This window comes from Pristis pectinata, chromosome 35, assembly GCF_009764475.1.
Source record: "Pristis pectinata isolate sPriPec2 chromosome 35, sPriPec2.1.pri, whole genome shotgun sequence".
In the NCBI taxonomy this organism is placed as follows: Eukaryota; Metazoa; Chordata; class Chondrichthyes; order Rhinopristiformes; family Pristidae; genus Pristis; species Pristis pectinata.
The window spans coordinates 2,932,245-2,988,838 of NC_067439.1; the positions used below are offsets into that span (position 1 = coordinate 2,932,245).

Sequence of the window (56,594 nt, forward strand, 5' to 3'; positions counted from 1 at the left end):
CATGCAACTTATTTAAGCACTGTCAAAAACACAAAGCACTTCACACAAGCATAGAACAAAAGAAAAGCTACCAGTGGCAGGGGAATACAGAGAGAGAGAGAGAGAGAGAGAGAGAGAGACATGGGAACACATTGACTGACAGCGACTTGAGGAGTTTACCAGACATCTGTGGCTAGGGGAGGCTGATGCAGCCAGAAGCACACAGGCATGGGGCAAAACTAAACAAGATTAAAGGCTGAAATCCCTTCTATATGGATGATGGATTCCCAGGAATGATTATAGAGCATGTAATTGAAAGGTACATGTGATTTACCTGGCGAATGATGGAAACATCCATGCCTACCCGACCTCCCACTTTCACAGAGCAACCATAAGCTTCTTGTAGACACAAGGAAGACTGCAGATGCTGGAATGGAGCAACACACAAACAAAATGCTGGAGGAACTCAGCAGGTCAGGCAGCATCTATGGAGGGAAATGAACAGTCGACGTTTCGGGCTGCGACCCTGCATTAGGACTGGAAAGAAAGAGGGCAGAAGCCAGAATAAAAGGGTAGTGGGAGAGGGGTACTTTCATACACCCACCAGGTTCTTGAATCAACCTGCACAACCCTAACCCTACCTCAGCAATGAAACTCTATGGACCACCTCACATGGAGTTGTCCCTGTGTCTTTTGTTTTGCACTAATGTCTTGTTTCTGCACAGTCTTTTTTTTTCTCTCTCTTCACTGTCTTGTATTATTTATGTATAATTTATATTCTGTGTGTTGTCTGTACCTACGTGCCTGTGATGCTGCTGCAAGTAAGATTTTAATTGCACCTATACCTCACCAAACTTGTGCAGATGACAATAAACTCGACTTGGCTTGACAGAGACTTTGTCCCCAGTTTGTAGCCTTGCTCATTAAGAGAACAGGTTACAGAACCTGCCCTTGGTGTGAGTTCACCCAGTGAGGATGTGTACTGCACCAAACAAAGCTCAAACCTTGGAGCCCCACTTCAATGAATTCATTCCACTGATTTTTCAGATTCAGTGGGGCTACACCTGGAAGCCACCCACATTGTCCTGGTTATCTGAAGAAGAGAAGAGTTTTTTAAATATATGTTAGGATCCATAATGTCTCACAACCCATGAGGTTCTTTGATATGTAGCCTCAGAGTAAGGCAAAAAATATGCAATTAATTTGTGGACAGGCAGTTTCTCACACACAGTAATGTGATTCCAATCAGATGATCTGCTCTAATGCTGTTGGTTGAGAGATCAGTATTGGCCAAGACATCAGAGGTAATTATCCTACTTCACCAGGATAGTCCCATGGGATAGTTCACATCATTCTGAGTGAACAGGTACGGCCACAGTTGAAAATCTCACCTGAAAGACACCACCTGAATCAGGGTAGCAGTCTATTGTATTGCACAGAAATATCATCCTGAACTCACTAGTCCAGATGAAGAGTCTCGACCTGAAACATTGACTGTCTATTTCCCTCCACAGATGCTGCCTGACCTGCTGAGTTTCTAATATCCTGGATTTGTGCTCAGTTCACTGGGGTGGGACTTTGAACCCACAACCTTCTGACACAGAGAAGACGTAGCTACCAAATGAGCCTTTGCAAACATCCCTGGACCTGTGACTCTGGCAGGACCTGTGATACCTGGCAAGTGGAGTAGAAGAAGCCCTGGACCTCAGATATAAAAATCCAGTCATCATGACTTCTGCTGGAATGCACAGGTACAGCAGACAAAAGAAGCAACTCATGGTCTGTGTTTAAACGACAGAGACCAAAGCCTAAAGAGTGGTTGTGCCAGAACTGAGAAGCAAGGCAAACATGGCATGGATGGGCAAAAGGGATCATAGCATGTCAGTCTACCAGCCTGCTTAGCATGCCATGCATCATTCAAGCCTCTTTTAGTCCTAGTGGGCAGCAATACTCGTCAGAGCTGCTAATGCATCTCATTGGTCCCATTGGGTGACAATATCAGTAGCTTCGAGTTCCAAGGAGCATTTGATTGTGTTAATGTGAGGGTAGATGCAGCAATGCATAGGAGGCCCTTCAGCCCATTGTAGGTGTACTGTCTCTTTAAAAGAACTATCCAATCATCCTCATTCACTCTTGCACCATATCCTTATATGTAATGGTAGATGGGGAGGGGGTGAATCAACAAGTGATTGGGCTGTGGTTGGGTACACTGGTGAGCCCCAGAGGATAAAAGCTTTATAGGGCTCCAAACCAACACTGCGTATGAAGATAAGCAGGACTCACATTGGTACGTGCCCGGCGAGTCTCCAAGGTAATGCAAAACACCCTAAAAATGGTCATTCTCACATTTCATTTACTGCTAAGTGCATTGGCAATTGCTTGGGGCTGGAGTGAACAGGACTGTGTGATCAAATTTATAAACCACATTATTCTTGCTGTAAACTTTCTAATGCACAGTTCAATTTATCAAGATGGAACGCCAGCGATCAGTAACTTTTGTGGTAGGGAGTAAGATCTCAGCATCAGTGTTTAGGAGCTCATTAGTGTTGCTCTCAATAGCACAAATTTTGCAATAGTTACTAAGTCAAACATTTAGCATAACAAATTCTGGCCCGTGCTATTTTAAGGCTCCATTAACACAGAATATGTGTACAAGCTGGAACCAATTGCAAATTACACACCAGTAATGTGTAAGTATTGGTTGTATTTTCCAGACATCTTTGTCCAAGTGCCTTCTTAAGCAAGGAAAATGCTGAAGAATGTTGGGAAGGATTTAGTTTGGAATTTTTTAGTGGTGTCAGGTTGGCTAAATCCAGAATTCCTCAGGAATTTGATCCTGAATGCAATAATTTACAGCGTTAACAGTGACTCTGTGCATAACACTTGCTCCTAAGTTAAAAGACCCACTCAGAGACATGAGCATGACAGTCTACACTGATACATTTGAATGAGTACCAAGTTGTCAGTGCCACCTTTCAGTCAAGGCATTAAACCTCCTTCTCAGATGGATATAAAAGATACGCTGGCACTTCCCAATTAGAGTCATAGAATCATGCAGCACAGAAACAGGCCCTCCAGCCCACTCTGTCCATTAAGTACCCGTCTTTACTAACCCCATTTACCAGCACTTGGTCTACAGCCTTCAATGCCTTGGCAATTTAAGTGCTGGTCTAGATACTTCTTAAGTGTTGTGAGAGTCTCGACCTCCACCACCCCCTCAGGCAGTGCGTTCCAGCTTCCAACCACCCTCTGGGTGAAAAAGTTCTTCCTCAGATCCCCTTTAAATCTCTTACCCCTTATCCTAAACCTATGTCCTCTAGTTTTAGACACCTCTGCTATGTTATGGGAAATGTGTCACCCTGGGAAATAGTCTCTGACTGTCCACTCGATCTATGCCTCTTATCGTCTTGTGCACCTCTATCAAGTCACCTCTCGTCCTCCTTCTCTCCAAAGAGAAAAGCCTCAGCTGCTATAGATTGTACAGAGAGATGTAAACAAGTATTAGGGGATGGCAATTTCACTGAGAGCCTCCATACAGTTTTTTTTTCAAACTGAAATAAACTGTGAAAAGAATTCAGAGCATTTTTAAAATTTTAATTTGTCCTTGAGGTGCAGACGAAGCTGGCGATCCCACTCTGAGTTCTGGTTGTTGGTTCCCCTGAGGGAGCAGAGGCACTTCTTGCTTTGTGCCGATATTGTTTTTATTCTTTTACAACTGAGTGGCTTAGTAGGCCAAATCAGAGGACATTAAACTCAGACTGCAGAGTGGAGTTAGAGTCACGTGGAGGACCAGGCTGTGCAGAAGAGCCAGGTCTGTTTCCTTGAAGGATTTCACTGAACCTGCTGTGGTTTTAATACCACCCAGTAGCTTCTTCAGAGGATTTGGAATTCCTTCACTCCCCAGATCTCCCAGCCCTCCTCCTTATGTAAGAAAATATACCCCTTTGATTCCTCTATCTTAATATCTCCCTATGTGGCTCAGCAGCAATTTGTGTAAGGTAACTTCCTACAGAAGCATTCTAGAGCATTTTATCAAGGTTAAGGTGCTATGTAAATGCAAGCTTGTTGCTGGCTTTATTAAATTTATTTTTGCAGTGTAATATTAGGATTTGAATTTATGCTCTTAAGTTTGCTGGTCTATGACCAGAATTGTTGCGTGGCAGTTTTGTTATAATGGGGTCAGTGTCAGCCATGGGTCAGTGGGTTAGCACATCTGCCTCTGAGCTAGAGGGCTCTGTATTCAAGACCTTCACTAGTCTGAAAGACAAGGCAATCTTGCACTGCTCGTGCAGTGCTGAGGGAGTGTGGTGCTGTCTGAGACACAGTTTTTCAGATGAGAAGTAAAACTGAGTTCTGCTGAAGGGTCACTGACCTGAAAAGTTAACTCTGTTTCTCTTCCCATAGATGCGGCCTGACCGTGAGTGTTTCCAGCATTTTCTGTTTTTTTGTGTGTTAAACTGAGGCCTTGTCTGCCCTCTCCGGTGTAGTTATATCAAAGAATGGGAGAGATCTCCCTTCGTACCCTGGCCAGTATTTATCTCTCAACCAACATAACAAAAAAACAGATGATCTTATCATTATAGCATTGCTGTTTGTGAGACTTGCTGAATATTTTTTCAACCTTACAACACACCAAATGTACTTCTTTAGTTGTGAAATGCTTCCTGACATGACAACATTATAAAAGGCACTATAGAAATGTTTATTGCACAACTATTGTAGCTTTCCAAACGCTGCTATTTATCTTCCCCTTCCATATCTCAATGTTCCCATTTTCTGTTCTGCACAGCTCTACAGTTCTCAGGCACCCAGTCTTTTATCTCCATGTGTGAGCATAGTTGTAACTATTAGTCAGCTATTCTGTCATGAAGTGCTTCTCAGACAAATTCGGTTCACAGTGAGGCATGCAAACTTCGAATCGTAGCATCAGATAACACAGAAATGGGCCCTTACAGTCCACCTCACCCACACCGATCACGGTGCATTGCTACACTAATCCCTTACTACTCCACTCACTTCCTATCCAAGTACCCGTCCAAATGCCTTTTAAATGTTGTAATTGAATCTGCCTCTACCACTTCCTCCTGCAGCTCATTTCAGACATTCATCACCCTCAGCGTGAAAAAACTTACACTTCAGATCTACTTCAAATTTCTCTTCTCTCACTTAAACCTGTGCCCTCTAGTTCTAGACTCCCCTGCCCTGGGAAACAGACTCTGACTACCTATCCTATCTGCACGCCTCATAGTTCGCCCCTCTGCCTCCTGCGTTCCGGTGAAAATAAACCCAGCCTATCCAATCCCTCCTGATAACTACAGCCCTACATTCCAGGCAAAATCCTGGTGAATCTATTCTGCACTGTCTCTATTGCTATCACATCCTTCCTGCAGAGCAGCAGCCAGAACTGTACACAATACTCTCAGTGCAGTCTAATTAATATTTTGTACATCTGCAACATGACATCCCAACTCTTATACTCAATACCTCAGTCTATCAAAGGCAAACATAGCAAATGCCCTTTTCATTACCACCCATTCCACCTGTGTTGCCACTTTAAGGGAACTATGACAATGCACACAAGGTCTCTCTTGTACATCAATGTTCCTAAAGTCCCTGCCATTTACTCGATACGTCATATCATAATTTGATCTCTCAAAGTGCATTACCTCATACTTATCTGGATTAAATTCCATCTGCCACTGCTCCACCCAACTTCCCAGCTTATCTACATCCCACTGATTTCTTATCCTTTACTATCTGCGACTCCACCAATTCTCGTGTCATCCACAAACTTACTAATCGTATCATCTACATTCTCATCCAAATCATTTTTATATATATTACAAACAACAAAGATCCCAGCACCAATCCCTGTGGTACACCACTTGTTGCAGATTTCTGGTCAGAAAAACACCCAGCCACCGCTACCCTCTGCTTCCTATCACCAAGGCAATCTTGGATCCATCTTGCCAACATGGCTTGGATTCCTTGTGCTTTAATCTTCTGGACCAGCCTACCATGCGGGACCTGGTCAAAGCCCTTACTAAAGTCCACGTAAACTATGTTTATCACCCTGCCTTTATCAACTTTCTTCGTTACCTCCTCAAAAACTCAATCAGATTTGTAATACATAATCTCCCCTGCACTGACTCCTCCCAGTCCTTACCTTTCCAAGGGAACATAAATTCTCTCCCCTAGAATCTCCTCCAACTTCCCTACCACTGCTGTAAGTCTGGAAAGGTCAATACTCAACAAATGAGAATGGGGACCCAACTCAGTTGCTTCAGCAAGGACCCAGGTTTCATGGAGCACAGGGTATATTCTTACACACAGAATGAGGCCATTTGACCCACCACATTTATGCAATTCTTTTTTCCATGATTTTGTTCCGTAGGTGAGAATTTTCCTCTTATCTCTGCAAGTAGTCTTTACTTCGGCCACCTCACTGGTGACATTGGCTAACAGTGTGGGTGAATTTGCAGACCTGCGACCATGGCATGTTTTGTTTTCATCGTATAATGGACAAGGTACTTAATACTGGGACCAGGATTCTGTTACAAAGGCAAAATTAGGTGCATTTTAGGCTTAATTTGGTTTTCCTGCATTGTAGGTTATATGTTATTTATGTTCATTTAAGTTTATGTTAACTTATGTTTGCCATGTTAGTAATGTACTGTGCTGCTGCTGCAGAGCTAACTTTCATGACATTTATATCCTGTGTATGTATGCCTCTGACAATAAGCTTGAATTTAAGTTTTTGCATGTGTGAGCTTAATTTTCTCCTAGTGATTTCACACATTGATCAGGTGCATCACTGAATTGATTTGCCATGAGGTATCTAACCAATTGCTATTGATTCTCTTTAGTACAGGGACACAATGCTCTATGAATTCATCTAACTCAGCACCTACTGTGGATCAAACCACTGCTTCACACAGTAAAATGGATTAATAAAGCATTTTTCATGTTTGTAGTATTGAAATGAAATTTCACATGATCAAATCCCATAAACCACGGGTGAATGGATGACCAGATCATGTGTTTCCGGTTGTGGGGAAATGAGATGGCATGTGCCTCTTCCAAAGGACTCCAGAATCTTTTGTAGTGTCCAAGACTGGTTCTGGTTCAGTTTAATGTTTCAACCAAAATTGTCAGCTTGAACTGTGTGTATTTTATTCACAGTTCCACTGGAAAACCTCCCTAATCTGGCAGAGCACTTTGAAATCATAGGTCACTGATGACATTTTTTTCAATATAATTGGTAATAGTGGAAAGTATGACCTTTGGCTGATGTATGAAGTGATAAAGCTTAATGTAGTCAAGGGGGAACTATATATGGAGACTGTTGGAAAGGTTGTTATGTTGATTGCTGTAGGCAAAGGTTTCTTTAGAAGGACAAATAATGGACAACGCATTATGTCATTTTTAAAGTATGGTCACATGTTATAATGAAATGAGTTGGAGCAGTTACTTTGTACGTAGCAAGTTCTCCCAAAAAGCAATGAGGGAAACGATCAATTATTTTGAAAGTGAAACGAACTGCAGATGCTGGAGGTCTGATGTAAAAACAGAAAATGCTGGAAACACTCAGCAGGTCTGGCAGCATCTGTGGAGACAGAGAGAGAGACAGGTTTAATGTTTCAGGTCGAACTGGCAGTTCCAGCGGCCTTAAACTAACTTTGTTTCTTTCTCCACAGAATCTGCCTGATCTGCTGAGTGGTTCCAGCATTTTCCATTTTAAATCAGATATATTGTTAAGTGAAGACACAGGAGACGGCCGATGCTGGAATCTGGAGCAACACACAATCTGCTGGAAGAACTCAATAAGTCGAGCAGCATCAGGACTGATGCAGGGTTTCGACTCATGTCAACAATTCCTTTCCTCCCCTGCCGAGCTCCTCCAGCATATTGTTTAGGTTTTGTTAAGTGATGTTGATTAAGGATATATATCAGATAGGACAGTGGGAGAATAGTCTTACACCTCTTTCATAGGTGCCACTGGATCTTTTGCATCCATCTGTGAGACCTTCAGTGCCTTTACTTCATGTTTCATCTGTAAGACAGGACCGCCAGCGATGCAGCGTTCCATCAGTGCTGCACTGACACCAATACCAACCTCTTCTATGACTCAAAGTCCTCGCGACTCCACGGTCAGACTGCCAACATTGATCCCGGATTCAGACTACTTTCAGAACCTGCTCTTGAAATCACGGAATTACAAAGAAGGCCATTCAGTCTATCACGTACACCCTAACTCTTCAACCCTTGTGAATACTGGGAGCATACCTGAAGAAACATCAACACTGCCTTCACAGTGTAATACCAGCCTTGTCTGCAACACCCAATCCTGAGAATTAAGAACATAGAACATTACAGCACAGTACAGGCCCTTTGGCCCACAATGTTGTGCCAACATTTTAATTAATGTTTTTAAAAAGACTGGAGACATTTGAAAATACAAATTAGTCTGATTTTGTTCACTGTTAAGGTTTTTAATTGGATTCTTTGGTGCAATTACAGTATGTTAAAGAACAGCATTCAAAAATATTAATGCAAATAATTGCAAATATCTCACTATTTCTCTGAATATACAGTTACATCTGTAGAGAGAGGATTGAGAAAGAAATACAAATCTATTGTTCCTTGTGTCCCAAAATACTTTACAACCAGTGAACTCATTTTGAAATATTGCCAAGGGTTAGAGTGTAGAAAGTGCATCAGCCAGTTTGCACACAGCAAGCTCCCACAAACAGCAGCAAAAACAGATAATCTGCTTCAGTGCTGGGGGTTGAGCCAGCACCCCTGTTATAATGGTGACGTGGGCAATACAGCTGAGAAGGGCAGATGGAATCTCAGTTTAATGTAAATAATTTATTCTGTTGTATATAATTTATGTTTATGTTTTTCTTGTGAATGCTGCTTATCCGATGCTCTGTGCCCGTGATGCTGCTGCAAGTAAGTTTTTCATTGCACCTGTGCACACACGGACTTGCTCGTATGACAAACTCGACTTTGACTTTAGTGTCTCAGAGAAAGAACGGCTCTGGAAAATAGCATCCTGAACAGTCACCGCTCCCTTTGTTTTGTGGATCTTGTGTATTTTTAAGTCATTGTGAGATGCAGGATTGCTTGTACTGCCCACCCCTAATTACTCTGGGGAGAGGAGGTCAGCTGCCTTCCTGAGTTGCTTACAGCAGCTTGGTGTGACTCAGTGGTATAGTGAATCATTTCAAAGACTCTTTAAAGTGTTAGTCAGCTCTGTGGGTCCGGACTCACCAATTAAAGACAGCAGATTTCTGTCCTTAATCATGGGTTTTTATGATAATCTGGTGGTTTCATAGTCACCATTACTGACAGTGATTTTTTAAAAGATAATTAACTGAACTGAATTTAAATTCCCCTGTCCTCTACTAGATCCCATTAGTCCAGTAACATAACCACTAAACTACTGTACCCAAATGTGTGAGCTCACACCTCCTGCCTTCGGGGAAAGGCTGATACTCACTGAGGTTCAGAGAACAGAAGTGAGACAGTTCTGACACAAGGCCTTAAGTTTTAAAAGTTGCAAGAAAAAGTGGACAGAAATACAGGAAAAGAAAAAGGAAAATAAAGCAGCTGGAACTGGCTCAGCGTGGCTGCAGTATCCCTGAGGGTCTGATATGTGACCACGATTACACTGCAGGCACCTTGTCATTGCTACAGCCAAGGTTTGTGAAGGTCTGCTCTGTCCGGAGCATCTGTTGCAGGAGCTCTTCTGGTTGAAGGAGTGAAAGGTCCACAGGATCCTAGCTATACATGGTCATCTGCAGCCACTATCAGGGGGAAGAAAGAGAGAGGTTATATTTAAGGAAAACCAAATGACATTGTAGTTATTACAGATTAGGACACAGTAACTCACTGTAAATTCACACACAGTGACCGCATCTGGCAGGAATGTTCATTGTATTTACCTCATCAAAGGGTGAAGATACAAAAAAATGCAAGGATTTCTCAAGCAACATTCAAGTCACTCTCAGATCATCCTTCAGTGTTTAACATACAATGAAGTGTTTAGACAACTGTTGTCATGTTGGAAACATGGCAACCATTTCTGCAAAGCAAGCTCCTGCAAACACCAATGCATTGACTGGGACACTAGTGAACTCCCGCTCTCTTCAACAGAATGCCACAGGAGTTTCTACGCCCAACTAACAAAGGAACAGCAACATCACATTAAATTTTTACACAATGCCTTTAATAGAGTAAAAACATCGCAAGGCATTTCTCAAGGTTTGGTCACATGGTGTAAAACTGGTCAGTTGTCAATCTAACTGCAGCCAGACCTGACGACACTGGAGCAAGTGGGCCGGGCTGGAGATGAACAGGGGAGCAATGTCGGCACAACATTGTGGGCCGAAGGGCCTGTACTGTGCTGTACTGTTCTATGTTCTAATGAGACGGATCAGACGTGGGGGTCAGGGCAGGCAGAGCTGAAAATGAAACCTCAGCCCCACACATGGTGAGGAAATGAACCCGTGCATTTACTTATTTCCACATGGAATGGCCATTTGATCCACCAGGCCCATGCCAGCTCCCAGGGGAGCAATCCCATTGGTCCCATTCCCCCTCTTATCTCCCTGCACCCCTGCAGCTTCCTCCGTTTCCCACATGCCCCCATCAACTCCCCTTCGAGATTTTCCCACCCACCTACACTTGGGGAAATTTACAGCAGCCAGTTAACCTACCAGCATGTCTTTGGGATGTGGGAGGAAACTGGAGCACCCAAGCGAAATCCACGGGGTCGTGGGGAAGACGTGCAGACTCCACACAGACAGCACCCAATAAAACCCAGGTCTCTGGAGGCGTGAGGCAGCAGCACCACCAGCTGCACCATCAGACATGCAACCTCAATGTCAGATTAAACCTTCTGCGTACCACTATTGCTCGTGTCAATCAATTGCTCCTGGTCTCCAGCCTATCACAGACTGCCTTTTGTTCTCTCCAATCTCCCCCTCTTCCTCTGCAACTTAGAACTTATTTCACTTCGTAATCTTCCCAGTTCTGACGAAGGCTCATCATCCCGAAACATTAGTTCAGTCCCTCTCTCTACAGACACTGCCTGACCTGCTGAGTCTTCCCAGCGGTTTCTGTTTTTGAGCGCCCAAGCTTACCTCTTTATAGCCAATACTGACCACTCCGGTTCCAAACTTGTCCATAGTTTTGAAAGCTCCTGCAACAGAATCAGATTCCATCAACTTAAACCAACATTCACAGGTTGTTAGAAATGTAAAGAGAGTACTTGGTGAGCAACAATCCTATCGGGATGCATCCTGGCTTGGTACAGCAACTGCTCTGCCCAGGACTGCATGAAACTGCAGAGAGTTGTGGACACACCCCAGCACGTCACGGAAACCAGTGTCCCCTCCATATACACCTCGCTGCCTCGGTAAAGCGGCCAACATAATCAAAGATTCCTCCCACCTCAGACATTCTCTTTTCTCCTCCCTTCCGTCAGGCAGAAGATACAAAAGCCTGGAAGCACGTACCACCAGGCTGAAGGACAGCTTCTGTCCCGCTGTTATAAGACTGCTCAATCATCCCCTAGTACAATAAGATGGACTCTTGATCTCACAATCTACCTCATTATGACCTTGCACCTTATCATCTGCCTGCACTGCACCTTCTCTGTTACTGTAACACTTTACCCTGCATTGTTATTGTTTTACCCTGTACTACCTCAATGCACTGTGTAATGAAACGATCTGTATGAATGGTATGCAAGACATGTTTTTCATTGTACCTCGGTACATGTGACAATAATAAACCGATTTACCAATTCACCTACAAGAGTATATCTTGCTGAATATTCCACCTGGAGGTTCTAACCTGCTTTACCAGCAGCCAGAGAGGGGTTGTCGAGTCAGGAAAGCTCTCTTCCCAAAACATAAAGTGGACGTTACTGCACTGTAACCTCCTCCCTCACTGCCTTATCTCCCCCCAAGGCTGTATAAACTCAGCTGGCAACAACGAAACTGATATCTCCTCCATTATCTCATCTTAACTTCCTAAGTATCATGTACTTTGGGCCTTGACCCTTCATTCCAGCTTAAAATAAACATTCCGTCTTTGCACAACAGCAGGCGTTAGCAGGGTGTAACATCGAGCTATGTGTGGTATCCAACCTGACCAGTCCTAGCATCCGTGTGTGTGTGTGTGTGTAGTGTGTGTGTGCGTGTAGTGTGTGTGTGCGTGCGTGCGCGTGCTTCCTTTTCTCCGATTGACAGTGGGACTTGGGAGTCTAATTACCAAAGAGTGACACAGTGCCAGAGTTACAGGGTGCAGTGAAACTCCAGCTCCATGGGGCAAGTCAGACCCAGTCCCTCACTGATTTTCCAGCATTCCAGGACCCTTGTGGGAATATTGCAAAAAGTAAACCTAATATTAACTTCTGTGAACATTCCCACGTGCAAGGATTGTTTTTTTACCCCATGTTTTGTAAATAATCTGAGAACAGGCAGAAGAAGGTCACCAAAATCTGCTGATGACAACACAGGGATATTAAAAACTCTGGAGGACCGGCACAGGGTCGAGGAGTGGGCAGATCAGTGGCAAATGCAGTTCAATGTGAATGGAGACCTGTTTAGGACAGGGAATGGGGCACTGCAAATCCAGGCTGACAGACATGTGCATTTCCCGGGCAGTGCAGCGCAGTGAAATGACACATTAAACCAAGGCCCCATCTCCCTGCTCAGGTGGACGTAAGATATCCCACAGTACTTTTCTAAAGGAGAGTGCACTTTGCTCTTATGTCCTAGTCAACATTTGCACCTCAACTAGCAAACCACAACAGATCACAGTCAAAAAACAGGATGCTGGAGGAACTCAGCAGGTCAGGCAGCATCTGTGGAGGGAAATGGACTCGAGGTTTTCATCCAGGTGAAGGGTCTCCACTCGAAACATTGACTGATGTTCCCTCCACGGATGCTACCTGACCCGCTGAGTTCCTCCAGCCGATGGTTTGTTGCTCCAGATTCTGGCATCTGCAGACTGTTGTGTCTCCCACAGATCAGTCACCTTAATGTGCACAAACTGGCCCATGTCTCCAACACTACAATGATGAATATACTTCATTGATTCTGAAGGTGGGGAAGTCAGGTAAGCACATGAACTTTATATACAGTAAAATTCTCAAGGGAACAGCTAGCGATGGACAAGGTAGATCGATTAAAATCGTCTTCTTAACTTCAGATTTCAGTTGAAGTTCCAGCTGGTTAAACCTTCCATTGGTGGTGCACACACCTCATGGGAACTGAGTGCCAGAAACAAGTTGCAACACCACCACTAGAAATTTCTTTGCAAGGAAAGGATTACACACCCAAGTGAGAAATGCAGGGGAGGAGACCAATTGTCATCCGGTGGAACTGAGCCAGTCTGGGAGGAGTGGGGTGAAGGGCCCAAGATTGGGGCTCGGGTGGCAGTGCAGTGATTTCACACTGGACAAGCAAACCAGAGTTCAAACCCCACCAGGGTAAGGTTCAATAAATCTTGTGGTTTTTGGCAGAACTGACAATTAAAAACAAAAGTCAGACTACTGTAAAAACACATTTAGCCTGAGAGGGAGATCCAACACTACTCCTGTCCTACACTGTGTAGTTGACTCTTCCCTTGGTGGACAAGATATAGACAATAAATAGCATCACCTCTGCAATCCCAAGAGCAGACATATATTTTAAAATCAGTCACAAATCCCTGCTCCCGGTAATTCAGGTGAGGAGAGCAGCAGGCTCTGAGGTGATGGCCACCACAGTCAAATAGCCAGCTTCCTCCCGTTGCTGACACATTAAGGAAAACAGCCAACGTGTGGAAGACTGCAGGCATCTCCGAGGCCAAAATCATGTTGCAAGTTAGTTTTAGCAAAGGAAATTTGGGTTAAAAAAAAATTGGAATCACCCTTGTCAATCTGCTCCTAATAAAGCTCCAATTAATCTGACGTGCCCTGTCCCATAAACACTGTCTAGCTTTCAAAACAGGAGGATTTAGACAAGGTGGAGGAGAGCCCTGTTATTTTAATCTCGCATCATTTAAATGCAGCATGTTTTAAGACTGACCCACTGCTGTCCCCTAAAGGTCACAGATTTTATTACAATATAATGAAATTTATTCTTGGCACTGATATCACGGAACTTAAATTCCTTTCTGCATCACATTTATAATTATAAACAGCAATTAAGCCAGACGTTTGGCTTCTGCTGGTTTCTGTCAGCCACGCCACTACTCATGCTTTGAGCCTAGGACCAAAGCTGGCCACAGTCTGAAGAGAGGAGCTGGTTTCATTCCGTGAACTCCCCTGAGGCACTCCGGCCCAAAGAGGATTCAACTCAGCCAGGATGCAAACCAGAAAGTGTCCAGAATCACAGCAGGTCAGTCACTTCCTGAGAAAAGGGACTCCAGACAGGCAAAGGAGACACAGGAGACTGCAGACGCTGGAATCTGGAGCAACAAACAAGACGCTTAAGGAACTCAGTGGGTCAGGCAGCATCTGTGGAGGGAAATGGACAGTCGATGTTTTAGGTTGAGATCCTTCATTTGAAAGATTTCAGGTGGGATACTACACTGGAACTCAGCACGGATGGCATGGTGGTGCAGCAGGTAGTGCTGATGTCTCTCAGCTCCTGCGACCTGGGTTCCATCCCGACCTCGGGTGCTGTCCGTGTGTGGAGTTTGCATATTCTTCCTGTGACTGCGTGGCTTTCTTCTGGGTGCTCCAGTTTCCTCCCACATCCCATAAGACGTGCTGGTAGTTACCCCTAACGTAGTTGGGGACAGGAAACTCAAATGGGAGTTGCGGGGCATTTGAGGACAGGAAAATAAGGAGGGGGAATGGGCCTGAAAGGATTGGTCCTCTGGGAGCTAGTCTGAACCCGATGGGCTGAATGGCTTCCTTCTGTGTCATAATAAGTCAGTAAGTAGCTTAGTTCCAGCAAAGGATCCCACTCGAAATGTTAACACCGTTGATTTGATGATTCTTTCCAGCTTTTTCTGATTTTGAGATTTGCGAATTTCTATTTTTTCACCCTTGTTCCTAAAGAAGAACTTTACCTTCTATTTACATTTTCAGTCATAAGAGGCAGCCCATAAAGGTTCTTTAGGGACACTTAGTGTCAAGTTCAGGCAATAAATTAAATCATTAAACAATACAAAGTCCAGGTTAAAAAAATGAAAAACCTGCATTTATATAGCACCTGACACAATCTAAGGATATTCCAAATGTTGTAACTACTATAATGCAGGGATTATAGCAGCCATTTTGTGAACAGCAGGCTGCCTTAAACAGCAATGAATGGATGAGTTGAGGGATAGGTATTAGCCAGGATGGTGGGGAACCACCTCCCCTTGTGCTGCACTTTGAAATGAAGCCATGAGATCTTTTATCTCAATCTACGAGGGTAGGTCAGGCCTCGGCTCAGCGTTACATTGGGCTGCACAGTGGTAGAGCTCCTGACTCAGAGCTCAGGGACCCGGGTTCAATCCTGACCTCGGATGCTGCCTGTGTGGAGTTTGCATGTTCTCCCTGTGACTAAGTGGGTTTCCTCCCACATCCCAAAAACGTGCCGGTCGGTGGGTTAACTGGCCGCTGTAAATTGCTTCTAGTGTGTGGGTGAGGGGTAGAATCTGGGGGGAGCTGATATGAATGTAGGGAGAGTAAAATGGCATTTATGTCGATGGGTGATTGATAGTCTGTGCAGACTCAGAGGGCCAAAGGGCCTGTGTCCTTCTTGAGCGACTCTGGCGATGCTTCACTCCCTCAGCACAGGGGCAAGAAGACACAAGAGATGGCAGACACTGGAATCTGGAACAACAAACAATCTGCTGGGGGAACTCAGCGGTTTGAGCAGGATGTGTGTGTGTGTGTGTGTGTGTGTGTGTGTGGGGGGGGGGGGGGGGATGCCGGTGGGGAGGGGTGGAATTGTCAATGTTTCGGGTCAAAAACCCTGCATCAGGACTAAGGCTGGACAGGGAAGATAGCCAGCGTAAAGAGGAAAGGCAGCTGATGATGGGTTGGTGAACAGTGTCTGTAGAGCAGAAGTGAGTATTATGCACAGTGTTTAATCCAAGTATTATTGCTATTTTTAATAACTAATTCTCCACTTTCCTTTAAGCTGATATATCAGATACCACAACATGGCTCAGGAGGTTATGGGGCCCAGTTGTTGCTATCAGTTCCTGGTTAGAGGACACCTGACTGGCGTTGGACCTTGGAGGCTCCCAGTCCTCACTGGACCAAAAGAAAAAGTACAAATTACTCACTGATCATGGTGTCCAGCTTCATCAAGCAGCAAATAAAATTCACGTAACTGAGGGTGAGATCAGGGTCTGCGTACCTCAGTCCTATTAGCTGCATCAAAAACTCATCCACATGGAACCCTAGGGAAAGTAACCAAACACTGAAACAGAACATGCGCCAAGTATTGGCAGTGTGAATTATGGCTCACCCAGGTTTAACAGCTCGACTCTCTGGATTTGCACCACACCCTCCTGTAACCTACAAATGCTCCCAGGGCTCTAACCTGGGTTTTTGAACCAAACCAGCAAAACCCTGATCACTACACGTGTACTGAAATGGATTTTGTGTTTTTTCTGTTCTGTGTTCTTGTAAAAATTGTGCATAATTTAGGTTTTTCTTGTGAATGTTGTGTATGATGCTCTGTGCCTGTGATGCTGCTGCAAGTAAGTTTTTCATTGCACCTGGGCACACACGGACTTGTGCATCTGACAGTAAACTTGACTTGACTTGAACTCCAGCTCATCCAGAAAGGAAACCTCCACTTGGAAAAGCGGCGAAGGTTGAGCGATTATACTTTAGCCACGGGCTGACTGCAGGGGGCTGGATGAATTGTAGATTTTTCCTCACTGATCAGGTTTGCAGGTTTAGCAGCTGACGGAGGACTCTTTCACCCAGAGGGTGGGTGGGAATCTGGAACGCACTGCCGAGGGGGTGGTGCAGGCAGAGACTCTCACATTTGATCACCAAGGCAGAGAGGCTGTGGGCCAAATGCTAGTGTATGGGATTTGGGTAAATGAAGGAGGGTCTTCGATCTGAGAAGTTAACTCTGTTTCTCTTCCCACAGATGCTGCCTGACCTGCGGAGCGTTTCCAGCATTTTTGGTTTTTATAATGGAATTAGTATCATCTGTGTATGTGTGACTCTGGGGGAGGGTATTGGCGGGGGTCGAGTCCTTCGGTTGACTAGTGTCTGTCAGGGGATCCTGAGCATTACTGTACACTGGAGCTCCTAAATGTTTAATACATTTATCTCTGGACTCCGTGGAGCACTGTATACATCCAAATCCTGATACCAGAGGGTTGTAAGTGCATGGCTAAGATCTCACCAGACAGAACAAGGGATTGCAGCAAATCTCTCCGAATCCTGAGCAAAACATGTAACACAACTATGTATAAACACAGAAAACAGGAGGGACGTGATTGCACTGGAGAGGAGGTTCACCAGGGTGTTGCCTGGGATGGAAGCCTCAGTTATAGGCTGAGTTTGTTTTCCTTGGAGTGGGGGGGGGGGGGGGAACCTGATCGAGGTGTACAACATCAGGAGGGGCAGAATGAATAGGGAATATTTTCCCATTGCAGAGGTATCTAAAACCAGAGGACAGATAAGATGTAAGAGGCTTGGAGAAATCTGAAGAAGGAGTTTTTCACCCAGAGGTGGTTGGGATCTGGAACGAACTGGCTGAGTCTTTGGCGGAGATGGATATTCTTCCAACATTTAACCAGTATCTAGAAGAGTACTTGAAATTGCCAACACATACAAGGCTATGGACAAAGTGCTGGTAAATGGGACTGGTACAGATAGATATTTGATGGTCAGCATGGACATTTTGAGCTGCAAGTCCTGTTTCCATGACTATGATTCTATGAAAATGCTGGAAACACTCAGCAGGTCAGGCACGGATGAGTTGGGCTGAAGGGCCTGTTTCCATGCTGTATGACTCTGAAGGTGGTGGTAACCTCAAGTCAAGATCCTTGGAAGTCTTGGGAAAGAAGTGGCCATCTCACTGCGGTGTGGGCGCAAATTAGCAGCAATTAAAAATTATCCGCAGTGCTGCTTCTCTATCACTAGAGGTCAGGTGTGTCCCTTGCCTGGTTTCCAGTAGACTCCCCCTCCTCACCTGCAGCCTGGAGGGCACTGAACATCTCTTGACTCTCCATGGTCCCTGATCCATTCTTATCGAACTGACTGAAGACTTGCTGGAAGAAGTGGCAAAACACAAAAGGCTTTTCAGTGCAAAACCGGTCTGTGATATATTGCAATATCTTGGGGAATGCAAATAAATAATCCCCTTCAGAATTTAATTACTTGCATCGCATCTTCCATCTGCATTTCCCAAATGTAGGGATAAGCTGCAGATCGTAGGCAGAATATCAGTGAAAGCTTGAGTTCCATATCATTCAACATCCGTGCTTTTAGCAGTCTAAATGCATGCCCCACATCAGAATAAAGTCATCCATTTGATAGCAGCCAAAATGTAACTCATTAAGACAAGATCTTCTGTCTGATTATATAAGAAAATCATAAAATGCTGGAAATACACAGCAGATCAGGCAGCACCTGTAGAGGGGGAAAGACAGTTAACGTTTCAATTTGATGGCTTTTTATCAGAACTCAAGAATAATTAGAACTCAAACATGTTTTAAGTTGCAGTGTAGGGGGAGGGGAGGTGGGAATGCCTGTGACATGTTGGAGACCACAGGAGACTGAATAAGGCAGAGGATGTCAGTGCTGGCTGGAAGAGGGAGGTGAAGGTTTGTTAATCTCTGCAATTTAAAACATGTTTGATTTCTAACACTTGCTAGTTTTGATGGAAAATTATCATCCTGAAATGTTAAGTCTACTCCTGTCTGCACAGATGCTGCCTGGCTCGTGTTTTCTGACTTTTCATTCATTTTGTAAGCATCTACAATTTTGTGTTTTTCAACTTTCCGTCTGATGGTTGTTCCTGCTCTCCTGATTTACACCCCCCCCCCGCCCTCTCTCCCACCATGCCAGCCCTTTCAGCCCTCATTGTAGCTCAACAACTCGCATCCCTTCCCGTCTTCAGACACACAACAGTGCAAGTTCCCATCCCAGCTCCAGCAAAGGTAAAACACAAACAACAACTGGGGGTGCCACAGTGGCACAGCAGGTAGAGCCGCTGCCTCACCACTCCAGGGGTCCAGGTTCGATCCTGACTTCAGGTGCTGTCTGTGTGGAGCTTGCACGTTCTCCCCATGACTGTGTGGGTTTCTCCCGGGTGCTCTGGTTTCCTCCCACATTCCAAAGACATGTGGGTTGGTAAATTGGCCATTGTACATTGTCCCCAGTGTGTAAGTGAATGGTAGAAACCAGGAGCAATTGATGGGAATGTGGGGAGAATAAAATGGGTTAGGATAGGTTTAGTGTAAATGGCCGGTTGTTGGTCAGCACAGACTCGGTGGGCCGAAGGGCCTGTTTCCGTGCTGTATGACTACGTCTCTAACCTGCATGAATATTCCGTCCATAACTCCGTAAAGCACTCCATGTTTGAAAGGAGGGACTTAAGGAAAAATCCGACATCAAGCCACACATGGAGACATGAAGGCAGTGAGGGGGGGGGGGGCAGGCTTTAAGGCCTGTCTTAAAGGAGAGGAGAGGTTTAGGGAGGGAATTCCAGAGTCCGGGTCTCAACAGCCGAAGGCACAGCTGTCAGTGGTGCACTGAAGGAAGGTAACACTGGAACATTGGTTAGAAGTGGAGGAACAGAGGGTTGAGGGTTGGTGGTTCCACAGGCAGTGAGGTGCAAGGCTAAGGAGGGATTTAATTTTTGAAAAAAATAATTATTTTAAAATCAGGGTGTAACCAGACTCGGAGGCAATTATGTCAGTGAGCATAAAGTGAACGGTGTGAGATAGGATACAGGTGGCAGGGTTTTGGATAAACTCACTGCACTGTGGCCCTTATTCATTGCTGGGAGTATTCTGTGCCTCCCTCCACCTTCCTCAACAGACTGGTTAGGCAGTGGGGTCTGTTTCTATGTGATAAATGTGAATTCCTTTCCTCCTCTTTTGGAGGTGCTTTTACAAATTAGGCCAGGCTTTGAACGTTTGGTGGGTTTGTACACCAATGTAGATCTGTTACAGACACTTCTGCATGTGGAACTAGAGAGTAACTATCAAATCCTACCAGAGCAACACCGACATGGAAAGTTCCAAGTTTGATCCCCACCCTTGAGGTGTATAGTAAGAGGTTGCTTGAGATACTTCCAATAACCAAGCCCCCTTTCAACCCCAAACCTCCAGTCTCTCCCAACACAGTCCCACTCAACCACTAGACCTTCTGTAGATTAAAACAAGACCTTTCCCCAGTACAGGGTAAAAGATCCTTCACCGATACTCACTGTCCAGTGGCAGATTTTACTCCAGAGATTACTGAATCCCTCAAATCTCATTTTTCCAAACCCACGGTTCTATTTATCCCAGGTTAAGGAATTACTTAATTATCAACTAAATACAATGGGATTCTGCAGTCCCACAAACAGAATACCATAAGGGTCAGCCATGTTAGTAGTGAGCAAGTCAACCATATTTGATGTGGGCAGGATATTTGCATTGGTCCAAGTCTGGTTGATGCTGTTCACATTACAGCCTAATGACTTGGGCAAACGTATGGGTGCAAAGCAAACGAGCATCCTACCACTTGTGAGCTCTCCAGATTCCTTGAGATGTGCTGTGCTAACCCAATGATCCACACTGGATTACCAGACAATGATGGTACAGTTAGTTCTGTACTAACATGGGCTCTCCCTTATGCATTTAAAGGGTCTGAATATAGTCACCATGCACACCTTGTCTGTAGTGTCTTTAGTGGCTCTGTTGGTAGCATTCTTGCCTCTGAAGGTTGTGAGTTCAAGTCCCACTTCTGACATCCCACCTCAATCATTCTGTCTTCTCCCCCCTCCCATCGGGCAGAAGATACAACAGCTTGAGAACACGTACCACCAGACTTAAGGATAGCTTCCATCCCAGTGTTATAGCACTCTGGAACGGACCTCTCGTATGATAAAGGTGAACTCTTGATCTCCCAATCTACCTCGTTGTAGCCCTTGCACCTAATTTGTCTGCCTGCACTGCACTCTCTGTAACTGTAACACGATATTCCGCATTCTATTTTCCTCCATTCTGTACCACCTCGATGTACTTGTGTATGGAACGACCTGTCTGGATGACACGCAAACAAAAGCTTTTCACTGTATCTCGGTACATGTAAACCAATTACCAAATTTCCAATGTAATATTAAAGGAAAGTTACACTGTCAGGTGTACAACTTCATGGATGAGATATTAATCTTTCTTTGATCCCTTGAGAGAACTTTCCTGTTGTTTGAAATGTTAATTTCTCAGCTCCTATCACTGTAACAGATTATCTAGTCAATTATCACATTTGTGGGATCTTGCTATGCACAAATAAGCTGCTATATTTGCAGGGTCTCGACCCGAAACATCGACCATCCCTCTGCTTCTACAGATGCTGCCTGACCCACTTGAGTTCCTCCAGCAGTTTGTTTGTTCGTCCAGATTCCAGCATGTGTGGTCTCTTGTCTCTCCACTAAACTGCTATACTCCTCGTGTTGAAACAGTGACTGAACTCTGCAAGGGTTTTGGACAGTGTGCATGGTGCTTTAGAAGTTCAAGTTTTTTTTTCTATGTGTTACTTTGAATGTTAAATCTGTGAGTAAATATATTCATTGTAAAAGTTGACAGGGCAGAAACTTGGCCTCAGGAACACTGGGCAGGGGAGACTGCAAGAATTCATCAGCTCGAGTCCCTCAGTGGAAGGCAGTGTGTGGCTTCCCTGTCCAGCTAACTCCAGGCAGATAGAGGCCTTGCCAAATAAACGTTCAGGCTCACACGTGACACGCGGCCCCGGCAGAACCTTAGCCCAGCCTGAGAGGGAGAAGCGGAAAGGGACAGGACATACTGAACTATTGGCCACCCACACTGGTGCCTCTTGGTACCACAGAAGGATACATCTGTCAGCGAAATCAGACTCTTGCAGTCGTCCAGACCAAACTGATCCCACTTCTCACTGAGACCTGGAGGGAGAATGAGACAAAAAATGACTGTAATACTCCCCGGAAATTAAAAATTTAAATTTTTGCAATGTCAGGAAATCCTAAAGTCGGCCAAACGATCCATTTTGCTTAAATGGAAGGATCCAATACCCCCCTACTACTTTTCAATGGTTCTCTCAAACGATATCATGTTTAAACTTGGAAAAAATTAGGAGCGGTACTGTCGATCCCTCGCTTAAAGTTGAAGACATTTGGAATCCATTCATTCAATATTTTCATATGATATAGATCCCCTTTCAATAACTTTCCAATTTAGAGGAACAGAGTTGACGACATAATATTGCTCTGGTTCTACTGAGAAATTTCAGTCCAGTCTTTTTTTTTTAATTTTTCTTTTTAGTTTGGTTTGATATATTGTTTATAATTTTTTTATTGACTTGGTTTTTTTTTCTTTTATATACACAATAAAACTTTTTCTTTCCTTTCTTTTATATTATATTCATTTACTAAGAGATCGTGAGATCTACAGATTTTTTTTATATTTTATTGTTCTTTATGATTATCTATGTCATGATTGTTCTCTTGATCTCCTTGTATTACATGTACAAACATCGATGTTATATATTAATCCGTATTAATTTGAAAACTAATAAAAAGATTGAAAAAGAAAGAAAAGGAAATCCCAAAGTCAAGAATCACTGTTCTAATGTGAGAAAACCAGAAGCCAGTCTCTGCACAGCAAAATCCCACAACAGCTTCGTGAGAGCGATCGGTTTTGCGGATGCCATTCGCTGATGCGATGGGCCATGCTGTTCACCAGCACCTGGTTCCTTCTCCACTGCGATGTATCCCAGAGAGAAGCTGGGTGTTGATCTCCCCAGAGGAGACACTGACTCATCTGAAAACCAGTGGAAGCCAGCACAGGTGACAGAGAATTGGGGCAGAATTATCGGAACACAACCTGCAGACCAGGAGTGTTTCTGGATCGCAGATCTTTCTCGGATGTGGGTTTGGGTTGAGGCATTGGGTTGGGATTTTCCGATCACAATGCAGAGTGCTTTGTATCCTCTCATCACCAGTATTGACTTCAGACCCTCTGCAGTCTCCCTTCGTCTCCTCGTCCTAATCTGCCAATTTTTGTAGATTCCCTTGAGTTTGTGGGTTCAAATCCCACTTGAGGACAAAAGGACTCTTCAGTGCAGTGCTGAGGTAGTGCTGCACTGTTGGACTGGATGATAAGCAGAATTCTGCCTGCTCTCTCAAGTGACTGGGAGGGTCCTCCCAGTCGATATTTACCCCTCAGTTAACACTTAGAACAGCTGACTCTGTCACTATTACATCGCTGTTTGTGGGAGCTTGCTATGCTCAAACTGTCTGCTGTGTTTCCCACATTACAACAGTGACTGTGTTTCATTGACTGTAAGACGCTGTTGGCCATTCTGAAGCTGTGAAGTTCACCACCAAGTGTGGATTTGTTTGATCGTTGCCTGACAACATTTTACATTATCCAACTACTAAGTGGATTGGAGACACCAGAGACGGCAGATGTTGGAATCTGGAGCAACACACAACCTGCCAGAGAGACTCAGCGGGTCGAGCAGCATCTGTGGAGGAGAAGGAACTGTCCATATTTCAGGTCGAACCCTGCATCAGGACCCGACCGATGGAGCCTGATGCAGGGTTTTGACCTGAAACACTGACAATTCCTTCCCCCCAACAGATGCTGCTCGACCCACTGTGTTCCTCCAGCAGATCGTTTGTCACTAAGTGGATAGGACCCCGCTCTCACCACTGACAGATCTCTTGAGCTTCTCAAGCCCTCCGCACTTTGTAGTCTTCAGTTCAATAACAGGTACACAGCCAAATCCACACAGCCCAACCTTGCCCCACGATGAATGACACTCTGGAGTGAATTTAGAATGTTATCCTCGTCACAGCCTGCATGGTTCAAAGCCCCTCTCCTTCCTCCTGACTCGACAATCCCAGCTCGTGACACCCAAGGTCACAACAGAGAAAGGACACAAGAAGCAGGAGATCACACTGCTCAGTTTACCTGTTCTGACATTCAGTTGGATCACGGTTAGTCTGTAGTCATTTCCCCTCCTCCCACCCTTAACACTGTCTCACCCAACAAACATCTATCAGATTGGGTGGTACAGCAGGTCCGGTGACCCAGGTTCAATCCTGACCTCCAGCGCTGTATATGGAATATAGAACATTACAGCACAGTACAGGCCCTTCAGCCCACAATGTTGTGCTGACATTTTATCCTGCTCTAATATCTATTTAACCCTTCCCTCACACATAGCCCTCCATTTCTATTTCATTTGTGCCTAGCTAAGAGTCTCTTAAATGTCCCTAATGTACCTGCCCCCACAACCTCTGCTGGCAGTGCGTTCCACGCACCCACCATTCTGTGTGTAAAAAACTTACCTCTGACATCCCCTTCCTCCGATCACCTTAAAATTACGTCCCCTCATGTTAGCCATTGTCACCCTGGGAAAAAGTCTCTGACTGTCCTCATGAGACATGCTCTCCAATCCAGGCAACATCCTGGTAAATCTCCTCTGCACCCTTTCTAAAGATTCCACATCCTTCCTATAATGAGGCGAGCAGAACTGAACACAGTACTCCCAAGTGTTTGCACATTCTCCCTGTGACCGAATGGGTTTCCCCCGAGCGCTCCGGTTTCCTCCCACATCCCAACGATGTGCAGGTTGTTACATTATTTGCTGCTGCATTATCCCTGGTGTAACTGTGTGGGGTGGGTGGGTGCGGGAGGGATGGGGTGGGGAACTGGTGGGCATGTGAGACAGAATGGGTTGCAGTGTAATGGGGGGGGGGCTGTGATTGATGGGATTGCTCTGGGGTTGGTAAGGATTCAATGGGCTGAGCAGCCTCCTTGTGTGTCAAAAGGAAATGCAGATTTCAATCAACTGCTGATGTCAATGGCTTTTTGGAGAGGTGGGGGTGAGGTTTTCAGATCTCCTCCACCCCAGAATCAGCTGTTCTTAGTGTTAACTAATGGATAAATATTGAGTGAGACACCAGGGAGATTTCACCCAATCACAGGGACCCTCAGTCGCCCCAGAACAGCCTGTCCCCCTCAACAGAAGTAAATAGGGGCAGGATTAGGCCACTCAGCCCCTCAAGTCTGCCCCACCATTCAATATGATGGTATGGATCTACCCCAGCCCTCATTTCCTCTTCTATGCCAGTTCCCCACAGCCTACAGCTCCCCAATTTTTCAAAAATATATCCATCCATGTAGAAGACTTATCTAAAGGTTAGGGCCCATGGGATCCAGGGCAAGTTGGCAAATTGGATACAAAGTTAGCTTGGCAACAGGAGACAAGAGGGTGATCGTAGAAGGTTTTGTGACTGGATGGCTGTGACTAGTGGTGTTCCACAGTTTGCAGATGACACGGAGATCGCTGGAGTTATTGACAGTGTGTAGGGTAGTCTTAGGCTACAGGGTGGTATTGACATGTTGGTGAAATGGGCCAAGAAGTGGCAGATGGAGTTTAATCCTGATAAATATGAGGTGATGCACTTTGGAAGCATCAATGAAGCTAGGACATACACCGCAAATAGTGGGGTCCTAGGGGGTATTGAGGAACTGAGAGACCTTAGTGTGCAAGTCCAAAGGTCCTTGAAGATGGCAGTGTCAGTAGATAATGTGGTTATGCAGGGATATGGGATACTGGCCTTCATTAGCCAGGACACTGAATATAAGAGCAGGGATGTTATGCTGCCACTTTATAAAATGTTGCTCAGACCTCAGCTGGAGAGCTGTGTACAGTTCTGGTCACCACACCATAGAGGGATGTGGTTACACTGGAGAGGATGCAGAGGAGATTCACCAGGATGTTGCCTGGGTTGGAGTGTTTCAGTTAAGAGGAAAGTGTGGAGAGGCTGGGTCTGTTCTCCCTGAAGCACAGGAGGTTAAGAGGGGACAAGACTGAGATACATAAAGTTATGATGGTTATAGATAATGTAGTCTCCAGGAAACCTTTCCCCATATCAGAGGTAGATAAAACTAGAGGACACAGATGTAGGGGAAGGGGTAAAAGATTTAGAGGAGATCTGAGGGGGACCTTTCTCACCTAGAGGGTGGTGAGTACCTGGAACACACTGTTGGAGAGAGTGATGGAAGCTGGGTCACTGACGGGAAAGATATCGGTAAGCTTGAAGGAGTGCAGAGAAAATTTACAAGGATGTTGCCGGGACTTGAGGGCATGAGTTATAGGGAAAGGTTGAATAGGTTAGGACTTTATTCCCTGGAGCGCAGGAGGGATATATTTAGAGGTCTACAAAATTATGAGGGGTATAGATAGGGTGAATGCATGCAGGCATTTTCCCCTCAGGTTGAGTGAGACTAGAACTAGAGGACATAGGTTTAGGGTGAAAGGTGAAATATTTAAAGGGAATCTGAGGGGAAACTTCTTCACTCAGAGGGTGGTGCGAGTGTGGAACGAGCTGCCAGCAGAAGTGGTGGATGTGGGTTCAATTGTAACATTTAAGAGAAGTTTGGATAGGTACATGGATGGGAGGGGTTTGGAGGGATATGGTCTGGGTGTCGGTAGATGGTAGGCATGGACTAGGTGGGCCGAAGGGCCTGTTTCTGTGTTGTAGTGCTCTATGACTCTATGACAGCATTTAAGAAGTGTAAAGATGACTATTTAAATTGCCCAGGCTTAGAAGGCTTTAGACCAAGTGCTGGAAGATAGGATTAACATGGAAGGGTGCTCACTGGTCGGTGTGGATGTGACGGCCCGAATGGCCTGTTTCCATGCTATATGACTCTATAACCGGCCTCTCCCTTCCATCTTACTTATCAAACCTGTAACCATTCACCAAATCACCCCTTTGCCTCCGCTCGTCAAGGCACACAGGTAGGTCTGGGAAACCCATTCCACTTGATCAGCTCCCTTCTCCCAGGGAGAAAAGGGTTTGCAAGTGTCTGATTCCCCTGTTGTTCCTACCGGTTTTCTGCAGGATCTCCAGCAGTAGTTTCTGAAGCTCCAGCGCTGAAATTGCCTCATCCTGCATTGATAGTGATGAAAGGTCAGTGAATGACAAAACACAACATGATCGCCCCTCCTTCAGTGCTACGAATGAGAATAAATAAACAGAACAGTCCATTTCTCTATCCAGTAAAACTCTGATAATTGACCCAAATATTCAGAATTCCTGATGGTTTAGCACCTAGCTGACGGGTGCTGATTCCCACCCTCCCTCTGACTCACCAAGGCCCCCAGTTCCCGTGTTCTCTTTAAACTCATTTGGTTATATTCACCACACTTCCTTGAAACTTACTGGCGGCTTGTTTCCCCTGGCTCCCTTTAAACTTGGAGGACACAGGAGACTGCAGATGCTGAATCTGGAGCAACGCACAAGATGATGGAGGAACTCAGCGGGTCAGGCAGCATCCGTGGAGGGAAATGGACAGTCAACATTTCGGGTCATCTGCCCACACACCTCCCCTGTTTGGATCCATGCTCCACCTTCCTCTTGAATCAGAATCAGGTTTATTATCACTGACATATGTGGTGAAATGTATTGTTTGTGGCAGCAGGTACAGCGCAAGGGATAAAGACATAAAATTTACAACAATAAATAGATAGAGCAAAAGGAGAATAACGAGGGGTTCCACTGTCTGCAGCCCTCTCACCTCCACCCCTCACCTCCCAGCCTCTGTCACTAGTCCCACTCTCCCCGCCTATTGCCCCTCCTCACCGGCATCCATCTATCGCTTGCCAGCTCTTGCTCCACCCCCCTCCCTCCACCTCTACATACCGGCTATCTCCCCTCTATCTCTCAGTCCAGATGAGGGGTCTCGGCCCAAAACATCGAGTGACCATCTCCCTCCACAGATTCTGCCTGACCCGCTGAGTCCCTCCAGCATCTTGTGTGTTGCTCCCTCCAAACTTGCCAGGTTCACTGGAAAACTTATTCTTCTACTATGTAATGTCTTAAAGAAAGTGAATTAAAAGTGTGTTGGAATATTAACAGAATAACATCTGATAGTGTGGAAAATCTGCCAGTCCTGGATCTTCGGTTTTACTCTAATTTCCTCCATTTCAAAGGTTGCCACACCTGGATGAACACATCCTGGAGGGTTCACCGTACGATCTCAGCCACCCACCCCACCCCGTCAGACAGCCACCTCGGTCTGTTTACCCTGCAGTATGAGCAGGGTTTGATGCTACATCCGGTTGATGAGCCTGCAGTGGCAACTTACCTGAGACAAAAGACAGCAGCCTGGGAGAGGTGCTGAGGAAATTAGAGGGTGAAATATAGAGAAACTCACCGACCCGCAGTACTTGTCAAACAGTTCCCTGGAATCTTCAGCAGAGGGAAGGGGGCAGTGTCTGAGGTCAGGCAGAACCTGGAGGTAAAGGGTTAAATGTGCTCAGTATTTACACTTTAGTTTGGAATGTCTAAGGCATGAAAAGCCAGCATTTAGTTGGATTATACCTTAGTAATTTATTTTACGAGATGATACACAAAGAATGAAAGCTGGGTCTCTGCAACTTATCAGCTGAATTATTGACAGCTGGTTAACGGTTGATGGTTGTTCACAGGCAAAGATTGCTGCTCTTCACACAAGGTGAGCAGAGACACACACAGCCCGCCTGTTGGTGCTCAGTGTAAGCGTCCAGCCTGTAGTGGACACCCTCTTCAAAGTGCCCTGCAGCCACTCCACAACTTGTTAGCAACTCTCAAACCTGGGATCTCTAACCACCCCAGGGCACAGGTGTACAGGAACACCAATAGCTCCAAATTCCTCTCAATTTAGATTTATAATTCTGATCAGGAATAGAAAAAAGAGAATCTTTTTTACATGGTGGGAAACGAGTAAATATTGAATACACAAGGATCTGTGAAGGGCTGGTTCATGAAAAGCAGAAGGTAAAGTATACCGAGACGGCTGGTGCTGGAAGGCAAAGAACGTGTTGGTCCTTGTTGCCAAAGGACAGGAATTTAAGGGTAGGAAGGCCCTGCTTGCACAGGCTGTGGTGAGACCACACCTGGAATACAATCTTCATCTCCAAATCTTAAGGATAAGGATATACTGGCCTCAGATTTTTGGGATCTGGCACTGCAAATTTCCCCAAAATGCCCTCAAGAAGGTGGTGGTGAGCTGCCTTCTTGGACACTGCAGTCCTTCCGGGGAGGGAGTTGCAGGATTCGGACCCAGTGGCAGTGAAGGAACGAAACGTTTCCAAGTCGGGAAGATGTATGACTCAGGGGGTGGTGTTCCCCGCATCTGCTGCCCTCCTCCTCCTCCTCCTTCACCATGGAGGTTTGGGAGACAAAGAGTAAACTCACCAGACCGAGCCTTGGGAAGAGAAGTCTGATCCGTGATTGAACAGGACTGGCCTGTACTCACAGGGGTTTAGAAGAATGAGAGGCAATTTCACTGAAGCTGAGCGTGAAGGACAGGGTAGACGCTGAGAGACTGGTTCCTCTGGATGGAAGGTCTCAAACCGGAGGGCACAGTCCAGAGGCCAGAGGTTTGGGACTGAGATGAGGATGGTGAATCTTTGGAATCCTCCACGTTAGAGGCGAGTGGATGCTGTGTCACTGAGCTTATAGGTCTCCAGGGGAACTGAGGGATACAGGGATCGGACGGGACATGGATAAGCCACTATATTCATAAATGATGGAGCGGCTCGAGGAGACATCTGATCTGCTCCTGTTTACATTACGTCTGTCATCAGTGGCCCTACAGCAGCCCAAGGAAGCAGCTCTCCACCACCTGGGATTGGTGAGGGCTGAGGGTAAGCAGACGCTTGACTTGCTGGGCCAAAGGGTCTGTTCCTGTTCCTGTGCTGCACAACCGGATGGCTCTGCAGCAGCTTCCAAAGGGGAACCAGACACGGCTCGGAATGTTTCTTTCACCAGCAATTTCCCTGGAGACATGGCATCCACTCGCCTCGAACGTGGAGAATTCCAAAGATTCACTGTCCTCATCTCACTCCCAAACATCTGGCCTCTGGACTGTGCCCTTATCTCACCAGCTCACATCCTAAAGAATAAAAAAAGGCACACACCAGCACATGTGCACACACACACACACACACACACACACACACACACACGAGTGCCTACACACTCACACACACACACACACGCATACACACACACGAGTGCCCACACGCACATGCATATACACACACTCACACACACATTCTCTCACACACGCACACACTCTTTCACACACACAAATATTTATCTTTGCACTTGCCTGTGGGGTGTCGGTTGCTGACATGTTCCTCTCTACTGGCCTAGAAGACAGAAATATTCCATCAGCCGTGGTAGGCTCATTGTGAAATACACGGGCACGTTTTGTGATTCTTGACTGATTCGTGATTCTACGGACCAGAGTTCAACATCCCTGCCACACGTGTATGGACCCTGCCGTGACTTCCAAGCCGATGACCACTGCCCTCACTTCCCTTCACGTGTATTGTTCTAAAGGCCCTGACCTGCTCGACTGTGGTAGGGAAAATCATCCTAGAATGGGATTCTAAAGCTTGCGTTTCAGGGCATCCTGGAGTAATTTACGGCAACAAAGCCCATCGCCTTCCTTCAGTAGGTTCTGAATTTACTGCCATGTACCTGTGGCAGAGAACAGGGATTGAACCAGCGTCTGAGCCATCTCAGGAGCTGAGGCAGACTCCACCAATCGTGGCACAGGACGGAGGCGATTCAAACCATCGTCAGATTGTGTCCGAGGGTTCTTTAAGACAATTAGATCCACTGTCCCTCTGGCCCTGAAACCTTTTCACTTTATTACGTACTTATTACAACACAAAAGGAGGCCACTCAGCCCATTTGGTCCATGCCAGCTCCCAGAGCTCTCCCACTCCCTCCCCCTTAGGTTCTCTGCAGTCCTGCAGCTTATACCTTCTCACATGCCCACCAACTCCCCTTTCATTCATCTACACACTGGGGGCAATTTACAGCAGCCAATTAACCAATCAGCTCATCTTTGGGATGTGCGAGGAAACTGGAGCACCCGGGAGAAATCCATACAGTCGCAGGGAGAACGTGCAAACTCCACACAGACAGCACCCGAGGTCAGGATTGAACGGGGTCACTGGATCAGTGATGCAGCAGCACTACCCTTTGTCCATCCTCCCCTCTCCCTCACATATCCAGATCCCTCTTTAAAACTGACTGCTTCCACCGCACCTTCCAGACCACATCTTGCTGCACTCAAAGTCCCAGCATTTCCCTTCCTCCACTGGCAATGAAGCCTGGTCTGGCAATGGCCCTGCTCTGGACCAACGGAACCTGCAGAGAGCGGTAAACACTGCCCAGTCCGTCACAGACTCCTCACTTCCTTCCATCCGGTCCATCCTCACGGTGCGTTGCTTCAGGAAGGCCGACGGTATCGCCAGGGATACCTGCCCCCCGGCCATTCCCTTTTCTCTATTCTACCTTCTGGGAGAAGACACAGGAGCAGGAAAGCCCCGACGTCCAGTGGGGAAGAAGCTGTTCTGACGGGAGTGGGGAAGAACAGCTTCTTCCTCACTGCTGTCAGACTCCTGAACCAGTCCCCTCTCTCACACCCCCTGTGGAAGTGGATGGTGCTGCCTCTCTCTCGGTTATTTCATTATTGTCACTTTACCATTTCTTTTTGCACTACTTCAGACTGCACGACTATACTCTGCACCACTCTGTTGTTTTGCATTTACCCCTGTGTTTACTGCTGTATTCACTATTACCACGTACACTGTTTACCCTGTGAGCTTCATGCCAGCAAGGAATTTCATTGCACAATAAACTAACCCAACCCTCGGCAGCCCAGTTCTGGGACAAAGAAGCTCTTGCTTACACTGCCACGTTGCCCTTCTCGGTGAAGACTCGCAGAAGGAACTCCCCCTCCTCGTTGGGGTTGGCCGTGGAGGGAACGATGACGTAGTGTCCCGGCGGTAGGCGGCCTCTCAGCGCGACCTCGCTGGTGTTCTTGTGCTCCTTCGTGGAGAGAACAGGTGCTGCTTTCTGCAGATCTTCGAAGGTCAGGTAAGCTTTGGCGGGGTCTGCCTGCGGAGGAGGACAGAGGGAGTGAGGGGAGTTGTTCGGAAGGCAGTGGGGCGGGGGTCAGTAGTGAGGCCGCACAGCGTGACCGCACCTGGAAGATGTCAAAGCCAATGTACAGGAAGTTGACTCCCTTCAGCCGCATCCTCCGCCTGTGTTTCTGCATCAGGACCACCAGGAAGGTACAGGCCACCTCGGGGTCATCGGGGTCATCGTCCTCCTCAAACAGGGTGAGTTTAAACTGTGGGTTCATCCAGTAGTACTTGGCTGAGAGCAACAGGGCAAAGGGAGTTACGTCAGCACTGCATCGCTCATCCCTAGACCGGGGGAGCAGAAACCATTCAGGAACCAGGGCACGATCACCCCCTCCCACAAATCCAGGGCACGATCACCCCCACCCACAAAACCAGGGCACGATCACCCCCTCCCACAAATCCAGGGCACGATCACCCCCACCCACAAAACCAGGGCACGATCACCCCCTCCCACAAGGGTCACCTGTCAGATGCTGGTTTTAACAAGGAGTCCACGTCCAACTGTTGAAACTCAGGGCAACACAGTGGTGCAGTGGGTAGGGATGCTGCCTCACAGCTCCAACGACCTGGGTTCAATCCTGACCTTGGGTGCTGTCTGTGTGGAGTTTGCATGTTCTCCCCGTGACCACGTGGGTTTCCCCTGGGTGCTCCGGTTTCCTCCCACATTCCAAAGATGTGCGGGTCGGTAGGTTAATAGGCTGCTGTAAATGTCCCCAGTGTGTGGGTGAGGGGTGTTGATGGGAATGTGGGGAGAGAGGATCACACAGATGAAGGGTGGGGAATGGGATTGCTCTGTGAGCTGGCATTGACTCATAGAGTCATAGGGCAACACAGCATGGATACAGGCTCTTCGGCCCAACCAGCCCATGCCGACTGCATTGTCCCAACTTCCTGCGTTCGGCCCATATCGCTCCAAGCCCTGCCCCTCCATGTACCTATCCAAGTGCTTCTTAAATGATACTGTTGTACCTGCCTCACCCACTTCCTCTGGCAGCTCGTTCCATATACTCACCACCCTCTGCGTGAAAAAGTTGCCCCTCAGGTCCCTTTTAAATCTTTCCCCTCTCATCCTAAACCTGTGCCCCCTAGTTTTGGACTCCCCTACCCTGAGGAAAAGCCTGTTACCGTCCACCTTATCTATGCCTCTCATAATTTTAAACACTTCTATAAGGTCGCCCCTCAGTCTCCTACGCTCCAAGGAATAAAGACCTAACCTGGCCAACCTCTCCCTATAACTCAGGCCCTCGAGTCCTGGCAACATCCTTGTAAATCTCCTCTGCACTCTCTCCAGTTTAACAATGTCTTTCCTTCAACAGGGCGACCAAAACTGTACACAGTGCTCCTAGTACAGCTCCACCAATGACTTCTACAACTGCAACAATGGGCTGAAATGGCTCCTTTCTGTGTCATAAGGAAACATGGATAACAGTGGGTGTGGATCGCCAAGTCAACCCTGCAGTACTGCAGCACCATCAGTCACAGGTTACACTCAAGAACTAGAGCCTTGATATGAGGAAATAAAGTCGCCCTCTGCACACTTTGATTTGTTACGTTCTGTGCGTCAATCTGCAATTATCGTTCTCACCGACAATGATGGACTTTTATTTAACATTAATTCTGGGGAACGTCATTCCTTATCGCTCCCTTGTAGGATAAGTGGGGGTGAGATTCCTTCTGGAACAGCTGCAGTCCTTCTGCTGAAGGTGCTCCCACAGTGCAGATGGGGAGGGAGTTCCAGGACTTAGACACATTTCTCTCTCCGTGTTACTCTGCTCCCCTGCTGCAGTCATTGTTGGTTGGTCCCATGCTATCAGACAAAGCATGGTTCTGAGCCATACAAGGGGATATTGGGACGTTACCGGCAGCTGGTTAAAGGGATTAGGCTTTAAACAGCTGGCAGGAATGAAGAATTAGAATTAGGTGTTGCTTGACCAGGACCTGGGAGTGGGTGGGGTGTCAGTGAGCACTGGAGTGTTGTGTGAACAGGACTTGTACAAGTTAGGAAATGGGCAGCAAGGTTCTAGGTGAGCTCCAGTTTACAGTTGGTGGAGGGGAGAAAGGGACCCCACTGGGAAGGGAGCCCATTGGAAAGGGAGCCCATTGGGAAGGGAGCCCATTGGGAAGGGAGCCCATTGGGAAGGGAGCCCATTGGGAAGGGAGCCCATTGGGAAGGGAGCCCATTGGGAAGGGAGCCCATTGGGAAGGGAGCCCCCTGGGAAGGGAGCCCACTGGGAAGGGAGCCCACTGGGAAGGGACCCCACTGGGACAAAAATGAGCTTGGTTCAGATGAAAATCCTCCTGACATTCCCTGGTCCAAGGTAAGACACCAGACATTATACAGGAAGACTCTAATCACCCAGCTGGACCTCAGAATTAGGTAGGCAACCGCTGAGGCTCAGTGTGTGTCCTACCTTTGTAGTGTAAGTTGCCTCCAGCGGAGAAGCCCCGAACCCAGCGACCCTCATAAATCATCTGTACCCAGGGTTTCAGCTTCCCATCAGGGTTGGAGAGCTGCTCTAGACTTAGGTGGCAAATCTCCACAGAGGAAAAATTTTTCTTGAAGTCCTCAATGGACATCCTCATTAAAGCAAAGACAAAAAAAAACATTGGATTAATCAGCGTCAGGGTGGGAAATCAACCACGCACACACAGTCGTTAATTGTCAGCCATGGCTCGGTGGGATGTACTGTTGCTTCAGAGGGTTAAGGGTTCAAGTCTCACTACAGAGCCTTTAGAACTCCCAGAGAGAGTTCAGTACCATTGGAGGCGGAGGCAAACTGTTTGCAGTATCACGGTACTGGTGAGGAATTTAAGCTACTTCTACCTCACTTTAAACCTCTGCCCATCAGCTCATCCTCGCACCCTTCCAGTACGTCACCCAACCCCACCCATCCATGAGCTCATCTGCACCCCCACAGACAGACATGAAAGATCCCACAGAACTACTTCAGAGAAGCAGGGGGTGTTCTCCCCAGTGTCTTGGCCAACATTCATCCCTCATCCAACAACTGGTGGTCACTTTTCCTATATTACAATAGTGACTATATTTTATAAAAAACTGAAAAGCCCCACATTAGGTGTGAAGCAACTGTGATGTCCTGTACTGGTCAAACCTTTTGTCATCGATTAGCACATTTGGCCCGTGGTACAGAGACTACTCTTACACCCAGGGTCAGTGAGTGTAACCATTGTGTACCCAACCATCAGATCAAATTTGGAAAACCTGCTTCCACAACCCCCACGTGAATGATCTGGGCACTCGATGATGTTTCTGATGAGCTGCTATGAGGTGAGGCAGTGGGGCTGGAGAATGCAAACCAACACATAAGATGCTGGAGGAACTCAGTGGGTCAGGCAGCATCCGTGGAGGGAAATGGATGTTCCGGGTCGAGACCCTTCATCTGGACTCCATCTTGTCCCCCCTGGTCCAGTCCCTTCTGGGACATCTGGGACACCCCAGATACTCTCCACACTTCAACAACTTTCAATTCCCCGGCCCTCACCACCCCATTTTCACCATGGACCTCCAGTCCCTTGAAAGATCTCTTCTGCAGGTTGGAGGATGTGCTGGATAATTAGTGGGAAATGACCAGAGGCTCTTACCAAAACTCTCCATCTTCCAGGTGTACTGTCTGGGGATAGTGTTGTTCTGAGACCTGGCTCCACTCTGCAGACCTGCACAAAGACAGCGGTAACATAACATCATCCCATTCAGAATACAACACCGAGATCCTCACAAACAGAAGCACTGAGGCCAAGCTGACAGCACAGGGAGCAATACCTGGAATGCACAGAATGATCCCACACAGTAACACAGAAAAGGGAAAATGGAACACACTCCACACTATACCAACACCCAACACCCAGCTATACCAACACCCAGCACCCAGCTATACCAACACCCAACACCCAGCTATACCAACAGCCAACACCCAGCTATACCAACAGCCAACACCCAGCTATACCAACAGCCAACACCCAGCTATACCAACACCCAGCACCCAGCTATACCAACACCCAACACCCAGCTATACCAACACCCAACACCCAGCTATACCAACACCCAGCACCCAGCTATACCAACAGCCAACACCCAGCTATACCAACAGCCAACACCCAGCTATACCAACAGCCAACACCCAGCTATACCAACACCCAGCACCCAGCTATACCAACACCCAACACCCAGCTATACCAACACCCAACACCCAGCTATACCAACACCCAGCACCCAGCTATACCAACACCCAACACCCAGCTATACCAACACCCAGCACCCAGCTATACCAACACCCAACACCCAGCTATACCAACACCCAACACCCAGCTATACCAACACCCAGCACCCAGCTATACCAACACCCAACACCCAGCTATACCAACACCCAGCACCCAGCTATACCAACACCCAACACCCAGCTATACCAACACCCAGCACCCAGCTATACCAACACCCAACACCCAGCTATACCAACACCCAACACCCAGCTATACCAACACCCAACACCCAGCTATACCAACACCCAACACCCAGCTATACCAACAGCCAGCTACTTTCTAACCAGGGGCCTCGAGAAGGTGCATAAGACCCTGACGTGGAACTGTGTTGCCGCTCCTTCATTGTTGCCGGGTGACAAATGGTGAACTTGCCAGCGATGCCCATATTTCATGAATAACGGAAAATAAATCCTACATCCTCCTGCTCCCAAGCTTCTCTGGATTTTGTACATATTGGTAAATTAGTTTATTATTGTCACGTGTACCGAGGTACAGCGAAAAACTTTGTTTTGCGTGCCATCCATACAGATCATTTCATTACAACAGTGCATTGGGGTAGTACAAGGGAAAACAATAACAGAACGCAGAATAAACTGTTACAGTTACAGAGAAAGGCAGACAACATGGTGCAAGGCCACGACGAGGTAGATTGTGAGGTCAAGAGTCTGCCTTATCGTACTAGGGTGGCTTACTGTACTATGCCCTACCGTTCAATAGTCTTATAACAGTGGGATAGAAGCTGTCTTAGAGCCCGGTGGTACGTGCTTTCAGGCTTTTATATCTTCTCTTTGATGGGAGGGGGGAGAAGAGAGAATGTCCGGGGTGGGTGGGGTCTTTGATTATGCTGGCTGCTTTACCAAGGCAGTGAGACGTGTAGACAGAATCCATGGAGGGGAGGTTGGTTTCCATGATGTGCTGAGCTGTGTCCACAACTCTGTGCAGTTTCTTGTGATCTTGCGCAGAGCAGTTGCCCTACCAAGCTGTGATGCAGCTGGATAGGATGCTTTCTATGGTGCATGGATAAAAATTGGTGAGGGTCAAAGGGGACATGCCAAATTTCTTTAGCCTCCTGAGGAAGTAGAGGACCTGGTGAGCTTTCTTAGCCATGGCATCTACGTGGTTGGACCAGGACAGGCTATTGGTGATGTTCACTCCTGGGAACTTGAAGCTCTCAACCCTTTCAACCCACATCAGCATGTAGTCACATGCAGTAAAACATCCGAAGGAGCCCCACGGGAGAATTATCGGGCCAAAATCTGCCCAGGAGATTTAGCACAGCTAACCAAAAACTTGTTCAAAGAGGCGTGTTTCAGAGGGCATGGTAAAGGAGAGGGTTAGGGCAAGAATTTCAGAGCTCGTGGTGCAGACAGGTCACACTGTCACCACAGCAGCGGTTAAACTTAATGCTGGTTAAGAGGCCAGAACTGGGGAAGCACAGAGGTTCTGGAGGGTTGTAGGGTTGGGGTACAGAGGAAGGAGAAGGTTATCTGCCCCCATCCACCTGCTCAGCCATTCAATAAGATTGTTCAATGAAATGAACACCAGTGGATCTGTTTTTAGTGGAAGGCAAACTGTTGACCCAGACACTGGGAGAATTCCCTGCTCCCTTGGGATCTGACATCGACTGAATCACCTCAAACAAGCTAGTTGGGCATTGGGTAAACACTCCGACAATGCAGCACTCCCTCAGCGCCATCAGAGAGGGAGAGAGACAGCACAGAAACAGGCCCTTCGGTCCACTGAGTCTGTGCCGACCATCAAGCACCCAGTTTCACTAATCCTGCCTTAACCTATATTATTCTCATAAGACAAAGGAGCAGAAGTAGGCCATTCGGCCCATCGCGTCTTCTTGGCCACTTCACCATGAGCTAAACTATTCTCCCATCTAGCTGCAATTCCTGGCCTTTTCCCCATATCCCTTGATACCCTGACTAGTTAGATACCTAACAATCTCCGCCTTAAACACCCCCAGTGATCAGGCCTCCACAGCTGCACGTGGCAACAAATTCCATAAATCCACGACCCTCTGGCTAAAGAAATTTCTTCGCATCTTTGTTCTAAATGGGTACCCTCTAATTCTAAGACTGTGCCCTCTAGTCCTGGACTCACCCACCATAGGAAACAACTTAGCCACATCTACTCTGTCCAGTCCTTTCAACATTCGAAATGTTTCTATGAGGTCCCCTCTCATTCTTCTGTACTCCAATGAGTACAGTCCAAGAACCGACAAACGCTCCTGGTATGTCAGCCCTTTCATTCCAGGAATCATCCTCGTAAATCTTCTCTGAACCCTCTCCAACATCAGTACATCCTTTCTAAGATAAGGGGCCCAAAACTGCACACAGTACTCCAAATGAGGTCTCACCAGTGCCTCACAGAGCCTCATCCACACATCCTTACTTTCATACGCTATTCCTCTTGAAATGAATGCCAACATAGCATTCGCCCTGCACTCCCTTCAATTCCCCCCAGATTCTACCGCTCACCTACACCAGGGGCAGTTTACAGCAGCTGGGATTGAACCTGGCTCACTGAAGCTGTAAGGCAGCAGCTCCATGAGAAGGACCACTCAGCCACCCCAATCCTCCTGTCTCTGCTCTCTTTTTATCTGAAAACCTTTCCTCTCGGCCTGGTCCATACTCAGTAACTCAGCTTCCACAACCCTCTCGGGTAGAGAATTCCAAAGCTTTACCACCCCCTGGGTGAAGAAATTCCTTTTTATCTCTGTCCTAGATAGCCAATCCCTTATGTTGGACTGTGATCCCTGATTCTAGGTACACATTCAGCAGAAACGTCAGCTCCACATCCACCCCGCCAAGCTCTGCATACACTTCAATCAGATCAATTCACATTGGACTAAACTCAAGAAAGATAAAAACAGAAATTGGCACAAACACTCAGCAGGTCAGACAGCATCTGTAGAAGAGAAACGGTTAACAACTCAGGCCTGAGACTCTTCGTCAGCACTAAACTCAAGACAACATTACCCAGTTTGATTAATCTCTCATATGACAAACCCACCATTGCAGGAGTTGATCTGGTGAACCTTTGCTGCACTCTCCTTATTGCAAGTGTATCTCTCCTTCAGAGGGAAACCTGTACACAGCGTTCCAGCTGCAGACTCACCAGGGGTCTATATAAATTCAGCAGGACATCTCTATTCCTCTATTAAAATCCTCTTGCAATAAAGGCCAACACACCATTTGCCTTCCTGATTGCTTGGTGCACCAACCCAAAAATGACCAATTTATCCTACTCAACAACACACAAAGCTCTGGAGGAATTCAGCGGGTCGGGCAGCATCTGTGGAGGGAGATGGCGTCGACGTTTCAGATTTGAGACCCTTCATCTAGACTGAGAGAAAGAAGGGAGGTAGCCAGTACCACTTCTCTCCACCTTTTTATACTGACTACCTCCCCTATTCTGTCTCCGCTCTAAGCAATTCTTAATCCACATCAGTAGATCACCCCTAATACAGCACACTCTAACTTTATCTAATCATTTATGTGGCACCTTATTCAAGGTCTGGGGAAGTTCAAAGTGACAAGGCGAGATGAGCGCATGGGGGCACTTGAACACAAGGAAGAGAGGGTGCAGAGGAGATTTACCAGGATGCTGCCTGGATTGGAGATCTTGTCTTATGAGGATAGGTTGAGCGAGCTAGGGCTTTTCTCCTTGGAGAGGAGGAGGATGAGAGGTGACTTGATAGAGGTGTACAAGATGATAAGAGGCATAGATCGAGTGGACAGTCAGAGACTTTTTCCCAGGGCGACAATGGCTAACACGAGGGGACGTAATTTTAAGGTGATTGGAGGAAGGTGTAAGGGGGATGTCAGGGGTAAGTTTTTTTTACACAGAGAGCGGTGGGTGCGTGGAATGCACTGCTGGCAGAGGTTGTGGGGGCAGGTACATTAGGGACATTTAAGAGACTCTTAGATGGACACATGAATGATAGAGAAATGGGGGGCTATGTGGGAGGGAAGGGTTAGATAGATCTTAGAGCAGGATAAAATGTCAGCACAACATTGTGGGCTGAAGGGCCTGTACTGCACTGTAGTGTTCTATGTTCTAGAACTTTACATTTGTGCTATCGTTCTAAGCAAAGTCACATCCACTGAGGGAATGAGCTTTCCTTCTCACACCAAACAGCTCACTCTACCAGCTCAAGATAACACAGGGCCAGATGCTCTGATGAGACACTTGAGGAGAGATAATTCATATCCATACCACGAATGGATGCTTTAACTCCCCCACACAACTGAAATCTGCTCCTTTATTTATTAGTGAATGATATAAAAATCTGGAATAAATAGCAGAAATACACAGCAGCTCCATTTAGGTTGCTCAGTTCTTTACTTGTTTTTGTATCAACATCAAGGGAACAGAATGGTAGGTGTGTGAGTGCCCTGAGGTTACCCGGTCCTTCGGGATGACTCTCTCCCTTTGGTAATGGTCCCCACTGCCTCGAACTCAGGCACAAAGTCAGAATACTTTAGGGTGGAAGGAGTGCTGTGCTGTCAGAGGTGTTTACCCAATGCCTGGCCAGTTTATGTCAGAGATCCCAAGCCATTGGAGGGAGCAGGGAATTCTCCTGGTGTCCAGCTCAGCAGTCTACCTTCTGCTAAGGATAGATTCACTGGTATTCATTTCATTGTAAGATTGAACCAGCTGTTCACATCTTCAAAATAACTCAATCAAACTTGTGAGACACGATTTCCCACACACAAAGTGGACTATCCCTTTCCAGTCCTTGCCTTTCCAAATGCATGCTGCATAATCCTGTCTCTCAGAATCCCCTCCAATGACTTAGCAACACTGATGTTAGGCTCAATGGTCTGTAGTTCCCTGGCTTGTCCTTGTAGCCCTTCTTAAATAAAGGCACAACATCAGCCACCTTCCAGTCCTCTGGTACCTCACCAGTGGTTATCGATGATACAAGTACCTCCACTAGGGACCCTGCAATTTCTTCCCTAGATTCCCACAACATCCTCAGATACACTTAAGAGCAAGAAGTGAACCACAGAACCATAGAACAGTACAGCACTTGATCAGGTTCTGGGGATTTAGTTACTTTTATGCGTTTTAAGGTTTCCAGCACCTTCTCTTCTATAATGTAGACACTCCCCATGACATCACTATTAACCTCCCTGGGTTCCCTAACATCCAGGTCTTTCTCCACAGTATCGATGATTTGGATGAGGGATCAAGTATAATATATCCAAGTCTTCTGATGATACAAAGCTGAGTGGCAGTGTGGGTTGTGAGGAGGATGCAGAGAGGCTTAAGGAAGATATAGACAGGTTAATAGTGATTGACGTAACACAATTCACGGTAGGTAAAGCACCCTGTGGAGACGTTATATACAAAATACAAGCCCTTCTCTTTACCCAGACATGTGATCACCCATTCAAAGCCATGAATCCAATCCAAGCAATAGTTCAAGGGAATGAATACAAGAGTAAGGAGGTGATGTTAGAAGACTGTAAAGCACTCTTTAGGCCACAGCTAGGCTATGTACAGTCCGGATTCCACACTATGGGAAGGATATGATCGCATCAGCAAGGGTACAAAGGGGATTTACGGGAATGTCGTCAGGCTGAAGAACGAGAGTTATGGTCAGGCTGGGGCTGTTTTCTTTGGGACAAAGGAGGCAGAGGGAAGTTTTAATTGAGATGTACAAGATTATGTGGGGTACACATAAAGAACCTGCTTCCCCTAGCTGCAGAGTCAATTTGAGTTAATTAGTAGAAGGGTCAGAGGGGAGGGTAGACAGGATATCTGAGTACAATTAAGAAGCACTTGGACGAGGACTTGTACTGGTGAGGATACAGAGTGAGGGCTGGGAATTGGGATTAGTTGCTCTTTTTCGGTTGGAGTAGCCACATGGGCTGAATGGTCTACTTGTGCGAGGAATTTCTACGATTCAATGCTATACTCCTTTCACTTCCAGCTGAGGAGGACCAAATCTGAACAGACCTGTGAATTCTCTCTCTCTCTGCCCTTACCCGTCACTCCAGGCCCCATTCCACTCCACTCTGCCCCACGGATTGCGAACTCTCACCAATTCCACTCGACTTGTCTTGAGTTGAACCTAGGAACTCCGCAAAACAAAAGCAGTCATCAAGTCTGCGAACTCCTCACAAACCTCAACACACTTGCAGACAAGGACCGGTAGAATCTTGAAACTGGCACTGAATATCCATGGAGTAACTAAAGAAGAGATGGTTCCACTTTGGGAAGGACACGGAGACCTTGGAGAGGAATAAATTCAGAAGAGTGCCGGGGATGAGGAAACTTTTGGAGTTGGTGGTGTTCTTGTTACAAGAAATATTTTTAAAAAATCATTAAGGGTTTTGATATCATAAGCAATGAAAAACTCTTCCCAAAAGCAGGAGGGTTGGCAACCGTTCTTCCCCTCCGCCGTCAGATTTCTGAATGGCCCATGAACACAGGAACACTACTTCATTATTCCTATTTTTTGTGCTATTTACTTATTTGGTAATTTATAGTAATTTTACGTCTGTGTACAGTACTGCTGCTTTCATGACTCTTTGGAATTCTCTCTGCAGTAGGGCTGTAGAGGCTCCATTGCTGAGTATATTCAAACCAGAGATTGACAGATTTTTGGATATTCAGGGAATCAAGGGATATGGGTTTAGTGCGGGAAAGTGTTCAGATAGAAGATTGAATGGTGGACAAGGTTCGGGGGGGTTATGGCCCATCCCTGCTTCTATTTATTATGTCAGGATAGAGAAACAGCGAGAGGAAGAGTTACTCTGGGCAGGCACGGTTAGCGTAACGCTATTACAGTGCCAGCAACCCAGGTTCAATTCCGGCCACGGTCTGTAAGGAGTTTGTACATTCTCCCCGTGTCTGCGTGGGTTTCCTCCGGGTGCTCCGGTTTCCTCCCACATTCCAAAGACGTACAGGTTAGGAGCTGTGGGCATGCTATGTTGGCGCCGGAAGCGTGGCGACACTTGCGGGCTGCCCCCAGAACACTCTGAGCAAAAAGATGCATTTCACTGTGTGTTTTGATGTATGTGTGACTCAAATATATCTGATCTTTTCTTATCTACTCACAGGATGTTTGGGTGACCCCAAGCTTCACTGAGGCTATGAGAAGGTCACTCATCATTCCACAGGTACGAACTCCAGAGAAACTGAGAGGGATCACACACAAATGCATCAGAACAAAATTCAGCTCACGTAACAGGAATAGCTCACCTGATCAACACCGGTCACTGAGTATGCATGTCCAGTCACAATGCCTTGTTCACTTAATACTCCCGCTGGACCCTGTGCAGAGAACGAGGAGGGTCAAGTATCACTCATCTGATTATAAGACCTTTGCAAAATTTTTATATTCTTCACTGTTATTCATCGAAGCTCAGCCTAAGGTTCTTGTCATTGAAGGGTCATCGATTTCCCCAAATCTCTGGATATTATTCAAGAAAGATTTTTTACCCCATCTTTCACAACCTGACGACATTCCAGAGCACCTTCCTGAGGTTACTGTGTGGAATGCAGTCACTGTTGTAATGTTGTAAAGATAATGGCCAATTTATGCACAGCAAGCTCCCACAAACAGCACTGTGAAATAGCCAGGTTAACTACCTCTTTTTGTGGTGTTGCTTGGTGGCTAATTATTGGCTTCTTCAGAAGTATACTTTGGGATCTTTTACTTCTGCCAGAGGACAGCGTGCCCTCAGTTTAAGTTCTCACCCGAAACATAGAGCAGCACTCCCTCAATACTGGACTGGGAGATTCAGCCAAGATTTTCCTACTCAGGGTTCTAAAAAGGGACTGAGATCCAAGACCACCTGAGTCACAGGTGAGAGTGGGAGCCCTGAGCCACGGTGTCACGTCTACATAAGGACAGAAACTCTGGTTTATATTTATCTGGAACTCCCTCCCACTTTTTCTTCACATTAAGGGGAAGAAAACCCTCTAACTCCCACTCCAACGTGCAGAGTCCACACCACTCCTCCTGCTGTAACCCCTCCTGCGGTAATACTTGGGATACTCCTTTCCCCATAACACTCAGGGTTACCCCTCTCACTGTGATGTCTGGGATGGCTTGAAGAATCCCTTTCACTGTAACAGGGATGCTCCTCTCTCTGTAGCGCTTCACGATATCCCATGGGCAAGTCCCTATTGTAACACTTGGAGAGACCCCTCACATCAGAGTTCTCAGGGAAACTCCTCTCATCGTAACACTCACAGGCCCACTCCTCATCACTCCACTGCAGGTTCATCCCACTGCCCCTCACTGTAACACTCAGAATACATACTACTCCGTGTTATGAACCTACCCTCACTGAGCTCATTTAAAATACAAAACACAAGGCGAAATAATATTACAAGGGATGACCAGAAGTTCTTGAAGCAGAGAGAAGCGAAGGAGCTTAGGGAGGGTTGGGAGTGAGGTAGCAGGATGCAGAACCTTCTTTAGGGGGCCATAAGAGACCAGTCGAAGGGATGGGACATTGCTGTCGGGTGGGACAGTACTGGAGAGCTGGGGAAGAAGGGGGCATGGAGCGACAAACTTATGCAACACACAATCTGCTGGGGGAACTCAGCGGGTCGAGCAGCATCTGTGGGCGGAGGGGAATTGTCGACGTTTGGGATCGAAACCCTGAATCAGGAAATCAGCAGGTTATTGGGTCAGCAGCACCCTTCAGTTAAACCAGCACACCCCCAGGACATTGAACAAAATTTATGGGCAAGTATTGACCTATTATATGCCAATCAAATCAATTACATAGGACAGAATTCCCTGATTTAAAAGAAAGAATATAGGATGTATCAGGAGCTTATAGGTATTTGTTCTGTGAGAGGACCTTCTCGCAGGGAACACTTATTATTTCTTAAAAGCCATTTGCAATTACCGACTTAGCACAGCAGACTATGGAGCCTTTCTCCAGGAGTTTCTTCAGGAATTTCCAAAGATCCTTGGGCATCTCGTCAATCTGAAATGACTCTGGGGCTCCCCCCGTCAGATCAACCATCGCTTCCAGAGGGTAACCGATGTACAGAGACTCATAGCACCCCTTCAGCCTGTGGAACAAGAGAACAGGAACATCACATTGATGTAATCACAAAGAAGGCACGCTAGTGGCTCCACTTCATTAGGAGTTTGTGGAGATTTGGTACGTCACCAAAGACTCTTGCAAATTTCTACAGATGTACGGTGGAGAGCATTCCGACTGGTTGCATCACTGCCTGGTATGGAGGCTCCAATATGCAGGATCAAAAGAGGCTGCTGAGGGTTGTAGACTCAGCCAGCTCCATCACGGGCACAACCCTCCCCACCAGCGAGGACATCTTCAAGGGATGGTGCCTCAAGAAGGCAGCATCAAGGACCCTCACCACCCGGGACATGCCCTCTTCTCGTTACTACCATCGGGGAGGAGGTACAGGAGCCTGAAGACCTACACTCGACGATTCAGGAACAGCTTCTTCCCCTCCGCCATCAGATTTCTGAACAGTCCATGAACACTACCTCGTTATTCCTCTTTTGCACTATTTATTTATTTTTATAACATAATAATTTTTATGTCGTTATGTCTTGACTGTACTGCTGCTGCAAAACGACAAACTTCACAACATACGTCAGTGATGATAAACCTGATTCTGATTCTGAAGTGGGATACATCACAATACACTGAGCAAGTTCACTCCAGTACAGCACTGAGCACATCAGCTGTAAGGTGTTTGTAACCTGCTCATAAAAGATGCCATTGAAATATTTTTCTATGCCCTCCTTCTTTCCTCAGTACCGTCGCTTCCTCAGCCTCAGACTCCTGGATACCTGCCTCCATGCTATTGCATCCACGGGAGTTTCTTTCCAGTCAGCTTCAAGGGTGAGCTTCTTCAAGCTAATCAAACATGGGGTCCATTCAGTACTCCTAGATTACATGTGGTCTATTCAACTGGGAGTTTATGTTTAACAGAGGAATCCAGATCCTAAGCACTCACAAGAGTTTAGATTCTTTTGCCAGCAACCAGGACCATTGTCCTCCTTTTGTGTACTTCAAGCTCCAAGATCTCCGCACCTTTCTATCTCGGTCACCTTCTCTTAGGTTCCTCAAAACCTATCTTTCTGGCCAATTTGTAACTTGATGTCAAATTTAGTTTGTTACATGTGAATAGCTCTGGAATGTCCTTAACCACATTAAAAGCACTTTATGAATACAAGCTGATATTGTGGGCAGTCGGTGGGACTGCAGACACTATGAAATACTCAGCATGTACTTACTTGGCGTAGGCTTTCTCCAGGAGTGGGCTCCAGAACTCATTGTTATCCTTGGAGTAGAGAAACGCCAGCTTGTTGTTGATGGTGGGCAGTCGATCATCGACCATCACTTCAACCCACTGCCCGTATTGCCAGAACTTGGGGAAGTGATAAGACAAGCAAAACGTTAGAACATCAGCAGCAAACCAAGACAATTCTCTCTTCAAACAACTCAGCAGCACCAGCCTAAATTTTGTGTCTGGGATGCAACGCCAACTCACAACCTCCTGGCCTGGGAAGCAATTTTATAAGAGCATTAGAACATAAGGAGCAAGAATAGACCACTCAGCCCCTCAAACCTACCCCACCATTCAATGTGATCATGGCTGATTTGCCCCAGGCCTCATCTCCTCTTCTGTGCCAGTTCCCCACAGCTCTCAATTCCCTGATCTTTCAAAAATTTACCTTCTTCCTCTTTAAATATCCCTGATCATGCAGCCTCCACAACCCTCTGGGGTGGAGAATTTTGGAGATTCACCACCATCTGGGAGAAGATATTCCCACACACCTCAGTTTTCAGTGACTGTCCCCTAATCTTACAACTATGTCCCTTCACTCAAGAGTCTCCCATTAATGGAAACATCCCGACATCTACTCTGTCCTGGCCCCTAAGGATCTTACATATTTCAATAACCCCCTCCACCCCTCACTTTCCTAAATTCTAAAGAACACTTCTTTAGTCACCAGTGACAGGACAACTGTCTCAAGGAGTTTGTACGCTCTCCCCGTGTCTGCATGGGTTTCCTCCGGGTGCTCTGGTTTCCTCCCACATTCCAAAGACGCACAGGTTAGGAAGTTGTGGGCATGCTATGTTGGCGCCGGAAGGCTGCCCCCAAAACACTCTACGCAAAAGATGCATTTCACTGCGTGTTTCAATGTACATGTGACTAATAAAGAAATCTTATCTTATCATCCCAGAAATTAGCCTGATGAATCTCTTTTGCACTGCCTCTAGTGCCAGAGCATCCTTTCTCAAATAAAGAGACCAAAATTGTGCACAGTGCTCCAAGTGCAGCCTCACCAACACCCTGCACAACTGTAACAACCCTCTCTCTATCTAAATTCCAACCCTCTTGCAATAAAGGCCAATATATGGAAGGAAAAATTTGTGCTGGCCCAAGACCGCAAGAAATTGCAGAGTTGTGGACACAGCCCAGTCTATCATGAAAACCAGCCTCCCTTCCACTGACTCCGTCTACACATCCCACTGCCTCGGGAAAGCAGCCAGCATAGTCAAAGACCCCTCCCACCCCAGTGATTCTTTCTTCTCCCCCCTTCCGTTGGGTAGAAAGATACAAAAGCTTGAAAACACGTACCACTAGGCTCAAAGACAGCTTCTATCCCGCTGTTATAAAACTCTTGAGCAGACCTCTTGTATGATAAAGGTGAACTCTTAATCTCTCAATTGGCCTTGTCGTGGCCCTTGTACCTTATCTCCCTGAACAGTTCCCTTATACATTGAGATGGACTCTTGACCTCACAATCTACCTTGTTTGATCTTGTACCTTATTGTCTACCTGCTATGCATTTCCCTGCAGCTGTGACACTTTACTCTGTATTCTGTTATTGTTTTTACCCTGTACTACCTGTATTGACCTGTATGAACGGTATGCAAGACAAGTTTTTCACTGCACCGCAATACAACTGACAATAATAAACCAATACCAATACCTGCACTCCATTTTCTCTGAAACTGTAACACTATATTCTGCATTCTGTTATTGTTTTTCCTTTTGTTCTACCTCGATGTCCATAAGTTTGGAATGATCTGTCTGGATGACACGCAAACAAAGCTTTTCACTGTATCTCGGTACATGTGACAATAATAAACCAATGACCACTGACCACCGATGAGAATTAATGACCAAGACAAACCTTAAAGCGGAAACATCCTGAGTAACCTGCCCCGAATCCCTGGTTTGGAGGAATCACCTGTTTCATTACATCTTTGTTGAGGCTGAGACAGGCAATGACAGACAGAAACCAGCAGTCACCTGACAACAAGATGGATTTGCGTTAATGATCAGAGGAGACATGAAGCTTCGTACACACCAGACACTGCAGTGACCTAAACACCTCTCATGGCTCGGTCAGCAGATGTGTGGTACAGAACCATCTAGAACAGAAAGGCAGTAGCTTTAATAAAAATAGAAAATGCTGGAAACACTTAGCAAGTCAGGCAGCATCTGTGGAGAGAGAGGGGGGGGGAGAGGGAGAGAGAGAGAGAGAGAGAGAGGGAGAGGGAGAGAGGGAGGGAGGGAGGGAGAGAGGGAGGGAGGGAGGGAGAGAGGGAGGGAGGGAGGGAGGGAGAGAGGGAGGGAGGGAGGGAGGGAGGGAGAGAGGGAGGGAGGGAGGGAGAGAGGGAGGGAGGGAGAGAGGGAGGGAGGGAGGGAGGGAGGGAGGGAGGGAGGGAGGGAGGGAGGGAGGAGAGAGAGAGAGAGAGAGAGAGAGAGAGTTATTTCAAGTCAAAGACCCTTCATCAGAATAACCTGAAATGTTAATCTGCTTCTCTTTCCACAGATGCTGCCTGACCTGCTGAGTCTGATTTTAAATCAGATTTCCAACATCTTCATATTTTTGATAGTCAACACATCTGTTTTGGTGTCTGCCAAAGTTGATAAAGGGTGTATATTCTTGGGGTGCATTCCCTAGAATTTAGACGGCTAAAGTGTATAGATTTAATCTGAATAGATTTTAGCAAGGCTTTTGATAAGGTCCTACATGAATAGCTATTCAATAAAGTACATGGGATCCACAGGATTCAAGATTGGTTCAGCGTCAGGAAGCAAAGGGTAGCAGCTGACAGGTGTTCTTGTGACCTGAAGGTTGTTATCAGTGGGGTTACACACAACTCAGCATGCAGTCCCTTGCTTTAGCAATATATGTTATTGATTTAAACAATCTACCTCGTTGTGGCCTTTGCACTTTATTTGTTTACCTGCACTGTACTTTCTCTGTAGCTGCTACAATATATTCTGCATTTTGTTTTCTTTTTACTACCTTGATGTAGTTGTGTATGGCATGATCTGTCTGGACGGCACACAAACAGAAGTTTTCCATTGTATCTCAGTACACCTGACAATACTAAACCAATAAACCAAGTTTGCAGATAATACAAAAAAATTGGCCCAATGTTTTACAGTGAAGTGGAAAGCTATAGGCTGCAGGAAGATATATGTGGTCAGTATGGACTCGAGAGGCCGAAGGGCCTATCTCAGTGCTGTATCTCTCTACGACTCTGTGATCACCATCAGTGGCATCTACACAAGAAGGCAACATCCATCATCAAATATATCCACCATCCAGGCCATGCCATCCTCTCTCAGCTACCATCGGCCAGGAGGTACAGAAGCCTGAAGTCCCACACCACCAGGTTCAAGAGCAGCTGCTTCCCTTCAACCATTCAGTTCTTGAACCAACCAGCACAGCCCTAACCACTACAATTTAGCAACACTATGACCACTTTGATCACTTTGCACCAAAATAGACTTTTGTTCTTTTTGTTCTAATCGTGTTCTTTCTTGTAAAAATAGTGTTTAATTTACATTTTTCTTGTGAATGCTGCTTATCTGATGCCTGTGCCTGTGATGCTGCTGCAAGTAAGTTTTTCATTTCACCTGTGCACACATGGACTTGTGCATCTGACAATAAACTCGACTTTGACTGTGATTCTCTGTAAATGATCTGGTCAGCTGGGCGGAAAAGTGGCAAATGGAATTTAATCAGGGAAGTGTGAGGAGATGCATTTGGGAAGATGCAAGAAGGCGACATAAAATGCTTTTGTTTCAGACATCCAGCAGCTGCAGTTTTTGATGTTCACACAACACAGGATAAGAAGCAGTGGTGTAGAAAAATAAAGGAATCTTGGCGTATATGTAAAGGTAGCAGGCAGATCAGTAAGATGGTTAGAAGGGAATATTGGATTCTTTTATAGCCATGGGACAGTTTATAAGAGTATGGAGGTTATACTGGAACTGTGCTGAACACCACGTAGCTAAGCTGCACCTTGAGCACTGCCCACAGTTCTGATCACCTCTTTTCAGGAAGATGTGATGAGATTGGAGAGGGTGCAGAGGAGATCTACAAGGATGTTGTCAGGACTGGACTGTAACTCTGAGGAAAGATTGGATAGCTGGGGTTGTTTGCTTCAGAACAGAGGAGACTAAAGAGACACATATTTGGAATGTATAAAATGATGAGAATCTGAGATAAAAAATAGGAAAGACTTTTTCACTGAGCAGAATGGTCAAAAACTTGAGGGCGCAGATTTAAACCAATTGATAGATTAGAGGAGAGATGAAGAAATGAGTGTGGTTGGGATCTGAAAGGGTGCTAGAGGTGGAAGTGCTTATTACAGTTAAACAGTACTTGGATTTAAGGTAAGGGCATGCAAGATTTTTACACAGAGAGCGGTGGGTGCCTGGAATACGCTGCCAGGGGTGGTGGTGGAGGCAGATATAATAGAGGCGTTTAAGAGGCTCTTAGATAGACACATGAATATGCAGAGAATGGAGGGATGTGGACTAGTGTAGCCAGAAAGGACTAGTTTAGTAGGCTTTTAATTACCAGTTTAGTTAGTTTGGCACAACATCGTGGGCCGAAGGGCCTGTTCCTGTGCTGTACTGTTCTATGTTCTATGTATGTGGACAAAAAGCTATGATCTTCAGTGATGGGAGAATGGAGCAGGCTAGGTAGCTCTTTTTCCACCAGCACAGGTATGATGGGCCAAGTGGCCTCCTTTTGTGATGTACATCTATGAGACATGGAGGAGAGATGCTGTACCATGGCTGAGGAACTTTGCAGCACCGTGGCTGTCTAAATGTGTAATATTTAACTCCTTCCAGCGATGATGGCATTGCTGGCAATGTTGACCTTGAAAACCCATCAATGGGCTGCCCTGGTAAGGCAATGGTGCAGTGGTTAATATAAACTGTGGCTTGCTTGGCCACTTTGGAAGGCAGCCTTTATGAGTTAACCATACTGGTGTGAGACTGGAGTCATACACAGACCCAGCAACATTAGGGAACCAGTTGGGGCAATCCGACAACTTCAAGGTTTTAATTCCAAACACATTATTAGAACAAAGAGCCATAATGAAGAGGAGAGAAGTGGGAAGAAGGGGGGTGGGATGGGGAAATGACAATAAGAACAGCTTGTTAGCTTAAAGGTGAGTTTCCAAAGAAGTAGGTCTGATAATCCAAAGATTAATTTACAAGGGGAGATTTCACAAACTAGGGACGCATACCCTGGAATTTAAATAGAAACATAGAAAACCTACAGCACAATTCAGGCCCTTCGGCCCACAAGGTTGTGCTGAACATGTCCCTACCTTAGGGATTACTAGGCTTACCCATAGCCCTCTATTTTTCTAAGCTCCATGTACCTATCCAACAGTGTCTTAAAAGACCCTATCGTATCCGCCTCCACCACCGTTGCCGGCAGCCCGTTCCACGCACTCACCGCTCTCTGAGTAAAAAACTTACCCCTGACATCTCCTCTGTACCTGCTCCCCAGCACCTTAAACCTGCATCCTCTTGTGGCCACCATTTCAGCCCTGGGAAAAAGCCTCTGACTGTCCACACGATCAATGCCTCTTATCATCTTACATACCTCTATCAGGTCACCTCTCATCCTCTGTCGATCCAAAGAGAAAAGGTCCAGTTCACTTAACCTGTTTTCATAAGGCATGTTTCCCAATCCAGGCAGCATCCTTGTAAATCTCCTCTGCACCCTTTCTATGGCTTCCACATCCTTCCTGTAGTGAGGTGACCAGAACTGAACACAGTACTCCAAGTGGGGTCTGACCAGGGTCCTACATAGCTGCAATAGTTGAAGTGTGATGATTTCACAGATATTAAGGAGAAGTGATCCCAGAGGGTAGTGAGTGGAGAACTTGGGGAAGAGTCGAACAGTTAGAGCCCAGCATCTCAGCAGTGAAGTTAGGAAACCTACTGAGGGCAGAAAGTGAGGGAACTTTGGAACTCCCTCCTCCAAACCACAACCAATGCCAGGTCAATTGTCAATCTTATAGCTGAGATTGATAACCTTTTGTTAACTAAAGGTATTAATGGATTAACGAGAGAAAGCAGGTTTATGGAGTTAGGCCACAGACCGGTCATGATCTCACTGAATGGCAACAGAGGCTCATGGGGCCAAAACGCCCCCTTGTGTTCCAATGTTCTTACTAGTGGCCCCTCTCCTTTCCATGCATTGTATCTGCACGTGAAGCGTAGTCAATGCAGATCTTTATCCTTAACACTCTTTCATTGTTCTGCAATTGTTTTTATACTTTGAAGGCATCACCCCACAACATGAAAGCAGCTTGGCTTTACCTATCCCAGCCCTCATTGTCCTTGGATTATCTTACTACTGAGGATCTCGCAGCTGAATTCAGTGCTGTCTGAATGCTTTCCAAGCGAGCCCTACTCTATTCTTTTAGATACCCGAAGATGTTGTGGACACTTGTTATGCCTCTGCAGCTGACTCCAGTCAGACAATCTTAGTCGCGATAGAAGCTCAGATTCAGCCCTCCAATTCCTCAGGTATCAGGAGGTTTGGGAAGATGCTCAGAGTGAATTCACCTTCCATTTCACTGTCTCACTGTCCCTCTGAAGAAAATACTATTTTCTATTTGATGCCATCTTTGAACAATTTTCTTGGGTCTTATTTCCAAACACTGTGCATATCTTCACAAGGGAATATCTTTAACATTACCCAGTTCAATGGTTCTCACCCAAGGCTCCCTGGCAAATGTCCGTTCTGGTGGTCCCACCAACAACAAACTGAGGACTGGCACAAATTTCCTGTTGAAAAGAAAATAGGTGCACTGTGAAAATTTAAAATCTTAAGACCTTTGATGATTGTGTCAGAGACAACACAAGTTATGGAAAGGCTTTGATCTTACTGCAAATTCAAATTTCATTACAACAACTTGACCAACCTTGTTCTGGTGGGAAATGGTGCATTTTGCTAACAGGCAAATTTTCATTATTTATACTGACTGGCTGTACATGTTTAGTTGAATAAAATTCAAAGATACTAGTGCCTTTCATATCCAGGGATTACACAGGTCTTCAGCCTAACTCCCTATTTTGCAACCCTCTCCACACACCTGTCCAGACCAGTTGACTACTGCTCCCACCCAACCCTTCTATCCTCAACTTTATCGCAAAGTTACACGTCCCCTCCAGTCCTGCAATGATCATATCTCAGAATATTCAAACAGTCTCAAAATGGTTACAAAAGAAGGCCATTTGGCATGTTGACTACGTACTGGCAATAAGAACAATAAGATTACACTCTCCATCTATTCCTTGCTTTGCAAATCAGTTCCTTTCAGATACCCAGCCAGCTCCCTTTTGAACAATACAGTTGAATCTGCCTCCACTACACACCTGTCATTCCAAACCCTAACAACTCACTGTGTAAAAGTTTCTCTTCATATCACTTTGGGTTCTTTTGCCAGTCTCCTTCACTCTATTTCCTCTGGATCTTGACCCCTTCACTAGTGAGAAGAGTCTCTCTCTCTATCTACTTTATCTATACCCTTCATGATTTTAAACACCTGTCAGATCTTCTTCAACCTTGTCTGTTCCAAAGAGAACAACCCCATCACCTCCAGACTACCCATATAACTAAAGTCCTTCTTACCCAGAATCAATTGCCACCACTGGGAATGACTCATCTGCAATAGCCAAATGCAGCAGCTTTAATTAAATAAGATTAAAGTCGATAAATGTAATGTCCTTTCAGTAATATGGTAAGGCAGAATTTATATAACTGGCTCTTGGATGCCAAAATGCAGTTTCTGTAATAAGGTTGAGAGCTGCAAACATATTCCTGGAGGGTTTAGCACAGGATGAACCAGTGGTCTAGTCATTATTGTGGAACAAGCAATTTTTCAGAGGCCCGATTTCAAATTATTCCACCAAATAATTAAATAAATCGAGAATTGATGAGTCCGTTTTTCTATTTGTGAAAATATTGGTTTGTTGTACAAGTATCATCACATAGCACATAGAACAGACCCTTCAGCCCACCATGTCTGTACCAACCATGATGCCAAATTAAACTAATCCCTTCTGCCATATCCCTCCATTCCCTGCATATTCATGTGTCTATCTAAAAGTCCCTAAAACACCACTATCGTATCTGCTTCCACCACCTCCCCTGGCAGCCTGTTCCAGGCATCCACCAGTCTGTGTAAAAACCTCCCGTACATCTCCTTTAAACCTTCCCCCCCCTCATCCGAAACCTGTGCCCTCTAGTATTTGACATTTCTAACCTGGGAATAAGACTCTCTCTACGCTAACTATGCCTCCCATATCTTATAAACGTCTCAGGTCCTCAACGCTCCAGAGAAAACAACCCAACTTTGTCCAACCTCTCCTTGTAGCTCATGCCCTCTGATCCAGGCAACGTGCTTATCTTATAGGGAGGGGAATGTGCCTTATAGGGATATTTCTTGTCTTATAGGGAAGGAAATGTGCAGTCCTTGCACAATCTGTATGTGACTGCGGACACACATTCTCTTACTGCCCTAATTAGTCTTGTGAGCTATAGTCTGATGGCAAGTAGGAATGCCTAAAAGTAAAAACTTCAACCACCCTGGTCCACCACTGCACAGTCAGCATGTCCACACACAGTACGTGAAATGGAGTGAAGTTGGGAAGCACTGCCACTCACAGAGGATGGCACGGTGTGGAGCTCTCTTCACTCAGCAGATGGTAAATAATGCTGGGACAATTGGTAAGATGATGAGAGGCATTGATCGTGTGGATAGTCAAAGGCTTTTCCCCAGGGCTGAAGTGGTGGCCACGAGAGGACACAGGTTTAAGGTGCTGGGGAGTAGGTGTAGAGATGTCAGGGGTAAGTTTTTTACTCAGAGAGTGGTGAGTGCGTGGGATGGGCTGCTGGCAACGGTGGTGGTGGTTACAGTAGGGTCTTTTAAGAGACTTTTGGATAGGTACACGGAGCTGAGAAAAATAGAGAGCTATGGGTAAGCCCAGTAATTTCTAAGGTAGGGACATGCTAGGCACAGCTTTGTGGGCCAAAGGGCCTGAATTGTGCTGTAGGTTTTCTACGTTTCTAATTCTAAATCTGATAAGTAAAGGTATCAGAGGAATATGGAACACATCACAAAACAGCTAAACTTCCGGAGATTAAAGAGCTCCTCCTGTTCCCAAACTGATATAAACTGGTAGTCACACCTTGCTCCCTCCCATTAAATATTTGCGTAAGCAAGTGTAAGATTACGTTCTGAAGACATTTCCCTTTTTGTTCATGGACAAGCCCCATCCTGTCCCTCCCAGAGTATAACCTTTTGAGGCTGGTCTTACCTGAGGTCTCTTCCACCGCGATATGGCAATGTTGAAACGGGAGGCCCCTCCCGGGCCGTGCAGGGACGAGTTGTCAGCGGGGAACTGCAGATCTTCGAAGAGCCCGGGTCTAGGTCCGGGCTCTGGAGGTTTAGGGTTTGCGGGGCTGTGGTAAAAGTTGGCGTTCCTTAACAGCACCGCGCTGCTGTCATAGAAGCCTGGTCTCCGACCCCCACCACTCCAGGGCACCGGGAACATGGTGCAAAACCCGCAGGTCCCCCACACCCGCCTTGTAATACAGGAAGAGAGAGTGATCCGAGTCCGGAGACAGAGGCACAACGTCATGGAACGGGTGGAGCCCAGCCTCAAACCAGAGCAAACCGTCTTGGCTTCAGCCCCGCCAATATTTGCAACCCGCCAAGTTTAGATCAGAGAATGCAAAAAGTCAGAGAATGATACTGGCTGTTTGGCCCAACACGCCTGTGCCAGCCCATTGAGAAAGTATGCAGCTGTTCCCTGATTCTTTCCTTTCCAAATGTTTGCCCAATTTTTTTTGTAA

General features: G+C 46.3%; 1 protein-coding gene across 3 annotated transcripts; it reads right to left on the reverse strand.

The window, feature by feature from the left end:
- Positions 1-8,462: 8,462 nt before the first annotated feature.
- Positions 8,463-56,358, reverse strand: LOC127586327 (calpain-9-like). 3 transcript variants are annotated; one of them, XM_052044174.1, is made up of 20 exons: positions 56,057-56,358; positions 53,452-53,521; positions 48,594-48,712; positions 46,683-46,816; positions 45,313-45,481; positions 43,649-43,720; positions 42,430-42,515; positions 35,750-35,821; positions 34,558-34,724; positions 32,206-32,378; positions 31,909-32,117; positions 30,313-30,352; positions 28,372-28,449; positions 27,044-27,104; positions 22,015-22,079; positions 20,385-20,453; positions 18,141-18,219; positions 16,267-16,383; positions 11,130-11,188; positions 8,463-9,791 (listed from the first exon to the last, which is right to left on the reverse strand). In XM_052044174.1, the coding sequence occupies exons 1-20, from the start codon at positions 56,291-56,293 to the stop codon at positions 9,765-9,767; spliced, it is 2,103 nt and encodes a 700-aa protein (XP_051900134.1). In that variant the 5' UTR covers positions 56,294-56,358; the 3' UTR covers positions 8,463-9,764. The 3 variants fall into 3 exon arrangements, with proteins under 3 accessions (XP_051900134.1, XP_051900135.1, XP_051900136.1); XM_052044175.1 differs by lacking the exons at positions 16,267-16,383; positions 18,141-18,219 and having other exon boundaries at positions 56,057-56,338; XM_052044176.1 differs by lacking the exons at positions 8,463-9,791; positions 11,130-11,188; positions 16,267-16,383; positions 18,141-18,219 and adding an exon at positions 18,269-18,580 and having other exon boundaries at positions 56,057-56,338.
- Between the last annotated feature and the right edge of the window lie 236 nt (positions 56,359-56,594).

Bases quoted from the DNA above. Each gene is read 5' to 3' on its own strand.
- LOC127586327 (XM_052044174.1), bottom strand. From the start codon at position 56,293: ATGTTCCCGGTGCCCTGGAGTGGTGGGGGTCGGAGACCAGGCTTCTAT. The intron at 34,725-35,749 runs GTAAGAGCCTCT...TGCTTTAATGAG, and splicing joins CTGGAAGATGGAGAGTTTTG to GATGTCCATTGAGGACTTCA. The intron at 27,105-28,371 runs GTGAGTTTCTCT...CTATCAATGCAG, and splicing joins TTGACAAGTACTGCGGGTCG to GATGAGGCAATTTCAGCGCT.